The sequence below is a fragment of the Bidens hawaiensis genome, unplaced genomic scaffold (assembly GCF_021521415.1).
Source record: "Bidens hawaiensis isolate Kalapana, Puna unplaced genomic scaffold, B.hawaiensis_p1.1 tig00036452_1, whole genome shotgun sequence".
NCBI lineage: Eukaryota > Viridiplantae > Streptophyta > Magnoliopsida > Asterales > Asteraceae > Bidens > Bidens hawaiensis.
Window position 1 is genome coordinate 1 of NW_027505414.1, and position 58081 is coordinate 58081.

Consider the following 58081-nt stretch of genomic DNA (forward strand, 5'->3'; position numbering starts at 1 on the left):
ATATGCTATTTTGATTTTTTGAGTACCCTTCTAATTGTTTGATGAATTTGTGTGTTCTTAGTGAAAAAGTGAATATTATTATTTGTTTTAGGGTAAAAAAGCCAATGGAAATGAAGACCATCCTCCTAAAGTTTCAGTGTAAGTTTTACAATATGCAATTGAAGTGTTTTGGTCATTTTTGTAAATTGTAATTAGTAGAAATTTCATTCCATTTTGACCCTTGAAAGATATGCAACATTTAAAATCATTTTCTATAGATAGAAAGAAATATCAGGGGTATAAATGGAAAATGCGTTATTTGATCGGTCCTAGTTTAGTCGTTTAAAGTTTTGGATGTTGGATTTAGGAATGTAGTTATTTGGTAACCATTTAGGTTAGTGTCTTAATCCTCTTAATTAGTCTAACAATTTACATTATGAAACAAGTTTACAAATCTTAAAGTGTAATAATAATTGCCAATTGATATTTGAGGTTGTTTTACAATTGCAGATCGTCGGTGACAGTTAAACAAGACGATGACACTCATTCCACTTCTTCATCGTATTATCCTTAACTTACTTGCTTACGTTCATTGTTTGACCTTCTTTTCATAATCTTGACTTTTTCATTGATGTCATTGTCAAACGAAGTGGTCAGCGTAGGAACAGTATCACCGGTTTTTCCTCCAGATTGGAAGAACGTGCTGAAAAGAGAAAACAATTCTTTTCGAAGTTGGAAGAAAAAAGTCATGCAAAAGAAGTGGAAAAGACTAATTTGCAAGAAAAGTCAAAGGTCACAAATCTCGACTTTTTTGGTCATTGAAATTTCACACAAATCAACATTTTTAAATTATTATTGGGTGTAAATGCAGGAAAGCCAAGAAGCTGAAATCAAGTTGTTAAGAAAGAGCTTGACTTTTAAAGCAGCACCAATGCCAAGTTTTTATAAAGAACCTCCTCCTAAAGTGGAACTTAAGAAGGTATTTTATTTGAAATTACTATTTCGCCCTTTGTCGTTTTTTATCTGCACGTCTTTGTGTAAGTAACATGTTTAGTTTATGTGAAATTATTTATAAATTACTACATAGAATAGTATTAATGAATAAATAAAGCTCAATGTGTTGGCGTGTTTAACTCGCTTGCTTTTTATTTCGTATCGACGTACCCTTAAAATATGTTTTATATTGTAAATTAAATCGGTTGGGTACTTTATGCCAAAATTTTAAAACTTAAAAAAAGAAATTGACATAATATTAATAACCAGAATATGAACATTTGTATTTTTTTTGTTGTAACAAAATATTAATATGCGAAAAATGTAAAAACTAAAAAAATTTGGGTTAAACGGGTCATGTTTGCGTCAACCATTAGTATTTGTGTTGTGCTCGTGTCAACCATGAGTATTCGCATCATGCTCGTGTTCATACATCTAAGTGTCTAACACGATTTCAAAGTATTTTTTTGCCAAAATATAAAACTGAAAAAGGAAACTGACATAAGATCTTTTATAACTAAAATGTAATTTGTTTTATAAAGATCTGCATTTTTGTTGCAAAACGTTAATTTTAAGGTATATATGTGAAAAAGTAAAAACTAAAAAAAAATCGGGTTAAACGAGTCTTAGTCGTGTCAACTCACTAGTATTTGCGTCGTGTTCGTGTTCACATGTCTGACACGATTTTCGGATTTATGTTGGGGTTGACCTGTCCACCCACTGACCCACGAACACGACCCGTTTAGCCCCTAGTTTGTACTAAATTATTTCACCAACAGTAACTTAATATAAAATAGGCCATAAGGTGAAGTTTGACTATGATGCCCTTGACCGAGCATTACACACAAATTACTATTTTACCCTCGGTCTTTCTCTGATTTCATCTATGTGTAAGTAGCATCTTCACTTCATTTTCTAGTTTATAATATGTTTTATTTTTCGTCTATACACTATAGATACCCGTCACACGTCCAAAATCGCCAAAACTAGGCAGAAACAAGAGCTTGCTGGCTTCAGTAACCCGGTCCGTGGACCGAACCGTGGCGACTGTGGTCCCACGAGTCAGGGACCAGCCTACATCAAGTGTGGTCAACCATAGCAAAGACACTGCTGCGTCCAAGAAACCAGTTATAAAACCCGAAACCAGCACCCCACCTTCAAAGACCAAAGTCAAACCAGAAAAGTCAACAGAAATACCTGTTAAGCAGGATCAAGAAAAGGACCAAGATTCAGATGAGCAGTTTCAAGAAATTCAAGCCCCGTCAGCGAATCCTCTCGAAGTTGAAGACTGGATCGAAGTGAGTCCTCAAAAGAATGCAGTTGTGGAGGAATCACCTGATCAGGGTGCGGCACCTGGAGACGTGTCGGTTGGAAGTTAGAATGCACCTTGAGATTGTTCTTTCTGAATACTTGTAGTTACTAGGTTTATGATTTATGGGTTTGTGAAGAATTTTAAGGTTTTTGGGTTGTGAATTGTGAATATTGTGCTAAAAGATTGTTTTGTGTATATTGGTGTCTACACGTTTTGCATCAAAATTTATCAGCCATTTTCGTCCTTGTAGTTTGACAAATAATGCGAATTTAATCCAAAAAGTTTATTTTTTTGTATATGGACCATCCACGTTTTTCAATTCTTGTCAATTGCATCCAAATCACTAACCTTGTTAAATTTAATCGTTAAGTCAGGGATAGATATGGCTTTTCATTATTTCTTTATTATACGAGTAAAGTGCTAAAATCGTCCATGAGGTTTGGTCATATTTGTGAATTTCATCCAAAAATATTTTTTTTTCGCAAGTAGACCTTCGATTTTTCTTAACCGTTGCCAATTTCGTCCAAATTGTTAACTCAGTCTAAATTCAACGTTAACTTATGGGTGTTACTGTCCTTTTACATGTTTGTTTACATTATTGTTATTATGTGTTTGTTTGATGACATATATAACATTTCACGATTCCTATGTTTGAATCCAATATATTATCCGTTTGTTTATTCTTCGTTATATTTAGTCATATAAGGGGTTTAGATAATAACAATGTAAAAAAATATGTAAAAGGACAGTAACACCCCTAAGTTAACGTTAAATTTAGACCGAGTTAACAAATTGGACGAAATTGGCAATAGTTGGGAAACATCGAGGGTGTAATTGCGAAAAAAAATATTTTTTTACGAAATTAGCAAATGTGACCAAACTTCAGGGACGATTTTGGCACTGTACTCATGTAATAAAGAAAGAGTGAAAAAAGACATGTCTATCCCTGAGTTAACGATTCAATTTAACGGAGTTAATAATTTGGATATAATTGGCAAGAACTGGGAAACGTGAAGAGTCCATATGCAAAAAATAAACTTTTTGGACTAAATTCACATTATTTGTCAAACCACAAGGACGAAAATGGCACTTTACTCAACTTTCTTTGTTGAACTTAAGGTTGTAACATGCCCGCGCGCGAAAAGAAAAAAAATTCTTGAATAACTTGTGTAATTTCTCATAATTATTAAAATATAAAGTGAATTTTTTGCGAAGACTTGTGTAAATTTATTGAAACATTCATTTCTATACCAAAAATGAAAATAGTTGTGGAACTAAATATGTGATGAAGCAAGTATTTGGAAGACTGGCCAAAATATGAAGAACTTTTGCAAAGTGTAAATTTGATGATGCAATTGTCGGGAGGATACATATTGAGGTTAATTTCATTAGTCTCAATAGCATCTATTGGTGCGTTTTACTTGCATCTGGTTTAAAAGTAAATCTTCGTAGGCTTGCAAATGTCTTTAATTGTGAGCCCGTCAGAAACTTTCCTGTTATTTATCATGGGCTTCTAATTTGTGCTCACATGAATTCATCCGAGACATGGAATCCCATATTAGAAAAACTCCAGTTAAGATTGAGCAATTTGAAAGTTAAATAGATTTCTTTTTGTGGTAGGCTCACATTGGTCAAATCGGTTCTTGGGAGCACTCCGTAGTTCATCTGTCGTCGGCATGTCGTGACAAACATTTTGGACTAGCACCCCCCCCCCCCCTCGACGTTTTGAGTATGGTGGAGTAGTTGTCAACCTAACCGTTGTCAACGGCTATTTCTTTATAAAAAAAATCAATTTTCCCCTATATACATCTTTCACTCCCAAATCACTGCATATTCTTTTGATAAAATTATCTTCTCAAACTATAAAAATTCATGTCGTTTATGGTTGTTAGAAAAAATGAAAAGGGCTATGTATACGTGTATCATATTACATAATATGATCATTAAAGACGATGAAAGAGCAATATGTCTAACTTATAGACTTGACGATCGTCCACCACGAACTCCAGAAACTTTGGACAAGAGATTGGAAAACGCGTATTTCCTGCATTCAAAAGAAATACATAACGCTCTTAAGGCGGATTGGTCCAACATGCTTGGATGTTTCAGTACATTCTAGGTGAATGTGAAAACAAAGACAAAGACCTGTGTGTGTTGTTGGGGGCGGGGGGGGGGGGGGGGGGGGGGGGCTAAAGAATGCTAATGGGTTTTTATATAACAAAAATCCAAGCTTAGAATTAAAGAGACTTGAGTTGAGATCCTCTTGGAAGAAAATCAATTAAGAAAACCATTACGAAGAAGAATATTACCAAGAATGAGAACCCATTGTTTATAATAAAGAATACTAATGGGTTTTCAACAAAAACTAGTAATTTTACCCTGTCTGGAGATTTTCATCTCAAAATGGAGGATATGGCGAAATTGGTAGACGCTACGAACTTAATTGGATTGAGCCTTGGTATGGAAACTTACTAGGTGATAACTTTCAAATTCAGAGAAACCCTGGAATTAAAAAAATGGGCAATCCTGAGCCAAATCACGTTTTCCGAAAACAAACAAAGGTTCAGAAAGCAAAAATAAAAAAAGGATACCCATTCCAATCTTGTCTAACTTTGCTAACTCCCCTTCTCAACCCGTATCTTGTTCGTTCCGGAAACACGTCTTTTTATTCCATCTTTTCTCGAATCTCCTTTAACGGAAGAAATAGAACCTCAAGAAGGAATACCAAAACCTAGTTCACTCGCTGAGTCTCTTTGCATCCATGGCTGAATGGTTAAAGCGTCCAACCGGGCAAATTCGTAGGTTTGATTCCTGTTGGATGCACTTTTTACGTTCAGTTCAATCGCTGCTCACAGAATTGATACATATAGCTCGCCCTTATAGCTTATGGGGCACTTCACTCGCTCAACACTCGTTCAAAACATCCACTCTTTCTTCACTCGCTAGGGAAAGATAAATGATAGATGACTGAAAGAAGTAGCAACGGCAGAATTCATCCTGGAAGTGGGAGAACTGCTGAAACTAGGTGAAACCCTGACAAGGGTTTATGTACAAAGAACGGGCAAACCCTTATGGGTTGTATCCGAAGACATGGAAAGAGATGTTTTTATGTTAGCAACAGAGGCCCAGGCTTATGGAATTGTTGCGTCGGGTCGGTTCTGTAAATTCTATATATGCAAAAAAATAGAAGCATAGGTGCAGGAGGTGGTTGTAGTTGTTTTAGCCAAAGTTGGAAACATTATTACAGTATCCAACGATAATGTCTTAAGATAGCATTTTACATCATTTAATTACATTACCGACATATATTATTTGATATATTGTTCAAGATGCTCATGCAGCCATGTTCTTGTTTGTTGCTTGTGTCTCATTAGCGACGTACATGGTTTGCCAATGGTTTAGTGTCATGGTTTTGCAAAAGGTTATGTTAATTGCAGGTGAGTTTAGTTTTTTTCTCAACGTTTTGGTGTAAATTTTGTGATGAGTCGATCCGATAACGATGTTTGTACCAGTATTCATTTTATGATTTTCGAGTGATGTAAAACACGTAACGAAATCCCTTTAGGATATTAAGACGTTCGTTTTTATGGTTTTTGATCAATGTAAACACATGTCAATATCCACTTGGACATGTTACAACTATATTTCTATGCTTTTTTTTTGTCTTTCAGTTGTCTTACCAAGTGTTATACCATACCGGTGCCATAATGTACCAAACCAAACTGAAGTAAACTGCTATCGACCATAACTAAACTCGCACGACATCACAAGAGGAAATCTGCCTAGTTTAGTCGAAATTCCCTTCATAAGTTTATTATGGTCAATGTAAAATTATAAGGAATTATGTATCAAGTCAATTCATAAAAATATATATCATAATAAGTTTATTAATAAAATCAGTGGGTGACCCGCCGCGAAAAAATATATATCATAATAAGTTTATTAATAAAATCAGTGGGTGACCCACGCTTCGCGGCAGGTTTGTAAAAGTTAAATCTAACCCGGCTCGCACTAAACACTTATTATATTTTGGTATTATTATTATTATTATTATTATTATTATTATTAAATGTGCATATTATATGTACTTAATGTAGTGAAATATACGTTAATATCCTTTTGGCCATGTTACAACTATATTTCTTGTGGGCATATTACAACTTTGTTCATTTTGTAGTTTTTGATCGATGTAAACGCATGTCAATATCCTTTTAAACACGTTACAACTATACTTTAATTTTTTTGTCTTTCGGTTGTTTACCAAGTGCCATATCATTCCGGTACCATAATGTACCAAACCAACGCGAATTGAACCGCTATCGACCAAAACTACACTCCCACGACATCACACGAGGAAACCAATCTAGTTTAGTCGAAATTCCATTCATAAGTTTATTTTGGTCAACGTAAATCACAAGTATTTATGTATCAAGTTAATTAATAAAAATATATTTCATAATAAGTATAGCAATAAAACTACTGGGTGGCTCACGCTTCACGGCGGATTTGTAAAAGTAAAATCTAACCTGACTTGCTCTTAACACAGATTATATTTGAATATTAGTATTATTATTATTAATGCGCGTTATTATATGTACTTAATGTAGTGAATTGTATGTGCATCAAGGAATATATAATACTTATTAGAACATCTCCGATAAAAGATTTTTAGAAGAGAGAGAATGTGAGTAAGATTCTTCACCAAGAATAAACTAAGAACATCTATGTGGAGAGAATGGTGGGCCATGTGAGGTGAGAGGAAGAATAGAGAAGAGAGAAAACAGAGGAAAATGGTGGGCCATGTGCCACATTGGACGTATTCTTCACCCAAAAACTCATCTATGTTGGTGATGGTCTTAGTGGTTACATAAGACAATTTTACCCTTCAAAAAAATTACTATTAATGGTATCAAGTCAATTAACAAAAAAATATTTCATAATATGTTTAGTAATAAAACTAGTATGTGGCCACGCTTCACGGTGGATTTGTAAAAATTAAATCTAACCCGACTTGCTATAAACACTGATTATGTTTGGGTTTTAATATCATTAGAGATATTGGATTTTAATAATCCTAACTAAAGGATATTGACCGATAATAATCCCAATTGAGTTTATCGTCACTGTTGGTCCAAAATTTAAAAAAATTGGCTTTTATTGGTCCCATGTTAGAAAAAAACATAACAACGTTAACTATTTTGCGAATTTCAAACTGATTTTTCAGGGTTTTTGATCGGAAAGAGGATACAAGTCGATTGATGTAAAACTTAGCTCGAAACAATGCTCCAAATGACTTGATTAGTGCTTCCAATAAGGCGTTTGAACTTTCTTGTGACAAAAATTAAGTCGCTTGTGGCACCATTCTGATAACAAACCTAATCATTTTGAAATTCGGAAAAGTTAACGCCGTTAAGTTTTCTTTAACGGGGAACTGCTGAGAGCCAATGTTTTTAAATTATGACCACCAGTAACGATAAACTCAGTTGAGATTATTATCGACCAATAGCATTTAGTTGTGATTATTAAAATTCAATACGCATTATTATTAGTATTATTATTAAATGTGCATTATTATATGTAGTTACTATAGTGAATTATATGTGTATTAAATAATGTTTAATAATTATTATGGTTTGCAAAAGATAATTTTATCATTTAAAAATTTAATATTACTTAAAGTGAATGAATCGAGTGTTGTATTATATACATTAAAACCTGTAATAAAATCAAAAAATTATAGGACATTGGATTTTAATAATCAAAACATTGGCCTATTAGTCGATATTAATCTCAACTTAAGAAATTCCCTAGGTTAAACTCAACTTTCTTTCTATTGGCCTCCACCGAGTCTTTTCCTAACGGAGACTAATTCGGTTAATTTTAGAGCAAAAAATTGTCATTTCTCCAATTTGAGAGAGACAAATGAAAAAGGTAAATAAACTTCAAAACCCACCACCACCATCAACGCCGCCTCCACCGCCACCTCTGTCGCCACCACCACCACAACCATCAATGCCGCCACCACCGCCAACCTCGAACCCATGAGGATTCGGTTCGGGTTCTTTTGTTGGTTATTTTAGTGTTATTGGAATAACTTGTCGATTGAGGAAATAACGTTAGAGATTAAACAAGTTAGGTGACGCGGTAGTGCGTGATCGATTTAATTCTAAATGTTATTTGGGCTTTGTAAATCATTGGGTTTATTATTTAAGCAATTGCGCTTAAGTTTTATGTGAAATGGGCTTAATTAAGAGCATGTTTGGGATTGAGTTTGAAACATGATTTTTGGCTTATTTGTTTTTTCAAAAAACCATTTTAAAAAGTTAGGATTTGAGGCTTTTGGAAAACTGTTTTTTAACCTTTTCAAAAATCTAACGTAAGGAAGTTTTTAATGATTGCCAAACACATTTTATCTCAGTGGCTTTTTGAAGACCTTAATAAGCCAATAAGCATTTTCCAAACTCAATCCCAAGCATGCCCTAATACTGCATTCTCGGGTTTAAAATACAAGGAAAAGAAATAATAAGATTGGATAAGAGAAGAAAAGAAAAGAAATTATATACTTAAAATGCATTCTCAAGTTAAAATAAAAGAAAAGAAAGTATTAATTACATTCTTGAGTTAGATATGAAGGAAAAGATAAGAAAAAAAAATTGTAACTTTACAATTATACCCTCATTCTTGAGCTAAATAGGAAGGAAAAATGGGTAAATTAGTAATAAATAAACTTTTCCTTCACAATCCGGCCATATTTGGTAGGAAAGTTTTGGAGGAAAAAAGACCTAACTTTTCTTTCCATTCTCTTCCTTTTATTTTACACTGCATTATCGGGTTTAAAATACAAAGAAAAGAAATGATAAGATTGGATAGGGGAAGAAAGGAAAATAAATTATATATTTAAAAGACATTCTCGAGTTAAAATAAAAGAATATAAAGAAAGTGTTAATTACATTCTTGAGTTAGATAGGAAGGAAAAGATAGGAAAAAAATTGTAACTTTACAATCATGTCCTTATTATTGAGTTAGATAGGAAGGAAAAAATAAGGTAAATTAGTAATATTATACATGACTATAAACTTTCCTTCCGAATCAGGCCATATTTGACTGGAAAGTTTTGAAGGAAAAAAGCCCTAACTTTTCTTTCCATTCTCTTTCTTTTCTTTTAATGAAAAAACTCAAGAATGAAAAAAAGGAAAATTTTCTTATCTATTTTTTTCTAAACCATTAAATAAAAAACTCAAGAATGCAGTGTAAGTTTAAGCACATGTAGGAATATATTAAATATATTAATTAACATAATCCATCTCAATCGAAAATACACAGAAGAGAAAACAAGGTTACTGTTTCTCTCTTGGTTCTTCATCAACATCACGATTCAATTAGATTCAATTCCATGTGCAGAATTCTCTGTTTTATCCGATAAATTATTGTTTATGACCCATAAATAGGTTTATCTGAAATTGATTACAAAAATCATAGAATAATACAAGTTGCAATTCTTCATCTATAGTTGCTTACAAGATTACCAGGTTTGCTTGTTTGTTAATTGATTGATTTGGGTTATAAACTACACAATATATACAACATCCTTCTTTCATGTAGCAAAAGCAAGATGATGTTCTGTTAAAATAAAAGGTAAAGTGTAGTGAGTGATGTGGAGGAGCGAACAAGCAAAAAGACGTCATCATCACCTTCATGGTGATCTATGTGTGCATACAAGTGTGTGAAACACAAAAGAGAATGTAAAAGGTTAGAGAGGAAAAGTAATTTGATTGTTTGTGGAGGGGATGCTTGCTATTTATACAAATGTACTTGGGCTTAAAACCCTAATGGGCTAGCATGTACCTGGAGTTACTAATATTAGGTCCACTTAGATTAGGCAGACATGTTGGGCCTTGGCTTGTTTGTTAGGATATCTCATTAGTTGAGAATCAAGGTTTTGTTAAAAGAAATAAAGAATGCTAATGAGTTTTTAGCGAAAATCAAGAATTCAAACAAGTAAAATACGAAAAAATAATCATGAATGCGAACGAAGAAGAATATGATCAAGAATGAGAAGTCGGGAAGTTTTTTTAATGCTAATGGGTTTTTATATAGAAAAAAAATCAAGAATGTGAAACTTGGAACTAAAGAGACTTGAGATCTTCTTGGAAGCAAATCAATTCCAAAAGAAAAAAGAAAGAAAGAAAATATTACAAAGAATAATATGAAGAATATTACCAAGAATGAGAACGCCTTTTTTAATTTTTCTCTTTTTTTTTTTAAGAAATAAAGTACACTAATGGGTTTTTAACAAAAACTAGTTTTTTTTACCTGGAATATTATGCGGGGCCGGTTCTATAAATTCTAGTGAAACGTTGTGAATTTATCATATATAGATGCAAAAGAAAAAAAAAGAAACACAGGTGCAGTAGGCGTTTGTAGTTGTTTTAGCCAAAGTTGGAAACATTATTACTGATAGTGACGATGGTCTTTTACGGTAGAATTTTACATCATTTAATTTCCGGCAACGATTATTCAATACGTCAACAAGTTAGTTGTTGTTCGAAGCTCTAGTAGCCATGTTTTTGTTTGTGGCTTTTGTCCCTTTAGTGACATACGTGGTTTGCAAATGGTTAGTGCATGACGTGGTTCGCCAAAGGTTGTGTCGTAGAAAATTGCACGTGTTGTGTTTTTCTTGACGTTCTAGTATAAACTTTGTGAGGAATGCATCCGATACCAATGTTGGTACCGGTATTCGTTTTATGATTTTCAAGAGATGTAAAACACGTCTCGTTATCCTTTTCAGCATATTAAGAGTTTGTTCGTTTTTATGATTTCTGATCGATGTAACACATGTCAATATCCTTTTGGACATGTTGCAACTATAATTCTCATCGATATTCATTTGGGCATATTACAACCGTAATGTACTTGTCACACCCCGCATTCGGGCCTAGGCATGTGACTCACAGTTGGTACCACTTTTGTCAATTTATCAAAGTTTGCAGCGGAAAATGTTATTTTAAAATATTTACTTTCATAACATAGGGAATTAAATACCCTTGTTTATTTTACAAAATTACTTGTTTAAAAACAAGTTTAATATATATATGCCTCAATACAAAATTAGCTGAGCCACCAGCTATAAACTTGCCTAATGTTCTTCTATCTCCACTTGCATATCCATCACTATTCCTTACTCCTGGTTACCTGAAAACCGTTTCAAAATACGTCAGCTATATGCTGGTGAATACGCTGACTCAATAAAACATTTTCACAATTCGTAATGACACAACATCAATAGTGTTCAACGACTCAGTGGGTCTGAATCCCATCTCATCGGAGCTAACATACGCACAAACCATATAATCGGACTTCACTCGCCCTAGAGACAGTCACTTGCCTCATGGTCAGTATGTCTGTAGTGTGCCCACTACAGTACATATATGTAAGGATCCAGACACATGTGTATTTTAGCCTGAGTGTTTAGTACTACCTTGTATCAAAACGTTTTAGAGGTTTTGAACCAACCCTCATGCAAATATTTCCACAACTCTTTTACATATGGATAACAGTGCATAGTTTTAAAGAGTAAATATCTTTTCAAAATATACAGTACATAGACGTATTCACGTCATAAAACATTTCACACTATAAAAAGGTTTGGACGTATTCACCTGTTGTTGATTTCAAGATTTTTCACCAACAAATGTTTGATCTTTATCTCGGACCTATAGTACGAGAATAGCATTCTATAAATAACTAGATCTACAATCTAGCTATAGACCTTATGTCTATTTGCATAACGTATACCTTGATATTCATTTCTTTTTATAAAACATAAATATATACTACGTTTTTTTATCATGAAGAAACGTATGTATATCCCATTCCTTTATTCATAAGAAATATCTTTATTATAAAGAATAATATTTTATTCATAACCTTATCTTTTGAAAGCTATATTTCACTTATTATCTGATCAAGGTATAGACTATACCCTCGACTAGGGTCTAAGCCATATATAATAAAATAATTGGACAGAACCCCTACCTTGTATGGCTTGCTTATGTGAAATGCTAAAACTTCACGTGGACAGCACTTCTACTTGCTTGTACTTCTAGACAACTATCGTATCGGAAATAACAGGATTTCGGCACGAAAATCGAGGTTAAGTGTGTGTGAGTTGAGGTGTGAGGTCCCCATAGCCGATCTATTTATAGCAAAACTGCTACAACTTTGCGATACGCGAAGCATCTTTGCGATACATGAAGATGCACTAGGCTCGCTAAGTCACCATGTAGGCTTGCCACGTGTCACATCGGCCTGCCACGTGTCAATTGTCGATGGCTTGCAACTTCGCGATACGCGAAGATGCAAGACCAGATTCTTCGCGATACGCGAAGATGAAAATTTTCAAATCTTTCATTTTTAGTCCCCGATCTTTTGGTAACTTGCCATATCTTGATTTCGTCTCATAATCCAAAAATACAAAGGCGGCTCTTAAGCGGCTCGCGGCGATGCGAGCGTGCGAAGTGCCCATCGCCCGAGTCCGTGTACGTGTCTGAATCCACATTACGCCCATCGCCCGAGTCCGTGTCCGTGCCCGTCGCCCGAATCCGAATCCGTGTCCGTGTCCGAATCCACATTACGCCCATCGCCCGAGTCCGTGTCCGTATCCGAATCCGTGTCCGTGCGCGTCAGGTGCTTCGCACCCTCCGCTAGGATTAGTGAGAGTGGTTAGCCATACAAGAATATTATCATGGAAAACTCCTTCCATATAAAGTGATTTCATTTCTTTCCCACTTTCCATGTGGGATGAAGTTTTCCTTACTTATTTCCTTAGCATAAAAATGCTTTCTTTTCTTTACCATACTTTTCCCATTATTTATCTCATGAATATTTTAGCCCTTTAACTTTATAAACTTGTCAAATTTGAACCAAAATTTTGTGGGTTTTTACATCCTCCCCACCTTGAAATGAATCTCGTCCTCGAGATTCGCTAGAACAGATGTGGATACTTCTTTTTCATTTCCGATTCTAACTCCCAAGTAAATTCTGGTCCTTTTCAGGAGTTCGATCTTATTTTGACTAACTTCAGCTTTTGTCGTTTAAGTCTCTTTATTTGGAAATCTTCAACTTGTAGAGGTTGTTCTACAAATTTTAGATTCTCATTGATTTCAATATCCTTTAAAGGCATAGCTAAAGTTTCGTCAATCAAACACTTGCATAAATTAGAAACATGAAATACATCATGTATGCCTTTCATTTCTTCTGACAATCGTAAGCGATAAGCTACAGTACCGATTCGTTCTAATACTTCAAATGGTCCCACAAAACGCAGACTTAGTTTTCCTTTCTTGCCGAATCGTACAACACCTTTCCATGGTGAAACTTTTAACAAAACTTTATCGCCTACATGAAATTCTAATGGCTTACGGTGAACGTCAGCATAATTCTTTTGTCGATCTCTTGCTGTTTTTAAGTCATTCACGGATTTGCAATATCTTATCCGTTGTTTCTTGGACTATTTCAGGTCCAGACATTTGATTATCTCCAGTTTCAGACCAACACACCGGCGTTCTACATTTTCGTCTGTATAATGCTTCAAATGGTGCGGCCAGGATACTCGTGTGATAACTATTATTATACGAAAATTCCATCATAGGAAGATGATCATCCCAACTTCCTCCTAAATCAATCACATAAGCTCGGAGCATATCTTCAAGTGTTTGTATTGTTCTTTCACTCTGCCCATCAGTTTGAGGATGATAAGCAGTGCTAAGATTCAATTGAGTTCCTAACGCTTGTTGGAAACTTTTCCAAAAATGAGAAGTAAATCTACTATCCCGATCAGATATGATAGATAATGGCACAGCTGTAAGGCCCCGATCCCGGAAACCCTACATTGGCGTTGGATTTACTCATAAACACAGTTCTAAAATCAGAGTTAATTAAAACTTTCGCGGAATAGTTAAAAGAATTTCATACATTACATTACAAAACATCGAATCTTGTCTTAACATACAAAATATCCTTTCATAGACATAACATAAGACAATCATGACACTTCTTCATGGATACCAGTCTCTTTAGCTCATGTCATGTGTCCCTCCTCAAGCCAGCTGCCTCAACCTATTTGCCTGCGTGCATACTAAAAGTCAGCTACGCTGAGTGAGTTCTAGTTAAGCAGGTAACATACATTTCATTCTCATTCTTTACATTCTTACTTCCATACATTCCTATTTTTACTTATCTTCATTATTTTATACATACATAACCTTTCTACGTTTTTAAAGAGCCTTTCGCCCTATAACCTTCGCATATATTATTAGGGTAGGCAACCCTTTATTCTTCGCATATATTATTAGGGTAGGCAACCCTTTATTCTTCGCCTATATTATTAGGGTAGGCAACCCTTTATTCTTCGCCTATATTATTAGGGTAGGCAACCCTTTATTCTTTAACTCTACATACCATTCATACACTACACATATCGTACATACCTTTCTTTCATTAGCTATATCTGTTCCCATATACCTCTTCACACATACGTTTAACTCTTTCTACACTAATTAGGTATATTTATAAACATTCATACGACATACACTTAACACTTAAGGTAAGTGTATTAACTAATCACATTGAGTATGCACACAGCCCCAAAACATAACACAAAAATGGGGATAGAAACTCACCTGGGTCCTGTTTCTCTCGGAGTTAAGTGTGATGCCCTTCCTTATCTGTGCACGGCTAACAGTGTAACAAGGCACGGGTATCAATTATCCATTTCAACTACTTCTTACATCTAGGTGAATGAAACCCTCAACTAACGGGGGTCCGGGGGCAGTGCCCCTGGTAGCGGGGTCTAGGGGCGGCAGCCCCTAGAAGGGTCCAAGGGGTAGAGCCCCTGGCTGGGGTTGAGCTGCCAGGTCAGCTCGGAAAAATTTTATTTTCATTAACAGTCCTTTAACAAAAACGCATTAGAAAATTAATCAGGTCACATTTTAATAACAACATAAACAATTTCGCATGGGAGGAATTTCGCATAGAATTTCGCTTCGCATAACCTGTTTCGCTTCTTAAGGCTGAGCGAAGCGAAATACCTGTTTCGCTTCTCATGGCAGAGCGAAGCGAAACGACTATTTCACTTTTCATGGCAGAGCGAAGCGAAACGCCTGTTTCGCTTCTCATGGCTGAGCGAAGCGAAACGCCTGTTTCGCTTCTCATGGCTGAGCGAAGCGAAATGCCTTCCTTTCTTCGTTTTTACCATTTAAAAGCCATTTTATTTTCACTAACAGTCCTTTAACAAAAATTCATCAGAAAGTGGATCGGGCCACGTTTTTCATCAATTTTAAAAAAAATTCCCATGAAAATTTCGCTTCGCATGGAACTGTTTCGCTTCACATGGAACTTTTTCGCTTCGCATGACTGTGCGATGTGAAATAACCTTTTTCGCTTCGCATGGCTGTGCGATGCGAAATTACCTTTTTCGCTTCGCATGGCTTATGCGATGCGAAATTTTTCTTTTTCTTTGTTTTTACCATTTTATGGCCATTTCACTCCAAGACTCTCCCTTAGGACCCAATTTAACCCTTTCCAAGGGTTTTTCGGTTGAATCAACTTTGTATACTTGTGTTTTATAAGGCTCGAACATCGCATTTTTACCATATAACACTCTCGTGGGGTTATAACTTATCAAGTACATGTTTTTCTTCCATCTTACACCCCGATCTATCCTTCTATCGGTTTGCATGTCAAGACTAACCATAAAAAAAACTTAACCTTTTAAACCAAAACCCACCTTTTTGCTTCGGGTTTGGTTCGGATCGTAGATCTGGACGTGTTCTTGCTATTCGAAAGGCACTTGAACACCAAAATCTTCCTTACTTTTGCTTGGATCCGAATCTGAAATGCTAAAGAGAAAGTGTGTGTTTTCTAGTGTGTGTGTTTTCTAGTGTAAATAAATGTTGAAAGGATGGGAGATGGCCTTATATAGGGAGCCATGGGCCCCACCATCCACCTCCATTCCAATCTTATCCAAATACAAACACGCACACAACCAAACTAACGACACACCGATAATAATAAAACTTTCCGTTATTTAATAATTCTCAAAATACGGATGTTACAACAGCATGTAATGATACTATGTTATTCACGTATATTTGTGCCAATCTATCCATAGAGTAAGATTCATTGATAGGTATGAAATGAGCAGAATTAGTTAACCTGTCAATAATGACCCAGATAGCATTATGCTGACGGGTAGTCTTAGGGAGTTTTGTAATAAAATCCATTGTTATCATCTCCCATTTCCATACAGGTAGTTCAGGTTGTTGAAGCAAACCTGAAGGTTTCTAATGTTCAGCCTTAACTTGTAAACATGTTAAACATTTGGCTACGAACAGAGCAATATTCTTTTTCATCCCGTTCCACCAATAGTTAGGTTTAAGATTCTGATAAATTTTATCACTACCGGGATGCATTATATACATCGATCGATGAGCTTCACTCATAATCCTTTCTCGTAAGTCATCAATCTTTGGTACCCAGATTCTGTTTCCAAGTCTGAGTATCTCATTATCTCCTTTGACTAAAGAGTCAATTGTACCATTACGCTTTTCTTCGGAGGTTTGGTTTTCTTCTATTGCTTTCTTTTGAGCCTCCTTGATTTGTGCAATCAAATATATTTGTTGTTCCAGTTTTAAGGCTCTAACTCTCTTGGGTTTTTCATGTTCTTTACAACTCAATGCGTCAGCTACTACGTTTGCCTTTCCTTCATGATAAATGATTTCACAATCATAATCATTTAAAGTTTCCATCCATCTTCTTTGACGCATGTTAAGTTCTTTTTTATCAAAGATGTGCTTTAAACTCTTATGATCAGTGTACACGATAAACTTAACTCCATATAAATAGTGTCTCCATAACTTCAAGGCAAAAATTATGGCACCCAATTCTAGATCATGAGTTGTATAATTCTTTTCGTGTACCTTCAATTGACGAGAAGCATAAGCTATAACTTTGTTTCTTTGCATGAGTAAGCAACCCATACCTGAATGAGAAGCGTTACTAAATATAACAAAGTTTTTTGTACCTTCTGGCAAGGCTATAAACTTAACTCCATATAAATAGTATCTTCATAACTTCAAGGAAAAAATTATGGCACCCAATTCTAGATCATGAGTTGTATAATTTTTTTCGTGTACCTTCAATTGACGAGAAGCATAAGCTATAACTTTGTTTCTTTGCATGAGTACGCAACCCATACCTGAATGAGAAGCGTTACTAAATAAGACAAAGTCTTCTGTACCTTCTGGAAAGGCCAGTATATGTGCATTGGTAAGCTTTTGTTTAAGTAAATTAAATGCTTCTTGTTGTTTGGTTCCCCATTCATACTTAACATTCTTTCGAGTTAAAGAAGTTAAGGGAACTGCTATACGAGAGAAATTCTCGATGATTCTTCTATAGTATCCAGCCAAACCTAAGAAACTTCGAACTTCAGTTGGCGATTTAGGAATTTCCCATTTAGCTATTGCTTCAATCTTGACGGGATCTACTTGAATTCCATTTGCGTTAATAACATGACCAAGAAATTGTACCTCATGCAGCCAAAATTCACACTTAGAAAACTTAGCATACAATTTCTCATTTCGAGGTAGTTCAAGCAAGATTCTAAGATGAACCTTATGATCTTCTTCCGATTTAGAATAAATAAGTATATCGTCGATGAATACGATTACAAATTTATCTAAATATGGTTTACAAATTCTGTTCATCATATCCATGAATGCTGCGGGAGCATTTGTAAGTCCAAACGGCATAACCGTGAATTCAAAATGTCCGTATCGGGTTCTAAATGCAGTCTTTGGGATGTCTTCTTCTTGAACTTTTAATTGATGATAACCCGAACGTAAATCAATCTTTGAAAAACAACTTGCTCCTTGTAGTTGATCAAATAAGTCATCGATTCTTGGGAGTGGATATTTATTCTTGATGGTTACTTTGTTTAGCTCGCGATAATCGATGCATATCCTCATCGATCCGTCTTTCTTTTTCACGAATAAGATCGGAGCTCCCCAAGGTGAAGAACTCGGTCTTATAAATCCTTTCTCTAACAGTTCATCTAACTATTTCTTCAATTCTTTCATTTCCGTTGGTGCTAATCTGTACGGGGATTTGGCTATTGGAGCTATTCCAGGTACTATATCTATTCTAAATTCAACATCACGCTCTGGTGGTATTCCTGGTAATCTGGGAAAACATCAGGAAATTTTGAGACAATTGATACGTCTTCTAATTTCTTCTTTTTAGGTTCTTCCGTTACATACACCATGAATGCTAAACATCCTTTACGTAGACATTTATTAGCTTTAATCATCGAGATTAAGCTAACATGACCTCCATCTTTGTCTCCGGCTATTTGAATTGTCTTCCCGTTTGCACGAATTTCAATTGCTTTCTTATCACATAAGATACAGGCTTGATTATCAGATAACCAGTCCATACCTAAGACAATATCAAAGCCTGCCAATGTCATGGGTAACAGCTGGACAGGTATGACATGTCCTACTAATAGTATTTTTCCTTTATTCAAAACTTCAGATATTCTAACCAGATTACCGTTGGCCGTTTCAACTATGAGGGATTTGTCTAACTTAACTAAGGGTTCATTTAATAGGCTACAAAATTTTTTATCTATAAAACTTTGGTTTGCACCCGAGTCGAACAAAACTCTAGCATAGACATTATTGACGAGAAACGTACTGGTGATAACTTCCGGCATTGCAGCTGCCTTCTCAGTGTTGAGCACAAAAACACGTGCATTTCCCTTTATGCCTTCATTCTTGGTGCCACTACCACTTGCACCTTCTCCTCTAGTTTTCTTCTTCGAACATTCATTCTGAAAATGTCCCGTCTCTCCACAACCATAACATGCAATCTTATTCTTCCAGCAATCAGTTGTTGCATGACCCACTTGTTTACAATTAGTACAGGTGATTGATTGATTGATTGAACCTGCACCTTCCAAAGTGTCTTCGATTGCATATCTTACACAAAGGAATTGGTGACTGTGAATTCTTCTTCTCTCCACGATATGGTTTCTTGTTGTTGTCCCTTTCATTCTTTTTAAACACGACCTCTCTCTTGAAGGTATTTTCTTTCTTTTCTTCTTCACGGGTTCTGATCAACCCATTCATCACATATCCCGCCAATTCCATGGCCGAATCAATGGTTTGTGGTAGAGACAATTTGACCATATCTCTGATCTCTTTTGGCAAACCCCAGATATAACGAGTGACTTTGTTATTTTCCGGTGTTACCAAGTGTGGTACTATCCTACAATACTCCAAGAACTTAGTATTGTAGTCCTTGAGATTTGTCCCAACAACTTTATGATTTAAGAACTTGATTTGAATTTCATCTTTTTCGTTCATCGGGCAAAACTTCCTGATTACAAGATCCTTGAATTCTTCCCAACTCAACTTGTACATGTTTAGTCTACCCTTAGCTTGTATAAGAGTATTCCACCATTGCAGAGCTTCGCCTTTGAACGATTAGGAGGAATACTGAATTGCTTCTTCCTTAGAGCACTTACTAATAACATTAATGGCTTCCATTTCTTCAAGCCATCCCAGTGCAACAATAACACCATCGCTTCCATCAAAATTCTTGGGCTTAAACGTCTGGTATGTTTTATAACTACAGCCTTTCTTAGTCTTTTGTTTCTTAGTTTTCCTTTCCTCATAATCGCTATCAGCATTAGAGCTGACATTTTCTTCTTCTTCTTCTTCCCTTTTAGACTTGTTAGATTTCTCATTGCTCGATGTTTCCTTCTTCCTCATAGTCTTGAGCATAGCTGGAAAAGCTTAGGCAATTCCTCTTGCGATCAGTTCTTGCATATCTTCTTTTCTCACGAATTGATCACCAACAGGAGGGGTAGCATTCACTTCCTGATTTTCGATATTTTTCTTCAATCTCCCTCTCGTGTTCCTTGAGGGTCCACTATTAACTTCAACGTTCGAGTTTCCTCTTTTCGACATTCTATATACGAGAAATAGGAGATAAATATTAGTTACTATCTCTAAGGATTTACCAAAGATATGTATATCTTATCCGTACTTTCATGAACTTAAATTGGTTAAAGCCTAAGTACTTTTCTCAAATAATTAATTCGCTAAAACCGATGGCTCTGATACCAACCTGTCACACCCAGCCTTCGGGCCTAGGCGTGTGACTCACAGTTGGTACCACTTTTGTCGATTTATCAAAGTTTGCAGCGGAAAATGTTATTTTAAAATATTTACTTTCATAACATAGGGAATTAAATACCCTTGTTTGTTTTACAAAATTACTTGTTTAAAAACAAGTTAAATATATATATGCCTCAATACAAAATTAGCTGAGCCACCAGTTGTAAACTATGCCTAGTGTTCTTCTATCTCCACTGGCATATCCATCACTATTCCTTACTCCTTGTTACCTGAAAACGGTTTCAAAATACGTCAGCTATATGCTGATGAATACGCCGACTCAATAAAACATTTTCACAATTCGTAATGACACAACATCAATAGTGTTCAACGACTCAGTGGGTCTAATTCCCATCTCATCGGAGCTAACATACGCACAAACCACATAATCGGACTTCACTCGCCTTAGAGACAGTCACTTGCTTCATGGTTAGTATGTCTGTAGTGTGCCCACTACAGTACATATATGTAAGGATCCAGACATATGTGTATTTTAGCCTGAGTGTTTAGTACTACCTTGTATCAAAACGTTTTAGAGGATTTGAACCAACCCTCATGCAAATATTTCCATAACTCTTTTACATATGGATAACAGTGCAAAGTTTTAAAGAGTAAATATCTTTTCAAAATATACAGTACATAGACGTATTCACGTCATAAAACATTTCACACTATAAAAAGGTTTGGACGTATTCACCTTTTGTTAATTTCAAGATTTTTCACCAACAGATGTCTGATATTTATCTCGGACCTATAGTACGAGAATAGCATTATATAAATAACTAGATCTACAATCTAGCTATAGACCTTAGGTCTATTTGTATAACCTTTACCTTGATATTCATTTCTTTTTATAAAACATATATATATATATATATATATATATATATATATATATATACGACATTTCTTTATCATGAAGAAACGTATGTATATCCCATTCCTTTATTCATAAGAAATATCTTTATTATAAAGAATAATATTTTATTCATAACTTTATCTTATGAAAGCTATATTTCACTTATTATCTGATCAAGGTATAGACTATACCCTCGACTAGGGTCTAAGCCATATATAATAAAATAATCAGACAGAACCCCTACCTTGTATGGCTTGCTTATGTGAAATGCTAAAACTTCACGTGGACAGCACTTCTACTTGCTTGTACTTCTAGACAACTATCGTATCGGAAATAACAGGATTTCGACACGAAAATCAAGGTTAAGTGTGTGTGAGTTGAGGTGTGAGGTCCCCATAGCCGATCTATTTATAGCAAAACTGCTGCAACTTCGCGATACGCAAAGCATCTTCGCGATACACGAAGATGCACTAGGCTCGCTGAGTCACCATGTAGGCTTGCCACGTGTCACGTCGGCCTGCCACGTGTCGCCACGTGTCGATTGTCGATGGCTTGCAACTTCGTGATACGCGAAGATGCAAGACCAGATTCTTCGCGATACACGAAGATGAAAATTTTCAAATCTTTCATTTTTAGTCCCGATCTTTTGGTAACTTGCCATATCTTGATTTCGTCTCATCATCCAAAAATACAAAGGCGGCTCTTAAGCGGCCACGAAGTGCAAAGTCCGCAATCAAAACGCCACATTACGCCCATCGCCCGAGTCCGTGTCCGTGCGCGTGCGCGTCGGGTGCTTCGCACCCTGCGCGAGGACTAGTGAGAGTGGTTAGCCATACAAGAACATTATCATGGAAAACTCCTTCCTTATAAAGTGATTTCATTTCTTTCCCACTTTCCATGTGGGATGAAGTTTTCCTTACTATTTTCTTAGCATAAAAATGTTTTCTTTTCTTTACCATACTCTTCCCATTATTTATCTCATGAATATTTTAGTCCTTTAACATTATAAACTTGTCAAATTTGAACCAAAATTTTGTGGGTTTTACTGTACCAATCCGAACTGAACCGGTATCGACCAAAACTGCATTCCCACGAGGAAACCCATCTAGTTAAGTCAAAATTCCCTTCACAAGTTTATTATGTTCAACGTAAAATCACAAGGATTTATGTATCAAGTCAATTCATAAAAATATATATCATAATAAGTTTAGTAACTAAACGGGTGACCCTCGCTTCGCGACGGGATTATACAAGTGAAATCTAACCAGGCTTGCTCTAAACACTAATTATATTTGGGTATTATTATTATTATTATCAAATGTGCAGTATTATATGTACTTAATGTAGTGAATTATATTTTTTTTAACAGAATTTAGTGAAGAATTATAGGCTAATATTGTTGGAATTATGGATCGGTTCGGGTAAGTCAATACGGCCAACCGGGTTATGACCCATGAGAGTTACACCGTAAGGTAACGAACTATTAACCCGCTTAAGTTAATTAACCGGGTTAGACACTTTAATGAGATAAAAATTACATGGAGCGGGCTTTGAAGTAAGAATTGGACTTGTTGGCCCATTAGATTTATAACTAATGAGATTAGTTAAACCTAATAGGAGGCTATATAAATATATGATGTTTTAATAACCCGAGAACTAATCCTAACAAGTCCATCTTCTCTCTTCCTCCACCCAAGCCGCCGGCCATCTGACAACCGCCGCTGTCCAGCCGTGACCGGACACCGCCACCTCCAGGTACCGTCGCCGACGCCGCCATCCACAGCCACACATCACCGCTGCCTGCAGCCTGCTGTCCGGATACCACCACCGCTGCCGTTGCCGTCGTGCACCGCCACCGTTGGTCGTTGATCTTGTTGTGTCACCTAGCTCGGTTCGCTAGCCTTCGGTGTCTGATGTGCTAAAAGTAGTTTAATAATTATTAACTAAATTAACTAAAAATAAACACTAAGTAATACTCTAGACTCTCTAAAACTCGACTAAACTACTAACCGGCAAGTGAACCGATCGACTCTAGTAAAGCTAAGTAAGTCCGGATATCCAACCCACGAGACTCTCTAAATTACGTTTATTAGCTAATTAGACTCGACTACAAAACACTACTTGTTAATTATATTTGTTTGGGGGATTTTTATTTAAAATACTAATTTAATACTATAATTAAAAACTAATTAAGAAAACAAGTAATTTAAACGAAAGCAAAGTTTGTTGTGAACATACGATGATGATGATGAGAAAACTACCTAGGCTAGACTCCCTTAAATTTCAGTAATGACTTGACTCGGGAAAATATTTAGTTATGGATTGGGATCGTAAAATAGACACTTAAAAGAAAATCCGAATAGTACCCCTAACCCTTCTCAAGAGAAAACCTATGGATTTCTAACAAGTTTTAACGCACACCAGTATTAAAAATCAAGTTCGCTTACGGTCACCCAATTGTTTATAATTTAGTTCCTTTATACGAAATCCTACCTTACAGCGCGGAAATCAAAGACAATTTACTATGATTAATTGATTTGATAAACAATAATAAATAATCAACCCTAGACAGGCTCCTTACGAAGAACTAAATCTAGCAAGATTAAATAGTAAAGACTTATCAATAACCTAGCACTTTACAGAATTTAGGTTAGTAGCACACTTAGGTTTATTTAACAATATTATTCCTATGATCTTATCGCGAAATCAAATCTCAAAATAATCAAGAACACAAAGTAATTGACCTAATAGCAATCCTATCAGATGACAAACAATAATCAAGGAAAACTATGGAATAAAACTCATCAAACAATCCTAAGCACTCATACGCATCAATTAATTATAAGCAAATCTTTTACTAAATCATAAAAACCATAACGTAAATAATCCCAAATCAAATCAAAACGTCAAGATAAGTTCATCATAAACCTAGGCAGTCTATAACGTTTAGCCTGACATCTTAAAATTAAACGAAACAAACAAAGAATAATTCATGGTGTAAAATAAACGAAAACGAAAGAAATAAAAAATAGAACCCGTGTTCTTCGTCTTCAACTATCACGCGCAACACCAGTTGATTCTTCAACTCCAAAACTGCTGAAAACTCTTCTTGGTCGCCTCGGGATTCACCAAATTCAGATATGGGATTGAGGTATGATTAATGGTGAGTTTAGGGGTCTTTTTATAAGCAACAGGGGTTCAAAAATAGGTTTAAGTCGGTTAAACAGGTAGATTCTGGAATTCTGACACCGCCAATACACCCGCCGCGCCGCGCGGCGGGCTTTTCCTCCCCCGTCGCGCGGCGCACCGGCCAAAGGGGGGGGCTTGTCCACTTTGCGGGTCCGGTTCATTCCTGGTTTGGTCCGGTTCGTTTCCTGACGCGTCAGTTCTCCGGTTCGGCTTGTTTTTGCTCGTTTTTCGCCCTCTTTTCACCAGAATTATAACCCGAAACCTAAAACATAAAACTAAGTTAGTAGTATACAAATCTTACAAGAAACCGACCAAAACTAATAAAATATTAGATAAAACATACACGGGATTTATATCAGTGTCTCAACCGGTTATTTATTAATCGAGGAAAACTTAAATATATTGTTAGTTTATAATTATATATTTAATGTTTTTGACTCGTACTCGTATTGTTTGTAACCGGATCCTGTCGGGTTTAGTTTCGGTGCTGATTAATTGAATACATTCCGCTGCGTATAACTATAATTAATAAGATTAATTATTATTAACAACGTTTATTGAACCGGTTTTAATAAACAAAATTTTTAACTGATCACCACTGAAACCCAACAGTGGTATCAGAGTCTTGGTTACAACATACGAGTCGAATCCGGTATTTTCACCGGTTCTAAATCATAAACTTCAAAGTAGTTGACGTTTTTGATCTAGATAAAATATTATGGCAATTTTAGTTTGGTCAAAATTTTATTTATTTTATTTGACCAAAATATTGCCCGACTTATTTTTCGTTGAATATGTAAATCTGGTCCGACCTTGTTTGTTTGGTTGAATGATTTTTATTTTGGCCATATGAATGGTTCAAAAGTTGTATTTAGTTTTCGGTTTTATTTTATGGTTTTTGGCCACCTTGTTTGTTAGGATATCTCATTAGTTGAGAATCAAGGTTTTGTTAAAAGAAATAAAGAATGCTAATGAGTTTTTAACGAAAATTAAGAATTCAAACGAGTAAAATACGAAAAAATAATCATGAATGCGAACGAAGAAGAATATGATCAAGAATGAGAAGTCGGGAAGTTTTTTTAATGCTAATGGGTTTTTATATAGAAAAAAAAATCAAGAATGTGAAACTTGGAACTAAAGAGACTTGAGATCTTCTTGGAAGCAAATCAATTCCAAAAGAAAAAAGAAAGAAAATATTACAAAAAATAATATGAAGAATATTACCAAGAATGAGAACGCCTTTTTTAATTTTTCTCTTTTTTTTTTTTAAGAAATAAAGTACACTAATGGGTTTTTAACAAAAACTAGTTTTTTTTACCTGGAATATTATGCGGGGCCGGTTCTATAAATTCTAGTGAAACGTTGTGAATTTATCATATATAGATGCAAAAGAAAAAAAAAGAAACACAGTTGCAGTAGGCGTTTGTAGTTGTTTTAGCCAAAGTTGGAAACATTATTACTGATAGTGACGATGGTCTTTTACGGTAGAATTTTACATCATTTAATTTCCGGCAACGATTATTCGATACGCCAACAAGTTAGTTGTTGTTTGAAGCTCTAGTAGCCATGTTTTTGTTTGTGGCTTTTGTCCCTATAGTGACATACATGGTTTGCAAATGGTTAGTGCATGACGTGGTTCGCCAAAGGTTGTGTCGTAGAAAATTGCACGTGTTGTGTTTTTCTTGACGTTATAGTATAAACTTTGTGACAAATGCATCGGATACCAATGTTGGTACCGGTATTCGTTTTATGATTTTCAAGTGATGTAAAACACGTCTCGTTATCCTTTTCAGCATATTAAGAGTTCGTTCGTTTTTATGATTTCTGATCAATGTAACGCATGTCAATATCCTTTTGGACATGTTGCAACTATAATTCTCATCGATATTCTTTTGGGCATATTACAACCGTAATGTACCAATCCGAACTGAACCGGTATCGACCAAAACTGCATTCCCACGACGAAACCCATCTAGTTAAGTCGAAATTCCCTTCACAAGTTTATTATGTTCAACGTAAAATCACAAGGATTTATGTATCAAGTCAATTCATAAAAATATATATCATAATAAGTTTAGTAACTAAACTAGTGGTTAACCCCCTTCGCGACGGGATTATACAAGTGAAATCTAACCAGGCTTGCTCTAAACACTAATTATATTTGGGTATTATTATTATTAAATGTGAAGTATTATATGTACTTAATGTAGTGAATTATATTTTTTAACAGAATGTAGTGAATTATACGCTAATATTGTTGGAATTATGGATCGGTTCGGGTAAGTCAATACGGCCAACCGGGTTATGACCCGTGAGAGTTACACCGTGAGGTCACGAACTATTAACCCGCTTAAGTTAATTAACTTGGTTAGACACTTTAATGAGATAAAAATTACATGGAGCGGGCTTTGAAGTAAGAATTGGACTTGTTGGCCCATTAGGTTTATAACTAATGAGATTAGTTAAACATAATAGGAGACTATATAAATATATGATGTTTTAATAACCTGACAACTAATCCTAACAAGTCTATCTTCTCTCTTCCTCCACCCAAGCCGCCGGCCATCTGACAACCGCCGCTGTCCAGCCGTGACCGGACACCGCCACTGCTCACCGCCGCCTCCAGGTGACGTTGCCGGCGCCGCCATCCACAGCCCCACATCACCGCTGCCTGCAGCCTACTGTCCGCATACCACCACCGCTGCCGTTGCCGTCGTGCACCGCCACCGTTGGTCGTTGATCTTGTTGTGTCACCTAGCTCGGTTTGTTAGCCTTCGGTGTCTCAACCGGTTATTTATTAATCGAGGTAAACTTAAATATATTGTTAGTTTGTAATTATATATTTAATGTTTTTGACTCGTACTCGTATTGTTTGTAACCGGATCATGTCGGATTTTGTTTCGGTGCTGATTAGTTGAATACATTCCGCTGCGTATAACTATCATTAATAAGATTAATTATTATTAACAACGTTTATTGAATCGGTTTTAATAAACAAAATTTTTAACTGATCACCACTGAAACCCAACAAATATTCTTTTGGACATATTACCACTATATTTCTTTCATTTTTTTTTGTCTTTCGGTTGTTTTGCCAAGTGTAATACCATTACAGATAGTGACGATGGTCTTTTATGGTAGCAATTTATATCATTTAATTTTCAACAACGATTATTCGATACGCCAACAAGTTAGTTGTTGTTCGAAGCTCCATTTGTGGCTTTTGTCCCTTTAGTGACATACGTGGTTTGCAAATGGTTTAGAGTGACGTGGTTCGCCAAAGGTTGTGTCGTAGAAACTTGCACGTGTTGTGTTTTTCTTGACATTCTAGTATAAACTTTGTGACGAGTGGATCCGATACCGATGTTGGTACGGTATTCGTTTTATGATTTTCAAATGATGTAAAACGTGTATCGGGTATCCTTTTCAGCATATTACGAGTTTGTTTGTTTCTATGATTTCTGATCGATGTAAACACATGTCAATATCCTTTTGGACATGTTGCAACTATAATTCTCATCGATATTCTTTTAGGTATATTACAACCGTAATGTACCAAACCGAGCTGAACCGGTATCGACCAAAACTACATACCCACAAGGAAATCCATCTAGTTAAGTCGAAATTCCCCTCACAAGTTTATTGTGTTCGACGTAAAATCACAAGGATTTATGTATCAAGTCAATTCATAAAAATATATATCATAATAAGTTTAGTAGTTAAACTAGTGGGTGACTCATGCTTCGTGTCGGGTTTATAAAAGTGAAATCTAACCAGGCTTGCTCTTAACATTAATATTATTATTATTATTATTATTATTATTATTATTATTATTATTATTATTATTATTATTATTATTATTAAATGTGCACTATTATATGTACTTAATGTAGTGAATTATAATTTTTTTTAACATAATGTAGTGAATTACATGTTAATATCATTTTAGACGTATTTCAACTATATTTCTTTCATTTTTTTGTCTTTCGGTTGTTTTACCAAGTGCCATACCATTTTGGTACCGTAATGTACCAAAACGGACTGAACCGCTATCAACCAAAACTACATTCCAACAACATCGCACAAGGAACCCAGTCTAGTTTAGTCGAAATTCCCTTCATAAGTTTATTATGGTCAACATAAAATCATAAGGATTTATGTATCAAGCCAATTAATAAAAATATATTTAATAATAAGTTTAGTAATAAAACTAGTGGGTGACCCACTCTTCGTGGCGGGTTTGTAAAAGTTAAATCTAACTTGGCTTCCTCTAAACACAGATTATTATTATTATTATTATTATTATTATTATGTACTAATGTACTTATTGTAGTGAAATGCATTAAATAATGTATAATAATTAGATTTATTGGATTTTAATAATCTCTATTGAATGATATTGGCCAATAATAATCTCTGTTCATTGTATCACCATCGGCAGTCCCAAATTTAAAAAAGTTGGTCCCCAATGGTCCCCCGTTAAAAAGGAAATAATGAAGTTATGTTTTTTTCAAAATTTCAAACTAATGTTTTAGGGCTTTTGATCGGAAGAAGGATTCAAGTTGATTGATGTAAATTTTAGTTCGAAACGGTGCTCCAAAACGATGAAACAATGCTTCAATTCCGGTGTTTGAACTTACAATTAACAAAAATTTAGTCGTTTGGATCAACATTTCGAGCTAATTTTTAAATCAATCGACTTGTATCATATTTTTGAAAAGTCCAAAAATATTAGTTTGAAATTCGGAAAAAAGTGCAACACTGTTAAGTCATTTTTAACGGGTACCATTGGATGCCAACTTTTTTTAAATTTAGGACCGCCAGTGGCGATAAAATGAACATGGATTATTATCGACCAATATCATTTAATAGGGATTATTAAAATCCAATATTGCTATTAATTATTAGTGGTTGTAGAAGACAATTTTACCCTTTAAAAAAGGGACAATTTCATAAAATCGTAACAAAGTTTCAAAAGTGTTCCAATTATGTCACTCAAGTTTAAAAAACTTTCCAATTAAGTCACTCAATTTTCTTATTTTATTAAATTAGAGGTTTTAACATGGTTTTAGTATTTTTGTTTTTTAATTCGCAATAGAAATCTTTTTACCTTTCTTTTGATGTTGACGTTTGTGGTGACATAGATTTTGTCTTTTATTTTTAAATTTTAATATAATTAATAATTTTTTATTTTTAAAATTTAACTATATATATACTGCAAATCCTGATCCCCACATCTTATCCTCCATTTGTTTCTTGACGCACAAAAATCAATGAGACTCGATTTAAAGATTTAATGGTCCGATTTAAGAAAAATTTGCATGAGTGACCTAATTAGAACACTTTTAAAATTTGGTTACTATTTTATGACATTTTTCCTCAAAAAAAATTTATTATTAGTATCAAGTCAATTAATAAAAAAATATTTCATAATAAGTTTAATAATAAAACTAGTGTGTGGCCCACGCTTCACATCGGGTTTGTAAAAGTTAAATCTAACCCAACTTTCTCTAAACGCTGATTATATTTGGGTTTTATTAATATTAGGGATATTGGATTTTAATAATACTAACTAGTCCCAACTAAGTTTATCGCCACTAATGACATATTTAAGAAATTGGCTCTCATTAGTCCCACATTAAAAAAGACCTAACGTCGTTAACTTTTTTTTTTTCAAATTTTGACCTGATGTTTAGGGCTTTTGTTCAAAAAGAAGATATGAGTTGATTGATGTAAAACTTAGCTTAAAATGATGCTCCAAACAACTTGATTAGTGCTTTAAATCGAGTGTTTGAACTTCCAATTAACAAAAAGTAAGGCGCTTGTAGCATCGTTTCGAACTAAGTTTTTTATTTATCGACTTGTATCATCCTTCTGATCAAAATCCCTAATAATTAGTTTAAAATTTGAAAAAAGTTAACGTCGTTAAGGTTTTTTTAACAAGGAACCGCTAAGAGCCAATGTTTTTAAATTTAGGACCACCAGTGGCGATAAACTCAGTTGGGATTATTATTGGTCAATAGCCTTTAGTTGAGATTATTAAAATTCAATACCTCTTATTATTATTAGTATTATTGTTAAATGTGCATTTACTTCATATAGTGAATTATATGTGCATTAATTAATGTATAATAATTATTAACGGTTGCAAAAGACAATTTTACCCTTTAAAAAATATTATTACTTAAAGTGAACGAACCAAGTGTTATACTACATACATCAAAACTTGTAAATCTCTTAAAATTAAAAAAAAATATTAACATATCATTTTCAAATACTTTACAATGTAATAAAAATATTATAGTACTTGTAAATAAAATTATCTATTTAGAATTAAATGTGAACATCACATTACATATGCAAATTAGCATTAAAGTATCATTAAATAAAAATCATTTTTTATATAAAATAATCTTAAATTGCTACAAAGACCTTTTAGCAAGTAGCTCGAGAAAACAACACAAACCATCTCAACCAAACAACCATAGATATGTCGAGTGTTCTGTTTAAGGTTATATTTCTTGCCACATTATTGCTCAATGTTTGCGGTTATTCTCGCTCACTTTTCTCTCATATTACATTCATATGTATTATGTTGGTCATTTGTATTCATAACATATAAAAAGTGTGACAACGTACATTTTTCTTGTGATTGCAGCATTAGAAGCATATTTGGGAAAATCGACTACAAAAGAAGCCATCAATATTGAAAATGCGGCGAAGCACGGAAATTTTGTCCCAAATTATATTAGACGATGCACAAAGAATACTGATTGTGATATCGACTGCGAAGCAGAGTTTATTGGAAAATATGTGAAGGGAATTTGCCGATGCGGTTACCCGGTATGATGAAGAAGAAATTATAAACATAAAAACTATAATTGTGTTGTTTGGATGCAATTTTATTGAAATAATTATGTTTTTGTTTGTACAAGTTTTTCCTTCGATGCAACCACCAACTAAGAGAGGTTCTGTATTTCAAAAAAAAAAATCAACAACACTGAAAATAAAACACCTCTACAGAGTTGTTTAACAAATAGACAAACCAAACTATTTCCCAAACACCTCATTCACTCTCATATTTATTGCTCACAAAACCATGTGTAGTAGTAACACATCATCTAGGACGTTTACCGACATGTGACGTTTTAATCAACAATGATACATTTTGCAAACAGTGGTGTATTGATAAAAGATGTTGCTAAACATACCTCCCATCTTCTTAATTTTTACTAAACATACCCCCTTTTTAAATTTTACATTAATAGTGAAATCTTTTTGTTTTTCTTTAACATTTTGTTATCTTTTATTATCATTATTATTTTTTAACTTTTTTTTTATTTTTTAAAGAATTTTTTTTAGCTTGTATATATAAAACATTTTTTAATTCTTTAAAATAACCCAAAAGAAATTATGTAAAAAGTCAATTTTTTTTCTTATTTAAAAAATAAAAAAAGCATCTTTTTCTAAAAGTGTTTTATGTGTTTTTTCAACAATTTTTTATAGGTAGATTGCCTTTAAAAAACTGTATTGTTTTTTAATAAATATAAAAGATTAAATAGTGTATGACTTGATCAAAAAGTTGATTTTTTTTGCAGTTAAACGATAATAATATCAATTCAGAAAATAGCTGCCACTGGTTCCGCCTTTTACACTAATTGTTTGTATCGGGCCTTCATTAAAAAAACTTTAACTCCGTTAAGTTTTTTCTGGATTTCAAACTGATGTTCTAGGGCTTCTGATCGAAAGGCGAATATAAATTGATTGATGTAAAACTTACCTCGAAACGTTGCTCCAAACAACTTGATTTTTGTTAATTAAAAGTTTAAACACTCGAATTGAAGCATTGTCGTCATTCGAAGCACTGTTTCGAGGTAAATTTTTAAATCAATGGACTCGTATCCTCATTCTGATCAAAGTCTTAAAACATTAGTTTGAAAATTAGGAAAAAAATTACCGGAGTTAAGATTGTTTTTAACGAATGTCCAATGAAAACAATTACACTCTGTTCCCGAGTTCACTTAAATGAGAAAAAAAGAAAACAAATGAAAATTTTCTTTTCTCTTTCCTTTCTTCTTATTTCCTTTCAAATTCGAAAGAGAACATTTCCTTCTGATTTATTCTTTGTTTCTCTTGTTTTTCTTTCATCTGTTTTGTTTCCCTTTCTATAATGAAACTCATGAACACAACTTTCTCTTATTTCCTTAATTTTCCTTCCTTAAAAAATAAAAATAAAAACCCTCGGGAATACAATAATTTTTTCCTTTCCTTTTGTTTCATTTTTTTTTCATTCTTAAATGAACTTGGGAACACAACATATTGTGAAAGGTGAGACCGTTGACAACTATTTTCAAAAGTGAGATTATTATCAGACAACTGTAAAAAGTGGGATTATTAAAATCCAATTTACCTTGTATCTAAACCTTTTATAATCATATTTTACTCGACCTCATTCAGTAAATACACGAATATAACGTAGTTAAAATGAGATCGAGTCATAAGCGGCATAAATAACTTAAAAATTGCTAATGGGAACCATACATCTTAGGACCAACTTGGTTCAATCCATGTATGAGGGTAACAAGGATGTTTAGTTTGGAATAAATCAACACCAAAATTTTCTTCAATATTTTTTTCATCAAATGTGTGGTACCTGTATGTTTCGAGAGAATAGAACACTATCTTCGTGTCCTCATTATGTAGTAATCTTGGAAAGAAGATCTTGTTCTCCATTTCTTGTGTTTTGGCCTCAAGGCAAATACATGATGTATTGGAAATATAAATCGTGTGTTTTCCTAACCCGTCCAGTTTCTCCCATTCTAGTGTAGACTTTAGGTTGAACACCTCAACCGATTCTCCAAACTTACCTACGGTAACTAGTAAAAGGTGTTCATCACATACCAAAAGAAAGTATTGTGCTGGAGATCTACAACGACTTCTTGGGACTTCGTCAACAACCACATCCAAAGAGCGGCCAACTTCAGACATATCTCTAAAAACATGGACTCCTTTATAGTTACATAAGGCATACACATCTTGGCCATAAAATGTTAGAAAATGATAAGAATATGGATCATCATCACCAAAATTCAAAAGAAATCTACGCCATGTTGAATCCTGAGATACAAAGTGGATGAACACATGCCAATGCCCACGCATTGTAAATCCAACAACCATACAATCAGGGGAAGTCGGTGGTGCTGAGAAACAAAAGCTTTCTAAATAAGGTATCTCTGGAAGCTTGTGGATATTACTTGTAAATGGGTTAAAAAATGCCAATTGGGGTTCATCCTCAATTCTATAGATCAACAACCAACCATACCTAGAACAATATATCTGGTAATTATCCTTAAGTTCTTGTGGTGTTTTCATAAAATACATGTCACCACGTACCGGATCTATAAAAGTGTAGGTCCTCTAGATGGATCTCAAGACTTGACTTGGATCAATCCGAGTTGTTGGTTAGCGGAAATCACCAACGACACTCGGATCTCGGATCTTAGTTTGTTATTATAAAAGAGAGAAAATGAGAGGAGAGGTTTTGGAGAGAGAAACTTTATTTTCTTGAAGTAGTGAAGAATTGGTGTGGAGAAATGGGTAGGTGACCTATTATAGGGTCACCATTTCTCCAAACTTACAAAATAAACGTACAAAATAAACGTACCGAGTACGTACTACACCGACTAAAAGCAAACTAAAACGACATATACAATCCTAAAAACAATATAGAATATTGGCCCTACAATCTCCCTCTAGGATTGAGTATGTCGAGGAACCTTCGTCAAGTTCTTTGCTTCGTCTTGATCCAGGATCTTGAACCAGATTGGATCTTGAACAGTTCTTTATTTTCCAGTTCTTATCTTATTTTCTGGGAAGGATCGGCAACAGCAAATTTTAGAAACATCAGATGCGGGAGGCTCGACATCTAATTTTTTTTTGTTGACTTTCTTGAGCCGACTGGTTTCTTTCCTTGTCTTCAGATACAATCAGTTCCTTTTTAGGTTCAACCACCAACTTTCACGTTTTCGTTTTCTTTTAAGTGCTTCAACATCTGCAACTCCAAGCAGACTTGATCTTGATCTACCTGTCCATGTATAACTGCACAAAACTTAGAACGAATAAGATTCGTTCATAGACCCTCTCGAGGGTCAAAGAAGAATTTGTTCACAGACCCTCACAATTTCAGTCTCTCAACTTGTAAATGATTTGTTTAAGTCTCAGATTTCCAACGAACTTTGCATGAACGACCTTGACAACAAAACACATGATTTTGAATGAAACAAAGTTTAACAAAATATGTACGAACATAATAAAATTTAAAATCTTTTTGGCATTTTCATATATTTTAAAAATAACGAAAATATATACATAACATTTTGAAGTTGAAACTAAAATAAAACAAAATCAAAATAAACAATAAAAGATAGGAGTAAAGATGAAATTAATATTATATATCAATAATATTTACAGAATTTTCTAACGATTTTAATATTTTTGTGAGAAATATCACAACATGGAATCATATTGATTTGCAAAGCCCTAGATCGCGTTTCCATTTTGATATTATTATGTCACGATTTCATCACCGACTATAGATATCATCCATTTGTTTAACCTGACAAGTGTTTTGATGCCAAAGTGATACGTTTAAAGTACAATTAGGCACGGTGCTTATGTGGTCCCCACTTAATCAGACATGTTACTGATTCCATCATATCTCGGGCTTACTTTGTGTTGACATATCACCTCAACTTGACTTAAACCTTTCTTATTTGATCACGGTACTCTTATTAACATACTTGACAATTTGTACATTGTACACTTGATACTTGGTGCTTTGCACACTTGACTCGATCTAGAAAAGTTAAAAAAAAAGCAGAAGATTCAGGGCCTTAACAATCAGATCTTGTATAACTACAAACAGAGAAAGTCCAAGGCTTGAATCAAAATAAATGAAGAAATAAAGCAGAAGTTAAAATCCTAAATGACTCTTTTTCTGATTTTTCATTTTGTTTTTCTGTTTTTCTTTTTCTTTTCTTGACTCTTTTGTTTTCCTTTTTCTTGCCTTTCTATGAGGCTTTTCTTGACTCAAATGAAAATTAAAATTGACACTTATTTCATAAGACAACTGTGATCAGGTAAAAAGAGGCTTGGGTATGACATGTATAATTGCATTTCTGCCTTCATGAATATGACTTTACGGAATCATGCAACCGCTTCATAGTCGTATATCCACTAGTACCGGCAACAATTTAGGTTTATATCACCCGACACTTACTTGTTTGTCAAGCCTATCTACACATCTGTGAGTGATTTTGTAGACTTTTGATCTACTCTTTTCATGCGCTAGGATCATTGCATATCAATGTACTATCATTTTCCAATGGTCGGATCAATTTCTCAAAATTTTAAAATTTTAATTATCCGCCTCCCTCTAAGCAGGAGCTCCCTCTAAACGGGACAATTCCTTTTAGATTTTCTTAAAAGTAATATAAAATCTTTTTGGTAAATCAAATGATTTGTTTTTGCTTTTCTTAAGATGAATTGAAAATCTTTTTGGTGAGTTAAACTTAACTCATTTTCTCCCTCTAAAATTATGACATATTTGAAAAATATTTACAATTTTATATACAAAAAGATAGATAGGTTGTTTTAATCAAAATTGATCATGCCGAGCAATTCGACCAGAAATTCAAATCGGGCATGATCGATGGCTTTAGTGAAAAGGTCAGCAAAGTTGTTGTTAGATGGACTATCTTAAGCAAGCATTATCACATTGCATGACAAAGTTGAAGAGATTCAAACCGAGATCCAACAGCTGATGCTGGATCCATCACTTGAGAAAAGCAGTTGGACGAGGTTGGTTTGAGAAACGCTCGAAAAGTTGTTATTGAACCATTTAAACAAGGCTTCCCTTCCATGAAGTTTGTCCTCCCATGTCGCTTATGAAAGACTCGAATCCGCCATCGAATGGTTTAGCATCAAATAGCAAGGGTTCGTCTCCCATCATATGCCGGGTGCAATCACTATCTAGGTACCTAATACTATTGATAGTCCTCCTTGATTGACCCTGCATGCACTAAGCTTTCAAATAGACATGGGTTCCCGGGATACTTTTGTCCCGGGAAGGTCAACCGAAAATCGACTAAACTTGATTTTATTTCCTGAAAACCATTTATTTCTTGTTGGAGCCTCACTTGATGAAGAGCGGTCCTTAGGAATCCAAGCAAAAACTTGTTCCTTGGTTTTGGCAATTTTGGACTTCTGTTTTCTTGCTTTTGAAACTGTTTTTGGTGAATCCTCAAACTTTACAGTCTTAGGATCCTTTTTGATTTTCCAAAAAGGTTTCTTTTTGTGTTTTACTTTATTTACTTTGGATCTCACATCCATTTCACTGGGTTCACTATCAGCTTGATCAGTCCTTGAATCAGGGCTACTAAAAGCTCCTTTTGGGGACTGACTAAGCCGCCTTTGAATATCAAGCTATTGCTTGAACCAGTGCTTGCAATGTCTTGCAAGGTGAGAAGAGTGACCACACACAAAACAACACTTTCTCCTAGGAGTGCCAAAGAACTCATCTGAACTATAATGTGGTTGGTGTGGTGGGAAAGGTGATCCTTGGAAAGGAACATGATTATAAAACACATTTGTGTAATATGGATCAACAAAATTTTGTTGATAAAGACCATTGTAGTTGTTGTCACAGAAGTTGTATGACTGAGGATCTCTTGATTGATTAGTTGTTTGAGAAAATGATCGTTTATTTGGTGAAACATATTTACAAGAAGTACTTGCCTTTTCATTTCCAAAAACTTTGCTTTTACATGAATTATCCTCAGTTTCACAACTTGATGATGAACAACTTGATATGTTCACCTCAATAGGCCTACTTTCGTTGACACATTTTTCAACAAAAGTTTCATCACAAATAGTTTCATAATCTGAGTCAGAAAAAGAACATTCATTTTCATTGCAAACGTTTGTACAACTATCATCACTTGAATTTTCATAAAATACATAATTTGACCTTGACTTTAAACTTCCCAACATGGATTCACAAACTTTATTACAAACTGGATTGTTAATAGTTTTGGTTAGATCCACACATGATTCAAAACGAACTTTCTTTTTAGCTTACAACCCAGGTTAACCGTCCCACATTCACCACCATTTACATCACCAGCTGCTACACAAGACACATTGATGTCAGATTTATCAGATGATGGGACTGGAGCAGCAGTTTGAGAGGCAGCAGGAACAAATTTCACAAGCGTTGGTATTCTACCAACCCCGTATTTCATTTCTTCCTCTGAAAAAGTATTATAGCTAAAGTGGGGCAAACTGGTGTAGTTATCATTGAATGGTGGTGGTACGGCAGTGTAATCGTACCCCAACCCCGCTTTAACTTTAGCGCTTCTCTGGGCTCCAATAAAATCATCTAATTTTTCAGATGATGCCTCAAATCTTTCATCTTGTTTTTCTTTTTCTTTCTTATCAGAAACTTCGAGTTTTAATTTCTTAATTTCTTCTTTTAAATCATTAATTATGTCTTTATAATAAATGACATTATGTTTTTCTTGAAAAATTTCAAGTCTAAGATTTGCTACATCATCGTGATGAGTTTTAATCTTTTCAATGTAGATCTTGTCAGCTTTTACATATTCAGTGTTCAATTGACGAAGTTTGCATTTTCTTTCAAAACTTCGTCTTGTAAGTATCTATAATATGTAACCTTATTAAAACAAGCTTGAGTGCACAGATTGTAATTTACCTCATCGACTGGTGATGTGTCGGGAATGATAGGACATGCATGACTGCTTTTACCGGCAGCACTTGTCCCAACTTTATTTTCTTTGGACTGATTGTTCATTTGGAGCTTATCTTCCATTATTTCAAAAGACTTGATGGTAGAAGCCAACTCTGGGAGTGTCATGGTATACAGATTTGTGGTTCTTTTGATGGTAACCACATTGATGCTCTATGTATAAGGCAGTGAATTCAACAGCTTCATGTTGATCTCAGACAAACCATTGATAATACCGACACTTCTCATTTTAGTGACGAGTGACTCAAATCTGTTGATGAGAGAGGAAACCGATTCTCCTTTAATATGTGTAAACATGTCGAATTCTCTTTTTAATATTTCCTTTCGGCTTTCTCCCATATCCAGATTTCCTCCAAGCTTAGGTTCGTAAGACATTTTTTTTAACTCAATTAGATTTTTTTTTTTATGAAAGAGAAAAAAATTTTAAGTTTTTTTTTTGCTACAGTGCCGAGTCGCTACAGTGTTTCGCATGAGTTGCTACAGTGTTTCGCATGAGTTGCTACAGTACCGAGTTGCTATAGTGCACGCGAAATCCCTTTTTTGCATGAGTTGCTACAGTGCCGAGTTGCTACAGTACCCCCGTGCGAAGTGCTACAGTAACTCGCGATGCGATTGCTACAATACCCTGGCGATTGCTACAGTATCTCGGAAGCGACTGCTACAGTACCCGATGCGATTTTTTTTAAAAAAAAAATTTTTTTTTTTGAGAATATAACACCCAAACTTCCAAAAAGTCAAAAAGACTTTAGTCTAAAAATCAATAAATCGGCCTAGATATGAGTTTTAAGCCGAATCTGAGCTCAAAAACAAGAACTTAAAATACTAAAAACTTAGATTTGGTGATTCTCGTGTGTTTCTAAGGTGTAAGGGACTCCAAAAGAGATGAGTAACACGAAATCAACCTCAAATCCAACAAAAACTAAGATCAAAATCCGAAAATCTTGACCCGAAAACCACAAAAAGTCGAGCCGAAAGCTCTGATACCACTTGTAGGTCCTCTAGATGGATCTCAAGACTTGACTTGGATCAATCCGTGTTGTTGGTTAGCGGAAATCACCAACGACACTCGGATCTCGGATCTTAGTTTGTTATTACAAAAGAAAGAAAATGAGAGGAGAGGTTTTGGAGAGAGAGAAACTTTATTTTCTTGAAGTAGTGAAGAGTTGGTGTGGAGAAATGGGTAGGTGACCTTTTATAGGGTTCCCATTTCTCCAAAACTTACAAAATAAACGTACAAACTAAACGTACCGAGTACGTACTACACCGACTAAAAGCAAACTAAAACGACATATACAATCCTAAAAACAATATAGAATATTGGCCCTACAAATAGTGATAATGCCTCGAATATTGTCTAACACCATCAACCATGATGAAACCAACAAGTACATCTGCAATCTCTTTAGTGTTGTTTTGCTGCTCCACTGAATGAGAGGTGCTGCTAAATAACAATGTTTGCATGTAGCACGAATCATCATTTACTCGATACCGATACATAGCTCCATTATCGTTTCCAAAATATGAATAGGAATATTGAGCAGATGTGATTCACTTCTTGTGTTATCAAAATCAATGTTATCACTCTTAATCGGTCTCGCAACTATATGAGTATCTTTGTCCTCTTTTTCTAGCTTAAGTTCAACATGATCTACTTTTAACCTACACAAAATATGATGGTAATAAAATATTTGACATCTAAAAAAAATATAAATGCGCACTGAATAGTTATATACATTACCTCAATTCAAGCATTGCCCATGACGACGCTTCGCTTTCTCGTACCAGACAAGGCATAGATGATACGGACATGGTTCCATCTTGGGCATGGAATGAGTAAACTACTTCGCCCGAGTCACCAAGAATATGTACATAACCCTCTAACTGTGAGTCACCAGTAGAACCATAATAGCATGCCGAGTAATCACTAGCAAGTTCTAGGAAAAATGTGGCTTCTTTGAGGTCTAGCATATCCTCCCACATCATACTAGTAATATCCAGTTTAAACAAATACACATAGCCAATCCTATTTCCCTCATTAAAAGCAACTCCAATGTAAAACAAGTCTGTACATGATCCTTTCAAAAAGAAATGAAACTTGCGAAAACTATTTACTACGGGAGGACAACGATTGTAAGAAGTACGAGGGACTTCCACGAATGGCAATAGACTTATCACAACTTCTTTTTCTTTAACCACAATGTCAACCTCTATGACAAACGTAAAATAAGACCCGAGGGCCATGGCATATACTTTACCATTGCAACAAGTGGGACATTGTAGAAAACAATCTTCACCGCCACTTATGCTCCTAAGCTGTTTAGCATACGATATTTTGGTCCACTTTAATCTCTTTCTTTTACGGTCTAGCCGACATAAAACAATGCTAGGACTTTTGGTTGTTGTTAACAGGAAAACCGAGCCATGGTCATTTGGGGGAGCTGACAAACAACATTCTTGTGAGTGTTTTCTTTCATGAATACTCAAAGGTGGGAGACGTATCAACTTAGATGTGAGCGGGTTCCAAAGAGACCATAGGACGCTGTCCGGATGGTTGGAGAGAATCACCCAGCCATGAAAACATGCCCGGATTCGTCTCCCATGCAACTCATTGATCCGACACCGATAATGATCCTGCCGGTTGTCTATGGTGTAAAAAATCTGGTAATCGGATTCCAGATTCTGAGCAATAAACCATTGGCGTCTTGCATAACTAAGTTAATAATATATGCAATGCATCAAGCTTGAAAAGAAGCAATATAGCCCTTTATTCTTTTAACATAGTATATTACGACGTGTAACACATGCATTGAAAGTATTTCGCTCATATTTTAGAACCATGCTAAGCGATGTTTTTAGAAGGGGTAAACAAAGATATACAAGATATATTTATCATAAAAATATTGAAATGTATTAAAAATCAATTAAAAAAACAATAAATTTTTAACTGTTTTTTTAATTATTCTGTATTTTTCAATATTTTTTCAAATTTTATATAAAAAACAATTTTTTTAACCGATCTGATTTATACACGGACCTAAATCACGGACCGGTTTGATATGGTACGGGTTTTCACCCAATGGAAACCGGTTAAAAACCGACCCTATTTTTGGCCAAATCAGTTTTAACCGTGTTAACCAGAAACCGTTCGTTTTTAACCGGTATTTTGTAAACCGGTTAACCACTATGTGCATTAGAGGTGCACAAACCGGTTTGGGTTGAAACCGGTTCGGCTTGGTCAACAAAAGTCAAAACCTGTTTATAATCGGTTTCGGTTCGGGTTTTGATCGGTTTCGGTTCGGTTAACCGGTTTGAAACCGGTTTTGGTGAAGAAAATTGCAAAATGGTTCCAAACCTATGGTTTCAATCGGTTTTAAACGGGTTTCTACATAATCGGTTTCAAACCGGTTCGGTTTCAGTTTAATTTTCGACCGGTTCAATTAACCGGTTTATTTGCCCACCTCTAATATGCATCAAGGCATCACTACTCCATAGACAATTAGACATAGCATTCATTTGAGAGAACCATTTTCTAAAGGGAAGTAGTTGGGTCCAAATCAAGTGGGATAACCTTAATGGGCTAATTTTTCATATACCTATTCTTCTTATATGGATTAAATACAAATGGGCACAAGACCAAGTTAAAGGTAATATCTTCTTGTTCCCTGGTCTACTGGTCTAGTGGTGTACAAAACCGGGTTTTTAACAAACCGAACCGGTTAAAAAACTAAACCAGTTTGGTTTTCACATATACCAAACGGTTCGGTTTAGAAACCGGTTTAAGCATAGAAGTAGTCAAACTGATCAAGACTGGTTCGGGTAGGTTTTAAACTGATTTTATTGAGAAATACCCAAAGCGCTATAATAGCCAACGGTTTGGTTCAGTTTGGGAACCGTTTTGGTAGAAACTGGTTTGAGAAACAAATTTAAACCGGCTTTATTGAAAAATAACAAACCGCTATACGAACCGACAGCTTGATTCGGTTTGGGAACCGGTTTGGTTCGGTTTCAACTTTCAAGTTATGAATAGCATACAAGTGGAGTAAAACAAAAATTACACGAGAAGTACAAACAAAAATCTACAAAATATATGAAAGAAAATACATAATCACGAACATCACAAAACAAGGATAAAAGAAAACATAAAAAATACAAACACAATTCTATTAAATCAAACGTTAGATTTCCAATTGTTTTTGTATAAACGCATTTCTGGTAAATGACTGATGGGAACGACAAAGATGCACATACGCACCATATCGTCGCCATCAACTGACTTACCTCTTACATGATAGCTTTGAGACGGTCTGGCGTGAGCCAGCTTAAGCATCCAGAACAACACATTTTTTTCGAAACAATCAACAATACTTGAACAGACCTTCTAATATCTATTACTATATATAATAGATATTGGAGAGAGAAAGCGTAAATGTTGAAAATTAAGAGTTTACAATATGCTAAACTCTATGTATGACCCTTCCATGAATTTTTCTTAAATAATCTCTCATGTCAACCAAGGATTCAAATTTCAAATCTAGCCTCAAATACTCCCCCCCCCCCCCTCTCTCTCTCTCTCTCTCTCTCTCTCTCTCTCTTACTTAGAGCATTCTCATCCAACCCCTCATTTTGTGTGAGGAGTGTTTTTATAATTTAAAGAGATGATTCAGGATGTTGTGAGTGAAGAGTTTTTATATTTTAGAAAAAGTAATGATTTTTCTGTATATTTAAAAAGTTACTGTTCATCATTTGTAAATTTTTAATATATTTTAAGAGTGGTTGTGAGTGATGTAAAGAGAAAAGTTAATAATAAAAGTTATAAAAAGTATTATTTAATTGAAATAGAGTGAGAAAATGCAGTGATTTTTAGTGTAATTTTTGGTTTAAGCACGTAAGTTGGGATGAGAATGCTCTGCGATGATGTTCATGAAATCAGACGATGCTTCCAATCGTTTGTTTCGTCCCCCCATTTCATAGACGCTGATGTGAATTCCCATTTAGGGTTTTGCAAAAGCTCATCGCTTCTTTGTAATCGGAGGCTTGCTGTTTCTAATCAAAGGTCAATATGTGGATTTTATTTGTCATTGAAGCTCCAATTTATGGTTTTTTTATGCTGCTGTTTCTCTACACTATGAGGTAACAAATGATCTTTTGCTTTGGGTAATATTTTGAATTAGGGTTTTAATTTTCTGATGGAATGTGTTTTGAATTTCTAGCTTCTTTGGTTCCTCACGCCTGCCTTTTGGTTGCTGTGCCGATCTTCGTTGGAGTCTCACTACCATGGTAATTACTCTATAGATTTTGTTAGTTTTGTTGTTCTTAGTTTGGACCCAACAACTTTATCTGGTGATTATTGAAGATAATAGGTGTTGGTGGTAGTGGCATTTGTACAGAGACAAATGATTAGACCCATATTCGGACTGTTGGGGAGTATTTTTGCTAATCAATGGTTGGTAACTTCCCGTTCTGAATTGATATGCAGTAATTGTACTACAGGTGTATGAGATCGAATTATGAAGGTTTGTGACTTTTTTTTTATCTATTAAACTAGCTTAACAACCCTATTAATTTCGATTTCAATGTTGACTCTTAATTTTGATTTCATAGTAAGACTTCATACACCTATAGTACAATGGTAGTACTTTTCGTGACAGTGTGTTTTAAAAGCTCACGGCGTCTAACTAGTACTTTGGTAGTACTTTGCCGTTTAGGGGCGTATAGATCGATCCTAGTTCAGTTATATGTTACACATTATATGTCACACGTTATATGTTATATGTTTTGGCTCTGTGTACTCCTTTAATTACGCGACTTATTTTTTTGTAACATCAATTGTCGTGTAAGTCAGTCACCGTTATATGTTTAGTATCGGTTTTTGTTCTAGTATTATATTGTTATATGTTCTAAAAGTATCAGATTTCGGTATCATACTTATTTTGGGAAGATAAATTTTGTTATTACCTTGCTTCCGTTCATTCGTCTTGTCATTATTACTATAGTTCTTTCCGTTACCGGGCAATTTTTGGCTCAGCCGTATTTTCTTTGTTGTGTTTTTCTTATTTGTTTACAGGTAATCCAGGACTCGGGGGAGTTAGTGATGAGAGAGACTAAAGAAAGTTCAAGATTTAAAAAAAAAAGTTAATTATTTTTGGTTTAATAATGTGACTTAGGTTGCTTTAATTTATTGTAATTTGGATTGTGGCATTGATTTGATATCTGTAATAGCGACACGTCAGCCTGTTCCGGGTTGGGATGTTACACTTTTACTAATTTTTATATATGTTTTCAGGAGAGAGAAAATGTTATATTTATATTTACATTTTTTATTCACTTTAATTGTGGACCACAAGATTTAAACTTTAATTAAAAACATGTGACTGAGAATAAGTTTCTAGAGTTTTCATAACTCAAGTGGGTTTTCATTTTAACCTTACCCTATTATTACCCTTATTTTGAACGACGTAAATATTATTACCTTCAAATATTTGTTAATCTAAAAAATTTTAAAGAATAAAACGTTTTAATTTGTTACTTAATAAATATGAGCCCGTGTTAGAAAGTTGTGCCACTTTTTATATTCCTCTAAATCGGTGTATTAATCTCACTCAATGTTTTAAATGTTTTTAAATAAAAACATGATACATAAAGAAGGTGAAAAAGTTTTGACAATAATTTTAAATAAAAAGTGAAATTTAAAATGTGAAGAGGTTGATTTGACGCCTTTGCAATGTAGTCATGTGATTTCAAAGATAAATGGTCAAATTATTAAACAACCCTTTTTGTCCTTTCTTTAATATTTTAATGGTTTGATAAACTTGATTGAGGTTGAATTAATAACAACCGTTCATTAGATTCATCAATGGATGGCATTGAGTTTCCAGAGTTTATATCTAAGGTGGGTTTTCATAATATCCTTACCATATATATATATATATATATATATATATAAACGAAAACTCTAAAATCTTACGTGTCGCGATGTGGTCGCTCCCCCCTTTTATGGAAGCCACCAGATTGCTTGATTTTTAAATGGAGGCATTTCATTGATTTAACCCAAATTCATGGATATGGGTCTTACCAAAAACAGATAACTCTTAAACGGGTTATAACGTCTCATTAAAATTTAATCTTACCAATTATTTGATATGAAAATCCTATAAACTAAGGATATACTAAAATTTAACATCCAAATTAAAAAGAAAAGGATATTATTTATAATTAATAAACAATTTTATGGTAAAAAACATAAGCGGTCATGGGTCACCAAATCCAGATAGCTTTTAAACGGGTTATAACATATCATTTATTATGAAACTCTTTAATCATTCAACCCTAAGTATATTATTAACTTTCTTACAATAAAGAAACATAAAATCCAAAAAATAAATATTAAAAAACTAAAAATATAAAACAACCATTCTCTCAAGCCATCAGATTGTTTTATTTGTAAATCAAGGTTTCTCACGCATTCGACCCGAATTCACGGGTAAAGGCCTCACCAAACCCAGATAGCTCTTAAACGAGTTATAACATCTCATTATATTAAAAACTAATCTCATAAAATATTTGATATAAAAATCTTATAGAATAGGGATATACTAAAAATTAATATCCTATTTTATTTAAAAAAAAAGATATTATTTATAATTAAGAAACGATTTTATAATAAAGAAAATAAAAGGGTAATGGGTATCACCAAACCCAGATAGCTTTTAAACCGGATTATAGCATATAATTTATTTGTGACACAAATATTAAAAACGAATAATGTAAAACCGCTCCCGTAATACGGGAGATAAAATCTAGTATATATATGTATAATAACCAATCTTATCGACTAATGAGTCATGACGATGGAGTTCTGGAAATATTTTGAAGAAAAAAAATCAAATATGTAAATCTTAATTGACAATTGGGTATGGATATATTTATAGGTCAAAACAACCAACGTTAGAAACTTCAGCTCATTGCTAGACATTTTCGTCAAAAACAACTAAACTATGAAATGGAATATTATGATCGTGTATTTATTGACGTGTTATGTGTTTTCTCAAACGGCCAATTTTATTAATACTAAATCAGCAATTAGACAAGCAAGATGCTTCCATGGGGGTGGGTCCCACGCCTTCCTGTTTTCCGCTTCGACCCTTCAAGAAAGTGAGAGCATTCTTATTCAACCCCTCGTTTAATGTGAGATGTGTTTTTATAATTTGAAAAGTGATTCAGGGTGTTGTGAGTGAAGATTTTTTATATTTTAAAAAAGGTAGTTATTTTTCTGTATATTTGAAAAGCTACTGTTCACTCCCTATAATTTTTTAATATATTTTGAAAGTGGTTATGAGTGAATGAAAGAGAAAATGTAATGATAAAAGGTATAAAAAGTATTATTTAATTGAAATAAAGAGAGAAAGTGAGTTTTAGTGTAATTTTTGGTTTAGGGATAGAAGGTGGGATGAGAATGCTCTGAGTCTTAAGATATTTTACTCGATTTCATTGACCAGGACGCTTTTATGATTGAATATAGCCATATTCTTGCCTTTCATAAGTACCAATATGATATAAGGATCATCACTTGAATTGCTTTCTTTTTTTATTATTGACACCAATATTATATATTTACAATAGAGCTTAAAGAGGTCTTGGACCTCGAAAGCAACATCGGAAATACCACACCAGGTACTTACAAATTGCCATACGATCGAGCACTGGAGGAGTTAGAGGTTTGTCCGAACCCGGTCTATTTTTGGTTTTATATAGAAACTATAGTACAGCATATCTATTCTTTTCTAGTGACCGAACCCATTAAATTTTAAATTGAAAAGAAAAAAAAAACATTAAAGATATATAGCTATAGTGGTGTTTTCTGTTTTTTCAATAACTTGTAACTCTGATTTTAAAAAAGATCAGAACGTGTTGAAGAAGAATAAATGTCCATTGCCAAAAGTCAAAACCTACAGCTTAAATTGATTTCTTTTATTTATTGGTATTTAACAAAAAAAGAGTATAACATAGCAAACTAAACTGATAGCACGTTGCATGGCATACATATAATTTAATTTAATAGTTTAATGCAATTTTATAATTTTTCTTATTTCTTATAGATCATTTCGTTTCATGAGAAAATCGCCGTCAACACCCCGGTGTAGGTCTGGGATACTCCTTTGTTCCATAGCCCTTGGGCTATTTACAACTATCCAATTAAGAATTCTCAGATGTACTAGTACTAGCAGTGCATCAAAGATGCAGTCATCGATTCTACCGAGAGGCCACAATTGCTGCGAGCAAACATATTAATGACGAGGAACGCGTTTTTGTTATGCTACTAATACTTGTACTTGCTCTGCGAGGCCCCAATTCTTGACTGGGAGGGACACCAAAGGACTCTGCCCTTCCATCCCTTGGATAGATAGAGGGGGAGGGCAGAGCTTTTGGTTTTTCATGTTGTCAAATAGTTGAACAATGAAAATAGATGGCGAGTGCCCGATCGAATTGATCGGGTCATGTAGGAACAAGGTTCAAGTCTACCGGTCTGTTAGGATCCCTCAGCTGCATACATCACTGCACTTCCACTTGACACCTATCGTAATGATAAACGGCTCGTCTCGCCGTGACCTTCTCTTGAATTCTCAAAACTTCTGTCGCTCCATCCCCGCAGGGGCAGAGAAGCGATTTTGCAATGAAGCTTTATTTTTTTTATTAGTTAACCACAACCGTGATAAATTCTAGACAATGATTATTACTTTTTGTTATTGCTAGTTATTGGTTCGGTTTCGTTAACATTCGACTATAGGACACCCTTAATTATTCGTTAACTTTGTTCTGTTTATTGTTTAACTTTGTTTTCTTTTTGTTTATTGCTACAATAGCTTTGTGTTTGCGTATTGTTATCACAACTTTCATCAATCTATGAAAAAAAAATTATATAAGGGCTCATTTTTTAGTACTCATTCGCGGCACCCGTCTTAAAGGAGGCCGTTAACAAATCCAAGGATTGAAAATTCCGAACCCATAGAAAATAATTTATGGCTCTGCCACTGCGATCGAGGCCATGTAGCATGACAATAGTAGATGTTCCACCGGCTATTTTGCATCCTCACATAATGGCAACCATTTATTTTATTCTAGAATCCTCCTTCAATAAATCAAGTACGACCGATGTTGAAATTCTTCCTTTCTCCAGTTTCCACCCAACTAGGTTAATCTTCGATTTAGTTGTGAATTGACCATTAAGCGCGATCTCCATTTGTCACTTGTTTGAGCCAAACTGATACCCGGTAGAAATAGCAAACAATCCCACAACTCTTGAGCCTCCATTGCAAGATGTAGATGGTTCCCTCTATCTTGCCAGATTGAAGAGTGATACAACTTTTATTATAGTATATTTTTTAATCCTACAATATATTTTTTTATATTATTCTAAATAGGTTTCTTAACTTTAACTCTTATTAAAATTTAAAGTATGACAAAATACATGTTCAGATTACATATTATATTACAACTATGAACTATTTACAGGTTGTTAGGAAAAAACACGCTCATAAATTCTTAAGTACATGTCAAATTGCATCATACAACCGCTTTCACATATTAAATCAATGTTAATCGACTTCTGGATGTGCTGAGTTGTAACAGATGTGGATGTAGTTGTACCCACTAACCCACGTTCCTAATGAAAGTTACATCTTGGTCAAATGACTAAAAAACAATAAACATAGTCATTGGTCGATCTATTCAACCTTCTCATCCTAGAGATTACTAATATTAATAATATGTATTATTTATCGATTGTTTTGTTAATTAAAACGTTTGTATTATTGGTTTCCTGTCGGGTCACTTTTTAAACCGGAAAACCTCAAATATGGGTAGTAAACCTGACCGGCCACCACAATAAACAAACATTTTTCTGTTTTCACGTATAGAGATTCTGTAATTATAAAACTATTAAGACTAGTTTCAACCCAAGAGAACAAAGACATACGTAGTTGGGTGTAGTACAAGGTGGCATTGCCATTCCTACATGCAACGTTGTGAACTGTCTGATATGTATGGATTGTCAACTTAAATCAATTTCGTGTTGATAGTTTTTTTCTGAATTTTTAAAACGTAAAATGTTCCGTTTTTATAAATCTATTAATTTACAACTTTTAAAAATCTAATAGGTGCGGTTCAAAGTTATCAATTCACATATGTTTCAAAAGCAGTCAAACCAGATCTACTACTTTAATTCCGGTTTCAAAAATAGACACTTTTGTATCTAACTATATAAAGGCATGCGTAAATCTATGAACAGAGAATGTTGTGCTATTATCTACAGGACCTAAATTATCAATGGGCTCCAAGGGACATTGAAAATATGTCCGAGAGTCGCTCCACCGACCGGAACATTTAGCGGAGCTCCCGCCGTTATAGTTACAGCCGCCGTTCACCGGGGCTTTGGTCGCCGGCATCCTAGTTGAGGAGATTTGAAAATGACCGGTCCGTGATGGAAATGTTGGACAAACTAAGACTCTTTATCTTTTCATTTAAGTTGAAAATCAAAATTATATTGAACTTGAAACTGAATTTAAATAACTTTTGCATTTAAGAGCCGTGATTATTAATGATTTGAAAACATAATAATAAGTTACTCAATTCGAAACGTAATTCCTTCAATCTTTTCATTTCATCAGTTTTAACAAAGACAAAAATCACTTATCATAAAACAAATGTTTAACCACTAAAACAAAATCCCACTTGTATACAAAAAAATGTCGCTTCAATAACTTCTCATCATGCAGTCCTGACTCGTACCATACAAGTCACATGTGCACAAATCATCATTAACCCAACGTGTCATTCCGTATTAGTGATAAGTTTTTGGTACCAAGTACTAGTACCCATTGTGTTGTAAAAATCGGTTTAGACACCCGAGTACTCAACGAGTAATCCTTAGGTACTCCTTGTCTAGGCTGAGTGTTATGCGAGTAATTCCCAAGCACTCCTTAACTAGGCTGAGTTCTTGCAACTCCCTAGTCAACTGACTTGGGTGCGCCTATCAATACTACAACCATGATATCAAGTACTAGTACCCAATGTTTTGTAAAAATCAGTTTAGGCAATCTAGAGTATTCAATGAGGAATCTCCAAGTACTCCCAGCCTAGATCGATTACGCCTAAACACTCCTTGACTAAGCCGTGAACTCACAGCTCCCCGGTCAACCCGATGCAACCGTGGTATTCACTTTTCTTCAAATTCGGTGCCAGTGTATTCGATACCCGATACCATTGAATCATTACCTCACCGATAAATACCTACTTTTTATGTAATTCAGTATCGGTATTTCCAATACAGGTACGATACCAATCTCATCCCAATTTAATCCACTCGTTGCGACACGCTTCTCCAAAACCCCGTCCCGTAAAACCGGTCCCACATCTCATTCTCCAACTCCTCCACCTCCCTATCAACACTCACCGGCGCACCAATCACCATCTCCGCCGCATCATATCGAATCAACAACTCCGCTCCGTCCACGTCAGCACCACCGTCAATCAACAACCCATTCTTCAACATCTTACGACGTCGTTTCTTCCTCAACGCCTTCTCAACCCTACCGGAACACCGTACACCGCTAGCACAAATAAGTTAACCAACGATAACGGAATACAGCAGCACACCACCGCACACTCCGCCGTTGTGCCGCCGGCGAACTCTGCGAACCGGGTTTTTGATGAGTGGGTTGCTTCGAGTAATGGGTGCGGTTGGTCGATTGAGTATTGACGGATTACTATTTTTTGAATTGGCATGGTGAATTGATGATGACCCAGTTGTTCAAATCAGTGATTTGATGTTTGATTGATGAAATTGGTGTTTTAAATGGCCAGAGAGTTGTGGGTTTTCATGGAATTGAAGGATTCCGGCGAGATTGATGTATCCGGTGATAAATATTAAATAACCAATTGACTCTGAAACTTGGTTACATGTGAAGTTGGAAATATTTATGGGGTTATTGGAATATTAGAAGAAGGGGTATGGATGTAATTATGGAGTTATTATTAGGGTGTTTATTAGGGCGTTTCGTACTTTGTAGAGTCCAAATTGGATGCTATTTTTTTAAAAATAGAAAATACCCAAAATACCCTTTTTAGTAATTTGAAGTTTCATAAACGTTTCTTGGACCGTGTGTAATGACGTGACATCACTTGTCTAGTTAGCCTAGAGCGGCACCAAACACTGTGACGAAGGGGCACCAAGGACAAAGGCATGAGTAGAGACGTCTGAATCGCTTGTTGCTTGTTGATTGCTCGAGAAATGCACGTTCGATTTTGGCTCAGTTTGAAAACGAGCCAAGCGCGAGCAAAGATACGCTTGGTTCGGTTTCATAGTTCATTTGCTCGCTTCAATTTTTCAAGATACTAAAGTCTGTTTTCATATGCACTATAAGTCTATAACCAACTTTAAACTTCTTTCTGATACAAATTTGTATAAACCTACTAAGTTATTTGTTTCCATGCATAATATATTCGAATTCAAACTTGTTTCTTATAGAACATTTTAAAGGGAAATAAGTAATGCTTGAAAAAAGAATTTGATGGCTTTCAAATTTAGCTCGGTCTGCTTCTCCTGTTGTTTGTTGGAGAACTTGTCGCTCTTCTTCGAGTTTTTTTAAGTCTTTGGACTCTATCCTTTGACTCGGTTTGTGAATGAGTTGCTTGGCTTGGTTCAGTTTGTAAATGAGCTAAGCATGAACAAGCCCTCGCTTATTTTGATTCGGCTCGGGTCGATCATATGAATCTCTGAAACTCGGTTACTTGTGAAAGTGTATGCTTTATAGGAAGAAAGGGCATGGATGTAATAATTGAGTTATAATCTGGGTGTTTGCTTATTAGTGAGTTTCGTAGAGTCCAAATTGGATGCGATATTTCGATAAAGTTACAGAAAGGATAAACCGTCTAGGAACATTTTTTTATCTGTGTCCTATTTATATGTATTTTTAAATGAATCGGATGTAACGAGAATCAAATGGGACGGAAAGGTATTAAATAATGGATTGGTTTGCTTTTGTTTTGGATTCTACTCAGTTCGGCTTATGAAACGAGTACAAACTTTTATATTTTAATCAAAAATATAGACGTTAAAAAGAAAGAAACAGATATACATAATATAGAATCACACACGAGGTGATCTTCGTGTTTGACTGGTTCAGATATATATCATGTGATGTCTTGAAAATGTACAGCAAAAGAAGTGTTTGATTGTTTGAAACGACACTCCCACTTCTTACTTTAACACATTTGTTTAAGCGTATGTGTCAACCCTCGGGTGGGCAAAAGTGAAACTGCACTAATTTTGATTAATCTTATGAAAATAACGTTAAAAGTGGCGGAAAGTTAATCAAGCATCATGTGGTAGCGTTGATAGCCGAAAGACAAGGGTACATTGACCAATCGGCCGGTGTCCCGATAGTTGAGTGTTATGTGTCTTATGCCCAAAGCTTGATGCAAAACTACTATCCAGCCGCGGGTCTCACCGGAAACAGCTTCTCTACTCTTACGGAGTAGAGGTAAGGTTGTCTACTACACCTTACCCTCCTCAGACCCTACCATAAATTTGTTATTGGTGAGATTTATAGAGTACGACGATGATGATGTTTAGGCGTATGTGAATGGGGACAAACCATTGTGAATCAGCATGTAGTCTCATCATTGATGTTCAAAAGTTGTTGCCTTGTGCATGAGTGTATGAGGGTCGTTGCCTTGATGTTCAACTTTAAGGGGACCTCGTCAATATTTCTCTAGATCCGCTTTGTCTAGTTCCGGTTATGGCTTATATAGATGAGCGATGGCAATGAAATGAGCAGTAGCAATCTCAATTTTATAGTCATTGTGAGGCCATGTCTCATATCCAGTCCCATATCAGCGGAAATATCAATTACTAGTTTGTTAAAGATTGTCCTCTAGGATTCCTTAAGTGCATTTGTTACTATAAGTTTATATATTATCAATCAGACCAGTTTTCACCGAATAAACAAAGTGTTACCGGCTAAGATTACCTAAAAGTTTTCATATTTCACACAAAGAAAAGAAACACAAAACACGTTGACATGTGTGATTTGACCCTCACTAAAAATCAGCCGGTTGACCGCTGACCTATTGAACCAACCCATACTTTTCCACATACCATAATCACATTAATAGAATCACTCAAAAGACCAAAAAGAATTCCAAAAGCCAAAAGCTAAAGCAGCTTCTAAGTATATGCCTATGCTACTTTCTAAAAGCTACATCAACTTGCCTTCAATATTCTTTCAATTAAGCAATATGCAAAGAGTAGACCTTCATAAAGAGTCAACTATAACAGAAAACCGAGTTATGAAAAAGATTTTTCTACATTTATTTTAATGCAACTTATTTATCCAAGGTATCCGGCCCGGCATACAACCTTAAAAGAACCAATCATTGCGAGTATTTTGTGTCGTGCCTTCGATCCATGTCTGGTGCACATGAACCCAAGTGAGCCCTTCAGTTGGTTTAACACCCTAAGATCAACAAAAACAAGTTACACCAATAAACAATACTAAGGCTGTGTGTAGGATTTAACTAAAAGTCGCAAAAAGCGACCACATGTGCTAACTTTCCCCTTCAAAAACGCGTAATGGTTTAACTAAAATCACAGTTATTTTTTAAACTTTTTTTCAATAAACTTGTGAGTTGGAGACTGACTGGTTAGAAATTTTTTTATAGGCGGGCCACTGGCCCCACATGTAGGGCGTACTAACCACTAATGTGTGTCGGTAGTGATTGTTTAATTACCTTTGAGCTAACTATAACTGTGGTAAAACAACCCTGTTGCTCTTCACCTGCATTTTTTGGTCATATTAAGTATTAGTCTTCTAATAGATTATATAATTTTAATCAATCAAACATATAATAAATTACCAGTTTGCTCCCACTTCTTAAACTTTACAATCCAAGTGTTGGAATCAATCTGTGAAGGGAAAACTTGATCAACCCAAACGCGATATTGTTTGCCTTTTTTGTCCCCACAACAATCTTTTAATTTATCAACGCAATCATGAAGAGATTTCTCAACACCTGATGGATGAACAAACACACCCGAAGGAGACTGCGAAAAAAAAAAACAAATTATTTTCTTAAAACTTGAATAAAGAAGTTAATACGGTAAATAACCATACACAAACAGATTTTAGGTTGTTCAAATAGGCTTCGGTATTTTCGACTTCTGAACGTCTCCATCTCTCGAAGAATAAGTAAAATTTGACTACTTCATACGCAGGGTCAAAGTGGTCTAATTTTGAGTCTGATAGATCGCTTAAGTCTCTAGATGAAATATTTGGGCCTAATTTAAAGTGACCAATAGCTTCTATGATACCGGCTGCACATGTTTCAGTTGCATGAATGATCTTAGGGTTATTTTTGGCATTTTCAGCGTGCCACTGAAGCAATTCTTCTTGTGCATTCTTTACCTGCATAAAGGAGACCATTGCTACTCGTTAACATGTTCATTAATGGTCAACTCATTTTGACCAGCACATAATTTATAGAGTTAATTACTCGGATGGTCCTTTTGGTATGCACATACTGCAAGTTTGGTCCTTAAGTTTGAAAAATTACACCAATGGTCCTTGAAATATATGGGGGTTAGTTTTTCCGGTAAGTGCATGTGAAACGACTAAAATGCCCATTAAATGCATTACTTCTATTTTTATTTTTATCTTAAGGGGCATTTTAGTCATCGCACATGCACTTAACTGGAAAAGCTGACGCTCATCCACTCCAAGGACCATTAACGCTTTCGAAACGGCAGAATGCATGTGTAATTTTTCATGCGCAAGGACCAAACTTGTAACCACAGGGACCATCCGAGTAATTGACTCTATAAATCAATGAAATGAGTTACCTACAATGACACCATGCACATCTGGAATCGTAAAAAGCTCGGCATCATTCCCAGAATCTCCACATGCAAGGGTATTTTTTGGTAATTTTCCCGCATCCTTCAACTTTTTATGCAAATAAGCAAGAGCTTGACCTTTACCTGCACCTAGAGGTAATACATCCAAATCCATCCCACCACTGTAAATTATTTTCACATCTAGCTGCAACCAAAAAGAAATCACTAAATCAACACGAGAATTAAAAAAAGAACTAGGCCTGTAACCAGACCGAATGTTCACTAAAAGTGAATCGTTCGGCGGGAAATTCGTTTATCTTCATTTATTTAATAAACAAACAAACATGAACAAAATTCTTTGTACATTTAGTTAAACGAACTAGCATGAACACATGTCTTGTTCCTTCATTTATGTTCGTGAGCATACATTTATGTTTGTTCGTTTACGTTAATTATGTTCGTTAGTTATGTTTGTTTGTTTATGTATTATTTAAATTGTTAGGCCCATTACAATTTAGTCTAGTTCTATTAATTAAAATGTCACCCATTACAATTTAGTTCAGCTTTATTAAATTTTAGGCCCAACAGATTGATATTCGTGTTTACTTTAATTGGTGTTTGCTCAGTTATATTTGCTTATATTCGCTCATCTATGTTTACTTATATTCATCCGTTTATGTTCCTTTACATTCTTGAACCGTTCGTTTATACTATTAACGAACTAACATAAAGACGTTCATTTTCTGAACAAATGAACATGAACAAGGAAACCTAGTTCGTTTAATGGTTCATGTTCGATCGTTTGTTCAGCTTAAGTTAAATGAACGAACACGAGCATGCCCCGTTTGTGCTCTTTCGGTTCGTTTACAGATCTACAAAGAACCATCCTTTTCATTAATTAAGCATACCACTAAACATTTCTTGTTATCATTAACAGTTACAGATTAACAAGAAAAATTCAATTCTCACCCCTCGGTTTGCTAGACGTTCAGAAAGAGTCTTCATTACTTCCTGAGCCTTTTCTTTCTTAACATGAAAACTAGCTTTGTGTTGCCTTTGCTCTGTTTCAGACTGCATTACCATAAACAAAAGCACATTACATTAAACCAAATGAAGTAGTGTGAATAAATATCTAACATGACAGTATGATACAAACAATTATACCTGCAAAGTGAGTTCAGAAAACTTGCTGGTTTCTTCAGACACAATGTTTTTATCCCATTTCTGATTTAGAAACTCAACCCAACCTTCATCTGGAACCATGTCATTACCATATGTTATCTCCGTTCCCACAGACAATCGTTATGTCAGGTGTTAACATAGGTTTCTCTTTCCTTCATTGTTTGTACAGCACAGGCGATCGTCCAGTCGAGAACACTAGTAGTGAATCATGCCGGTATTTAGCCTCCCATAACGCGTTAAACCTTAGCATAGAAAGATTCTCAGGATCATGATGATCAACCTGAGGATAAATGCATCAAGGCAGGTTTAATAAGTGTGTTGATTGAGTTAGTTATTTGGTTGACTTTTGCGTTACTTAAAACATTTTGTTATTTTAACTAACAAACTTGTGTTAGTAAGTTTATGCATTAGTCTATATATATAGATGCATATATAGTAATTCAATAACCATACTAATGAAATTACCTACTTTTAGGCCCGTAAACAAACCAAACGAACATGAACAAGGACATGTTCATCTTCGTTCATTTAACTTTAAATGAACATGAACAGTTAATCGAACAAATATTTGTGTTCATATTTGTTCATTAAAAATTGAATATGTTAGTGATCGTTTATGTTCGTCCGTTAAAAATCTAAACTAACAGTTCGCGAACATAATTGAACAAACATATATGAGCAAACGTAAAGGAACACAAATAAACATAAATGAACACAAGTCACAAGCAAACAACTATAAATGTAAACAAACGAACATACATAATATACAAATAATATTTAATTATTTTCTAGAAATATTTAAACGATCGTAAATAAAAAAACATAAATGAATGAAGCATGCGTTCATGTTCGGACCGTTTAATAAGTAAACGAACTTCCCGCCGAACAATTCACGATCATAATTGAACAAACATAACAGACGTAAAGGAACGCAAATACACATAAATGACCACATTTAAATAAACACAAACAAACAAATACAAAACACAAAACGAACTAAACAAAACGCAAATAATACATTATTTTCTATTCGTATTTAAACATAACCTAAATGAACGAACTAGCATAAACAAACCACACATGTATTTATGTTCACTCATTTCGTTTGATAAATAAGCGAGCCTTAATGAACAGTTCACCGAACGTTGATTTACTACAACTAACTTCTTAAGTGGTTTGAGTTACAGCAGCAGGACACTTACCATTGTATGATCCAGATCTGAAACAATCATGAGGCGCGGAGAACACGTGAGCCGATCCATTATTATTATTATTATTATTATTATTATTATTATTATTATTATTATTATTATTATTATTATTATTATTACCCTGACGGAAATCGAATGTTAATAATAATAAATAATAATAATTAAACAAACAATTAAACCTAAAATCCGTTCATTTGAACATCTAACTGCAATCACTCATCAAAATGAATAGGTTTTGATGTGAATTGAAATTGCATGTTTGAGTGAGATAAGAGAGATTTGTTACCAGTTGAGAATTGAAATCAGGATTTGTGATGAATAAGAAGGTGACGAACGAATGGATTATATTATTATGGAATAAATTCTCAACCTTCAACTTCACATCAAGACAGTTTTTTATTACT

The 58081-nt window shown here is 34.7% G+C and overlaps 2 protein-coding genes and 1 pseudogene across 3 annotated transcripts; 1 reads left to right on the forward strand and 2 right to left on the reverse strand.

Annotated features, from left to right (window-relative positions):
• Window positions 1–91: 91 nt before the first annotated feature.
• On the forward strand, window positions 92–2484 carry LOC143613044 (protein WVD2-like 4; the record flags this gene model as incomplete). The annotated part of the gene is made up of 5 exons (XM_077086870.1): window positions 92–138; window positions 490–540; window positions 630–771; window positions 851–958; window positions 1929–2484. Coding segments are annotated over 5 exons (771 nt in total), but the record flags the coding sequence as incomplete, so codon positions are not given.
• A 30631-nt stretch (window positions 2485–33115) lies between these two features.
• On the reverse strand, window positions 33116–40637 carry LOC143613037 (F-box/kelch-repeat protein At1g57790-like). The gene is made up of 3 exons (XM_077086864.1): window positions 40135–40637; window positions 39886–40055; window positions 33116–33969 (listed from the first exon to the last, which is right to left on the reverse strand). Exons 1-3 carry the CDS (start codon window positions 40635–40637, stop codon window positions 33116–33118), a joined length of 1527 nt encoding a protein of 508 aa, XP_076942979.1.
• A 13159-nt stretch (window positions 40638–53796) lies between these two features.
• LOC143613041 (sucrose-phosphatase 1-like) lies at window positions 53797–57748 on the reverse strand (annotated as a pseudogene). Its single transcript, XR_013150044.1, has 8 exons — window positions 57669–57748; window positions 56449–56746; window positions 56254–56355; window positions 55295–55489; window positions 54566–54856; window positions 54309–54495; window positions 54183–54229; window positions 53797–53908 (listed from the first exon to the last, which is right to left on the reverse strand). The product of XR_013150044.1 is annotated as a sucrose-phosphatase 1-like (transcript).
• Window positions 57749–58081: the final 333 nt, after the last annotated feature.

Excerpts from the sequence above, each read along its gene's own strand:
- LOC143613037 (XM_077086864.1), bottom strand. The coding sequence starts at position 40,637 with ATGGCCCTCGGGTCTTATTTTACGTTTGTCATAGAGGTTGACATTGTG. Across the intron at positions 40,056-40,134 it reads TGGGCAATGCTTGAATTGAG|GTTAAAAGTAGATCATGTTG; the intron begins GTAATGTATATA and ends TATTTTGTGTAG. Across the intron at positions 33,970-39,885 it reads GATAATGGAGCTATGTATCG|ATCCGGTACGTGGTGACATG; the intron begins GTATCGAGTAAA and ends ACACTTTTATAG.